We start from the raw sequence: 72,089 nt of genomic DNA, 5'->3' as shown, positions 1-72,089 counted from the left end.
TGTTTTGAGTATGTGTGGCTGTCAGTCACCGCACCGGTGGATACTGTACTTCAGAATAACAGATTGTAGTCTTGGAAGCATGACCAAAATAAGATTTTTCGGTAACACTTTACAATAAGGTTCATTAGTTAAACATTAGTTAATGCATTAACGTTAACGTCAATGAACAAATACAGTTGTTCATTGTTTGCTCATGTTAGTTCACAGTGCATTAACTAATGTTAACAAGGTTAATAATGTATTAGTAAATGTTGAAATTAACATTAACAAATATTAATAAATGCTGTATTAGTGCAGTTCATTATTAGTTCATGTTAAAGTGTTACCGAATTTTCACTGGGAAATGTCATCTGAACAAGTAACAAATCTGCCACTTTTGTTCTGATCAACTGAGAAAAAAGCATTACAATAAATCGCGCTACCAATGATGATTGAATCTAACCAATCTATTCAAATCTAATCAAATCATTATTAAATGTTATACTTTGTTCTCAAATTGTTAATGTTTACAACATCAGAATTGCATGACTGTATTTAGTGTGTATTAGTGTTACCTGTAGATTTCAATTTCTGTACAGTCTAATCTATATATAACGTTAATTTGACATATCATAAAATCTGCCATCAAAATTATACGTTTAATTATTATAGCTGCTGTGCAAAAAGGCTATAATTGCAGCATCCTCCAATGATATAGCCTACCAGCTGGGACTCCTTCTTTATATAAACAGACATGATGTAATGAAGACGGCTGCATGCTCGAATTTCCTGCAAAAACCTACCAGTACCGCTCATAATAGAAAACATTATTACAGGCTTACTGTCGTGAATCAGGGCTAAGGTAAGGAGATAGTTTTGAACACTGGCTGGTTATGTACTTGCTTAAAAAATAATTTTTAACCAAAAAAAGTTACAGACAGCAGCTTTAAATGCATCATGTGCAATAGTAAACACCCCAGAGATTTGGTAAAAATAAAGAGCTTTTAGATCTGGTTGTATTTGGAGGATTGAGTCTTAGAACGATGAGTGTATTCTGACCTCACGTCTGTAGAAATCAGCACTCTTACAAACATTGGCAATTGCCGTGCAGTGTCCCTCTGACCACCCCCCGTGTCGCCAGTGCCCTCCCATTCTCACCCTGATTGCAGTCGATCACGTTGCAAAACTCCCTCACATTGTTTTCATTGATCTCCAGCTGTTTGCGCTCTATAAATGCAGATATCCTGCGTTCAATCTGAGAAAATGAGCAAGAGAGAGAGCAATGAGGGTTAGACTGATGAGCTATTGAAGAAGAAAAAAAAAAAAAAAAAAATCAATCCACTGTCTTCTATTTTTGCAGTTTAGTTTTAATGAGTACCACTAGGCCATATGGGCTGCATGACTAACAAGTGACCGCAGTGGACACAATTATTCCAAAAATCAAAATATTTCTCACACGCAACCATTTCAGATAGTTGTGATTTGCTTGGGCCTTTTATTACAGTGACTGTAAATAAATAAGCAATAAAAATGAGGGCCTCCTTGTCCTTCGCCCACATGCAATTTCAGCATGTAATGAACATCCACTTCATAACGTTGCAAGGACCAGGACCTCTCACAGGACTCTCAAAGTGGGTGGCTATTTGTTTCTCTCTGAAGGAAAGCAGGCAGCGAAACAGCCTTCCATTCATTCTCAACTGACTGTCCACAGATAGCAATTCACACTCCCTATGACTGGCCAACTGGGGCAGATTATATGCAAATAATAAAGATTGACTGTCAAACAATCAACTTTAATTGTGTTTGGGAAAAGAGATTGCTTGAATACATGCAAAATTGGAACGTTCGGTCCAACAATAATCATTGGTAAATACAAATAAAACCAATAACAGCTTAAAGGGATAGTTCACCCAAAAATGAACATTTTAGCAACACTTACTCACCCTCAAGTTGGTCCAAACCTGTAAGAGTTTCTTTCTTCTGTTAAACACAAAATCAAAATCAAACAGTTAACGGTATCCACTGACTTTCATAGTAGGAGAAAAAATACTATGGAAGTCAATGGCTATCATCAACTGTCTTGTTACCAACATTCTTCAAAATATCTTCTTTTGTGTTTAACAGAAGAAAGAAACTCATACAGGTCTGGACCAACTTGAGGGTGAGTGATTTTCATTTTTGGGTGAACTAACCCTTTAACCGTTCAACTAAATGGGGCAAAGTATTTTACAATATAATGCTTTAATTGCCGACAGCATAAAAACAAAGCTTTTTTTTTTCAGTTTACATTACATTATATGATCACACTATCATTCATTCAAGTGCTATTAAACCATTCAAGCATAATAAGACGCAAAAAATAACTTAAATCTGTACCGGTGCGCTGTCTGTCAATCTCCTGTCTTTGTGACACACACACATGACTCATGTGCACAGAAAGCCGCGCCAGACAGCGTGCCGGCATAGAGTTCTCTTTCGCACTTGAACGGACAAAAACACACAAAAGTATGCCAAAATGCCTGCTTTGTTGAGTATCCTTGTAAGCATAGTCTTAAATGAGTTAAATAAAGTCTTAAATAACTGTAAAAAGTTCTGCGGACATCGGATGTTTCAGATCCACGTCATGCGAGTCAGGTCTTAAAGGGATAGTTCACCCAAAAATACAAATTATCCCACGACTTACTCACCCTCAAGCCATCCTAGATGTATTTCTTCTTTCAGACAAACACAATCAGAGTTATATTAAATATCCTGGCTCTTCCAAGCTTAATAATGGTAGTGAACAGTAATCGAGATTTTAAACCCCAAAAAAGTGCATCCATCCATCATAAAAGTAACGGCTCCAGGGGGTTAATAAAGGCTTTCTGAAGCAAAGCGATGTGTTTTTTAAGAAAAATATCCATTTTATATATTTATAGAGTCGATTTGCGGCGGAAGAGTGAACTTTGATCTGACGCATGACGCATTGACAAATGCAGAAGCAGAGAGGAGAGCAAAAAACTCCGGTCATGAATTAGAAGTCTAAAACGAGAATTTTTAAAGAGAAAGGTCAGATTGAGCTTGAGTTTTTTGCCCAGCCCTATTTGTTTGAAACATGAGAGGCGTCTACTCTCACCTAAGCTTACAATACGCCAATGCCAGGACATTTTTTAATATAACTCTGATTGTGTTTGTCTGAAGGATGGCTTGAGGGTGAGTAAATCATGGGATAATTTACATTTTTGGGTGAACTATCCCTTTAAAGTGACTGCAGCCTAATAAACTTTCTGCTGTCTCTCATTAATGTTAATCAAAGAACAAAAGCCAAAGAGAAAATCACCCAGTGCTCTTGACTGAATAACTTTTGTAGCTTTAATAAGGATCAATCTATATTTAATTTATGCAGTGAAGACTGTGAAGTTTGATAACTTTATTCAATTTCTGTATTTTTTAAATATACTGTCTTTATTTTGTTTCTACAATAAATTGGAGATTAAATGTGAAGTTATTACAATATAAAAATATATTAAAAACTTTAATATAAGGTGCAACTAATCGTGATTAATTACAGAAAAATGTGCGATTAATCAGTTGTTTTGTTTTAATCGATTGACAGCACTAAAATAAATATAAATAAATGTACTGTATTCACAATAGTGTGTAGAGTCATGTTTGAAGTGTTTTACCTCTGAGTTAGCAGCCTTGATCTGCACATTATCATCAACCTGAGTCTTGTTACGATCCTCAAGGGCAATACAGTGGTCAGATGTAGGAGAAACATGCTCCGAGTCAACCAACATCTGCTCAGATGTGTCTGCTCTTTCTTTCCTGTCACCGTTGCCTGGATTGGAGTGACTTTCCGACTCCATCATTTGCTTCAGATTTTCAGAGACTGACTGGAAGAATCAGAAAGTTAATGATAAGTTCTTCTGTCCCTCGTGCCATCTGTCAGCTTTCAATGTGTATTTACAATGACCAATTATGTCTTCGGCAAACAAACATGGGATATAAATGTACAGTCAGCTGGTCATCGTCGCAAAATATCACCCTTTCTGGGTTTATTTTACGATAACGACTGCATAAATTTTCACTTATTCTGGGCAAAAGGTGTCCTTTTTCGAAAATGAAAAATAGAGGCTGTGAGGGATAGATGTAAATTAATTTAGTAGGGGAGAGCGGGGTAAGTTGTCACACTGTAACATTTACTGAGCACCACACATCACAATGGTATAAATGTCATACCAAATGAAAGAAGGAAGTCTTGGGCACATATGTTGTATTCATTACATTTTCATATCTTATCTCATTACGGAGTTGTAGACTGTTGAATATAGAATGTGCACTTGTGACAATTTGCCCCATGGGCGGGTAAGTTGTCAAACTAGATTAAATAAAAATAAGAACACAACTACTTAACTGTTATTATTGATTTTAATTTTTAAATTAAAACCAGAACTGGAAATATAAACAATCATGTCTAGAGAATTCGGAAAAAAACAATTATTTCAATCTAAACAATACACATTTCAATCAAAATACATTAAGTGGCAAGACCACTTTGAACTTTAAACTCAAATTTTCTCTGGCTTGCACATGGATCCATGATAACTGAATGGAATACTGCAAATAACATGTTGAACCTCTTTTTTGAGCATGTTCTATGTGTTTATTTGTACTGGGGCAAGTTGTCACATGTGACGACATGCCCCAAAGTCATTGAGACGACTTGCCCCAAACTGACATGTGTGCTAATGTAATCTCAAGGTTAGCTCAACATAGCACGTCAGCTAAAGTATCAAAAGACATGTTATTGTCTCCTCTATGTTGAGCAAAATAATAATTTTTAAAGGTGCCCAAGAATGCTTTTTCACAAGATGTAATATAAGTCTAAGGTGTCTCCTGAATGTGTCTGTGAAGTTTCAGCTCAAAATACCCCATAGATTTTTTTTAATTAATTTTTTTAACTGCCTATTTTGGGGCATCATTAACTATACATTGATTTTGGCAGCGCCGCCCCTTTAAATCGCGTGCTCCCTGCCACACGAGCTCTCGACTATATTACAGTGCATTTACAAAGTTCACACAGAACCTCATTTAACAGTACATTAGCAACATGCTAACGAAACATTTAGAAAGACAATTTACAATTATCACTAAAAATATCATGTTATCATGGATCATGTCAGTTATTATTGCTCCATCTGCCATTTTTCGCTGTTGTTCTTGCTGGCTTACCTCGTCTGTGCACAGATCCAGATGTTAACTGCCTTTCCTTGTCTAATGCCTTGAACATGGGCTGGCATATGCAAATATTGGGGTCATACATATTAATGATCCCGACTGTTACGTAACAGTGAGATTTATATAAGAAGGAGGAAACAATGGGGTTTGAAACTCAATGTATGTCTTTTCCATGTACTGAACTCTTGTTATTTAACTATGCCAATATAAATTCAATATTTAATTCTAGGGCACCTTTAACATTCATATCTAACAAAGTTGTACTGCATACAATTTAAAGTGCAAATTTTTTACTTTTCAAGCCAAAAAATAAGAAAATTGTGCTAACCTCAGATTAGAACGATCTTGACCACATGTGAACAGGAAGTTGACTATAGAAGAAGAAGTCACACAAAGTGGCTATTTGATTTTTGAGATCGAGCCTCTAGTTTTGGAGTTACGAAGAGTGTGACAACTTACCCCGCTCTCCCCTACAAGCATTGTCTATCCTCCACAGCCTTGTTTTCACTTTAGAAAAAAATAGTGTCTATCTATTCATGTCTGTTTATGTAATTAAATTATATAATGCATATGACACCACTATTCATACATTGTTTACCTGTAATTTGGAGATGTGCTGTTGTAAACAGGTGTACACGTGCGAAGGCTGAAGCTGAGAGACATTGTTGACATTGGCACTTATGCTCAACACTTTATCACCAACTTTTAACTGGAAAACAAGAGAAAGTTATTTTTTGTTGTTGTTGTTGTTGTTGTTAAATTGTTAGTTTGCTTTTAATGGGTATCCTTGGTGAAATAAATAACTAAACCAGCCTAGATAGAGGCTCCCTGTCTGGTCTGTTTATTGGTTTGAGAGGGATTAAATCCAGCAACGATCATCTGACCAACAAACAAACTCAAACTACAGATTTTATAAGACTTTAAAGGTACATTACGTGCTCTACACACTGTGATACTATCCCAGTTCTCCCAACCCTGTTTTAAAGCGCATGCATCCTATTTGCACAAACCTTTGCGCCAAGCTCAGCGAGAGACTCCATAATAGAGCCAATGCAGTCTTTGAAAACATCCCGGTGTCCACCATGATGTGAAATCTGGTTACTGCGCTTCTCCTGTTTACTTTCTGCACGCGCATCGCGTCTCTCTCCGTCCGCCGCCATCACACTTCCGCTCCTGACGGCAGCGCTGATTGGACTAACCAGGTTCTGTATAACATGACTTCACTTCCGCTAGGAATGCACACTCTGTTTTACATTTATGATGTACAATCTTATGTACAATTACATTATTTTATTAAAACACATGTTGTTTGGACATATACTATGAGAGTTCCTTTGTATATAAGTACCACGTAAATGTAGTACATTTTTATCATGTTTTTATACCATTCTGTATCAAACACTATATTATAGGCTACTGTTAGCTTTGAATATGATATGATAATTTGGTAACACTTTATTTTATTGTGTCCTTACGTAATAATAACTGTAAATTATGCCTAATTACAAGCAACTTTAGTAAGTAGATGTTAACATGACGGGTCATTTTTTTGTCCAAAGGCCTTAATAATAATAAAAAACAAAGATATGACATCCAAAGTATGTAAAGTCTCTTTATTGAATCCAAAAGGTTTTAATTCTATTTTGCTATTAGGTATTTTAAAGATTTTGAAGTGTCAAAATGTCATTCGGTTTAACCGTCCAAAGGCCAATACAGCCATTTCCTTTGTGATTAAAATATCTTAAAATGTAATAAATGTATATATTTTTTTATTCTGGCATGATTTTATAACATCATATATCAACATAGTGCAAAATGGTATTAAAATTATGTGTAGAAGTCGTTGCTTTGTTATGAGAAAGAATGTCCGGAAAAATGAATTTCATTGATGTCATTCGGAGTAACCAATATAAAGGGACCATTTTGGATCAAGTCATGCGGTCAGTATCATGTGATAGGATGTGACATCATTCAGACACCTGCAAAGGATCACATGGTCGTGAAGCAAAGTAACTAACTCTCTTTTAACTATTTGAAAAATTAGCATGCATGCATATATCGGGACATGCATATAAAAATTAGCATACGCATGTCCCGAAACATCAGGTCATTCGGTACAACCATTATAAAACATGGAAAATGTTGTAATATTTTAAAAACTTGTACTAAATATAAAATGTTTAATTGTCCTTTTGTTAGCTAGATATCAGCCTGTTAGCATTGTTTGAAAATAAGTGTCATTCGGTAAAACCGAAATTTTGGTTAAACCGAATGTCTTTTTTGGTGACAAACTTATTCGTCAATGACCCAAATATAATAAAAAATGTGATTACTGTAAAATATGATTGCAATGTAAAACAACTTTCATAAAATGTAATTTATTCCTGTGACAGCAAAGAGTCACTTTCACTTTTGATTAATTTAATGCATCCTTGCTGAATAATAATTTCTTAAAAAAAAAAAAAAAAAAAAAATCATACGGACCCCAAACAGCTCAGTATTTATTTGAGTAATTGCACTGTAACAAAGACACCTTAAAATAAAGTGTAACTGATACTTTTTATAGCCTTTTCACACCTGCAGTGTCAAATATACTGTAATCCGTAAATATTTTAAGTGTAAAATTACCAATGTTAATGCAACTGTAAAGATAAAACATTTTGGGTATACTGTTAATATTATGCATAATATACCTACCTTTTCTATATTGGTCAATGTAGCCATGCTCTGGTTTGTTTTGAGTCATGAGGACGTTACTCGTCTTGTTAATCACATCTCCTGTCAATCAAAGTAGTGTCAACTCGGCTGAGCTTGTATATTGTGGCCAAAAATGTGACCTGTAAGACAAACTGAAGGGTTTTGACATTGGTTCAGTATCCATCATATTCAACGTCAGACGTTTCACTCTTTTGTCAGATTGTGCTCAGCACTCAAAGTTTTTCTTCCAGGGAGCGTTTTGAAAGGCAGGCTGCCCGTTTATAGCAATACTGACTGTCAAACAATAGTGTAAGGGCAATAGGGATGGGAAGCTGCTTACAATGGAGCTCTTTTCTGTCCCGAGAAAGTGTGGGAAAATCTCCCTCGTCTATTCATACATTTTTTCTTCTTTTTTTTCCATATAACGAGGAGACTGATGAACGCAACAACTGAGAAAAAGAACAATTGCCATCAGTGACAAAGCACAAGTGCTCGGTGCTGAACTCTGTAATGTCTTCTGGAAGGGTTAATCATTTTAGGAAGGGTTTTGGAGACAAACCTTTCAGCTCCAGTCCTTTCTGTGGCGCTCTTTAATTCCTCCAGTTGGAAGAGAACTGTAACACTTGACATCCTCTTACACTCTGTGCTGTCTGAGCATATTCCCACGCAGCAGGACGCATGAAGAGAGGTGGCTTGGGTTGGCCACTAACAGAAACCAGGTTTTTAGTTCAATATATGGAGAAACATTTTGCTGTGATAGTTCTACTGTCAAAAAAAAACAAAAAACAGTACCGGTCAAAAGTTTGGACACATTACTGTTTTTAATGTTTTTGAAAGAAGTCTCTTCTGCTCATCAAGCCTGCATTTATTTGATCAAAAATGCAGAAAAAAACAGTAATATTGTGAAATATTATTATAATTTAAAATAATGGTTTTCCATTTTAATATACTTTAAAATATAATTTATTTCTGTGATGCAACGCTAAATTTCCAGCATCATTACTCATGACCACATGATCCTTCAGAAATCATATGATGATTTATTATCATTGTTGGAAACAGTTGTGCTGCTTAATATTTTTCGGAACCTGTGATACTTTTTTTTAGGAATCATTGATGAATAAAAACTTAAAAAAGAACAGTATTTATTCAAAATAGAAATCTTAACAATATAAGTCTTTACTGTCACTTTTTATCAATGTAACACATCCTTGCTGAATAAAAGTATTAATTTCTTTCCAAAAAAAAAAAAAAAATAAAAAAAATACTGACCCCAAACTTTTGAACAGTATATTGTTACAAATTATTTCTATTTTAAATAAATGCTGTTCTTTTGAAAAAAAGTATCACAGGTTCTAAAAAAGTATTAAGCAGCCAACAGTGATAATAAATCAACATATTAGAATGATTTCTGAAAGATCATGTGACACTGAAGACTGGAGTAATGATGCTGAAAATTCAGCTTTGATCACAGGAATAAATTACATTATAAGTATATTTGTCATGATCACCGTCTGTTCCTGTCAGTTCCCGGACTACATCTCCCATCATCCTCTCTGCCACTCACCTGCACACACTTAACACTAATCACTAATCACCACACCCAGCTGCAGCTCATTACCAGGACTATAAAAGACTCTTACACACATCACCTCACTGCTAGGTCTTGTTTTCCCAAGTGTTGCATTACCAAGCTTTATATTCTGTCTGCCTGTCCTGTGTTACCGTTCCTGCCTGTTTCCTGTTTGTTGACCCGTTGCTGCCTGTCCTGACCATTGCCTGCACCCTGACTACGATTCTGCCTGTTCCTTGTTGTTCCCGTTTGCTCCCGTTTGACCCTGCCTGTATGACAACGCTCACTGTAAATAAAGCTTTGCATTTGGATCCCTACCTGAGTCCAGCCTCCGTTACAATGTTAAAATAGAAATGCATTATTTTAAATTGTAATAATATTTCATGATATTACTGTTTTTTTTCTGTATTTTTGATCAAATAAATGCAGGCTTGATGAGCAGAAGAGACTTCTTTCAAAAACATTAAAAATAATGTTTCCAACTCACTGTAAACTCTCAAAATACTTAATTGGTTTGAGTAGGACAAACTTAAATTGAACAAATTAGTTCAGTTAAATTAACTGTTATGAGTATTTACAACTTTCTTTTTCTTTTGAGTTCACAGCACTGACATATTTTAAGTAAACTGAACCATTTCATCATTTTGATTTGTATGAACTCATTTCTTTTAATTAAGACTAACTTAAGTTTAACTGAAACTGGGCTGGGATTTCCATTTCCCAGCATGCTTTGCCCATGCCACATGAAAGGGAGAGTATATGCTAAAATTAAGTGTTATATAATGTTTTTTTTTTTGTTTTTTTTTTGTTTTGTTTTTTGTGTGCAAGATTAATGGTAAGGGAGATTTAGTAGTGATTAATGTTTTGTTATGCTAATTTAGAAGAGTTTCTGTTAATATGGGTTTTTGGAGAGTTTCCATCATGGTGACAAGTGGCGTATGCGGTTTGGTTTGAGAGCAAGTTACATGTTTTAAGTTGCTGTACTCATTCAGTAAGTGCTATATTATGTTATTGTTAACATTATAACAATTTAGCAAGTTAGCTTTTTTAGAATTTTCTTATTAGGTTTTACAGAGAAGTAAATAACTCATTTGATTAGCTAGAACTCAAAAGTTAATTAACAAAATATCTTGTTAATTGCTATCAAAATGTATGAGTTAGCTAACTCAGTACTTTAAGTTAGGAGTAATTAACATGCATGAGTTCTACAAACTCAAAATTTGATATTTCTGCATACTTAAAATTAGGAACAAAATGCATATTTTTTGAGTTGCATATAATATACAGTACTTTATATATATATATATATATATATATATATATATATATATATATATATATATATATATATATATATATATATATATATATACAGTACAGTCCAAAAGTTTGGAACCACTAAGATTTTTAATGTTTTTAAAAGAAGTTTCGTCTGCTCACCAAGGCTACATTTATTTAATTAAAAATACAGTAAAAAACAGTAATATTGTGAAATATTATTATAATTTAAAATAACTGTGTACTATTTAAATATATTTGACAAAGTAATTTATTCCTGTGATGCAAAGCTGAATTTTCAGCATCGTTACTCCAGTCTTCAGTGTCACATGATCCTTCAGAAATCATTCTAATATGCTGATCTGCTGCTCAATAAACATTTATGATTATTTTCAATGTTGAAAACAGTTGTGTACTTTTTTTTCAGGATTCCTTGATGAATAGAAAGTTCAAAAGAACAGCATTTATCTGAAATACAAAGCTTCTGTAGCATTATACACTACCGTTCAAAAGTTTGGGGTCAGTAAGAATTTTATTTTTATTTTTTTGAAAAGAAATTAAAGAAATGAATACTTTTATTCAGCAAGGATGCATTAAATCAATCAAAAGTGGCAGTAAAGACATTTATAATGTTACAAAAGATTAGATTTCAGATAAACACTGTTCTTTTGAACTTTCTATTCATCAAATAATCCTGAAAAAAAATATTGTACACAAATATTTTGTACAATTGTACACATTAAATGTTTCTTGAGCAGCAGATCAGCATATTAGAATGATTTCTGAAGGATCATGTGACATTGAAGACTGGAGTAATGATGCTGAAAATTCAGCTTTGCCATCACAGGAATAAATTACTTTGTGAAATATATTCAAATAGAAAACAGTTATTTTAAATTGTAATAATATTTCACAATATTACTGTTTTTTACTGTATTTTTAATTAAATAAATGTAGCCTTGGTGAGCAGAAGAAACTTCTTTTAAAAACATTAAAAATCTTAGTGGTTCCAAACTTTTGGACTGTACTGTATATATATATATATATATATATATATATATATATATATATATATATATATATATATATATATATATATATATATATATATATATATATATAAACAATATTTTTCATGTTCAAAAACAATTATTGCACATGCACCTGTGGAACAGTCCTTATAGCAAGACACCCCAGCTAATATCACATGCTTCCCCAGCTGATTGATTACATTAAGAATTGCAAACATTTTTTTGTATTACAAGTTTTCAGAAATGTTATATTTAAATATGCAATGAGTCATTATCTAATTAAATATGCAATCATTTGCATAAATTTCCAGAACAGAAATCTGAACACTGGATTAAGCCAGATTCAAACATTTTCATTTTGCTGACATATATTAGAGTTAAAGGTTTCTTACAGAGGGGACTTTGTATTTCTCTTTTATCACTCCATAAATCTGTAAATACTGTTAACAGTCAGAAAAAAAAATTACAATTTTTTAGGAATAAAATGTATAAAATCTGGAAAATTACATGAGAACAAACCCCTCTGTAAAAAACCTTCAGAATATAGATAGGAATAAAAATGTAAAGTTCTGCTAAAGTGGAGATTTCTGACAATAATAATTAATTTTGAGAAAATGGCCTTGATATATATTGTAATTGAAATCTACAGACGCAAATAGATAAAGTGCCATGAAAGCAAAACTTAAAAGTGTATTTTGGATGTTTTCTTTCCACCAGTTTGAAACAACACTTTATGAAAGCTAAATAGCCTGATGCATGAAATAAAAATGTTTTTGCTTGTAGTGTCTCACCTTAAGACACAAACAGTTTACAGGCGGTAGACAATTAAGGTCACAGTTCCAACAACTTAGGACATTAAAGAGACCTTTCTGCTGACTCTTAAAAACACCAGGAGAAAGGTGCACAGGGTCTCTGATCACTTGTGTGAACACGCCATAGGCCTGCTGCAGAAGGCATGACTGCAGACGTGAACGGAGCAATAAACTGCATTTACATTTATTCATTTAGCAGATGCCTTTCTCCAAAGCGACTTACAAATGAGAATAGTAAAAGCAATCAAATCAATACGAGTACAACAGTATGTAAGTGCTGTGTCAAGTCACAGTTTCATCTGTGAAGTGCTCGTAGCAAGTTTTATTTTTTTATTTTGCTGCAATGGACACTGCAATAATGTAAGACGCCTGAGACAGTGCTACAGGTAGACATGAAGGACAGCTGATCGTCCTTAAAATGCCAAACCATGACATGTTTGAGAGCTTGCAAGTGCCTTGTTGGAAGAGTGGAGTAACATCTCACAGCAAGAACTGGCAAATCTGACCCAGTCCATGAGGATGAGAAGCTCTGTTGCACTTAAAGCAGCTGCTGCTACTCCATTCTGTTGATACTGAACTGAGCTGAAATATATATATATATATGCTCAGTGCTCAGCGTAAATGAGTACAGCCCCTTTGAAAAGTAACATTTTAAAAAAAAAAATCTCAATGAACACAAAAACAATTTCCAAAATGTTGACAAGACTAAGTTTAATATAACATCTGTTTAACATGAAAGTAAGGTTAATAATATAACTTAGATTACACGTTTTTCAGTTTTACTGTGTGATGCAAAAATGAGTACACCCCACAACAAAAACTACTACATCTAGTTCTTTGTACAGCCTCCATGATTTTTAATGACAGCACCAAGTCTTCTAGGCATGAATGAACAAGTTGGCAACATTTTGCAACATCTATCTTTTTCCATTCTTCAAGAATGAGCTCTTTTAGAGACTGGATGCTGGATGGAGAGTGATGCTCAACTCGTCTCTTCAGAATCCCCATAGCTGTTCGATTGGGTTCTGATCAGGAGCCACTGAATCACTTTCACCCTGTTCTTCTTCAGAAATCCAACAGTGGCCTTAGATGTGTGTTTAGGATCATTGTCATGTTGGAAAAGTGCATGGCGACCAAGGGCATGGAGTGATGGTAGCATCTTCTCTTTCAGTATAGAGCAGTACATCTGTGAATTCATAATGCCATCAATGACATGCATCTCGCAGACACCAGCAGCACTCATGCAGCCCCACATAAGGACACTGACACCACCATTTTTCTTTGTATTCCTCACCTTTGCGACGCCATACAGTTTTGAAGCCATCAGTTCCAAAAACATTTATCTTGGTCTCATCACTCCAGAGTATAGAGTCCCAGTAGTCTTCATCTTTGTCAGCATGGGCCCTGGCAAACTCTATGTGGGCTTTTTGTGCCTGGGCTTTAGGAGAGGCTTCTTTCGTGGACGGCACCCATGCATGCCATTCCTCTGCAGTGTATGCCGTATTGTGTGACGGGAAACAGTCACCCCAGTTTGGCTTTCTACTTCTTTAGATAACTGCAGTGAACTTGCGTGCCAATTTTCTTCAACCGTTCTCATCAGAAGACGCTCCTGTCGAGGAGTTAACTTAGTGGACGACCTGGACGTCTCTGTGAGATGGTTGCAGTTCCATCTTTTTTAAATATTTGTACCACATTTGCTACAGTATTCTGACTGATAAGTAAAGCTTTGCTGATCTTCTTGTAGCCTTCACCTTTCTGGTATAAAGAAAAAACTTTTTCTCAGGTCTTGTGACATTTCTCTTCCATGCTCTTCCATTGCTGACAGCATGAAATGGGAAGTGGTTTTAACACCCTTTTATAGTCATCTGTCTGCTGGACACCTGTGTAATGAATAATTAGACTCACCTGTGGTTGAATTCTTGTTAAATTAGACATTTGTAGTGTAAGATCTAGCTTTGCTCCAGAGACTTTCAGTGGGGTGTACTCATTTTTGCATCACCCTAATTTGAGTAAAACTGAAAATTTTGTTCTCTAAGTTTTATTATTAACCTTACTTTCATGTTATAAGTTAAACAGATGTTATATTAAACTTAGTCTTGTCAACATTTTGGAAATTGTTTTTGTGTTCATTGAGATATTGTTTAAAATGTCACTTTTCAAAGAGGGTGAACTCATTTACGCTGAGCACTGTATATATATATATATATATATATATAGTATACACACACACACACACACACACCCTGGTCTATTGCCAGGGTTCTGTCTTGTTTCATTCCTTTGAGTTTTTTTGTGTACAGGCGCCAACATTGTCAAAACAATCACAGTTCACATGGATTCGGGAAAATTACTAAAAAGCTATATTATGCATGTCAGGCCAGTAGTTGGCGTAAGCATGATGTCAACATTTTCACAAATTTGTGTTTTTGTAGTTTATACAGTGCACTTTGAAACCCATTTTCAGTTTGTTTTCAGGCCACCATTGTGTAAATGAAACATGCCAAAACGCATAACTATCTATCTATCTATCTATCTATCTATCTATCTATCTATCTATCTATCTATCTATCTATCTATCTATCTATCTATCTATCTATCTATCTATCTATCTATCTATCTATCTATCTATCTATCTATCTATCTATCTATCTATCTATCTATCAAGCTTCTCAGATGCAGACGTTGTTCGTCAACTTCATTAACAGACGATTGCTTTTTTCTTCCATATCCTTTGTTTTCAATAATACTTTATCATTGAACATGGTCTAACATTCACTTAATATACTTTACACTGCTCTCAAGGCACTCAGAAATGACCCTTGTTGACATTCAAATAACACCAAGTACTTTACAAGCATATACTACAAACAGTTCTTATACACTCTAAATATCTGAATGATTGTGTTGGTGTATTCACTGAGATAAGAGTCTCATTTACACTGGAAAAACATGGAAAGTTTCTGACTCTGAGTGACCAATTACAGGCATATGATGTTGATGGAGCTTTAGAAAACCATCCAAACAGGATTCTGTTCTCTTGCATACTTTTGTGTGAGAAAAACGTTGTTGGTGCCCAGGTCAGTAGAAGGTACGAGTCGTCAGTTTCCAGTTATATTCTGTTTTACCCAGCAACTGTGAGCAGAATATGCAAGGTCAGATCTACATTAATGTTTCACCTACTTCCTGTTCAACTACATCTCTTAGTAAAATGCCTTTGCCTTTGTGTCTCATCCTTTGTTTCTCTCTAGAGCGTAAAGGAGTATATAAAAAAAAAAAAAAAACGAGGTCGATGGGGAATCTGAAAGAACCTGAAAGAGAGAGGAAGAGGACCATTCAATTTAGAAATATCTAAGACACATCTAATATATCATAGTGACCTCAGGTGCTTTCATCTATTTGCTGTACAAATAGTGATCAGATTTAGTAAAAAGGAAGGAGACCTGCTGCCATGTTTTCATTTCATCAAAGCAACCTTAAGGTATAGGCCTATATTAGGCACACCACATCTTCCTGTTCAGTTCTATAAGAATCTATGCACTGGCAACATATTTCTGATGCTGTTTCTATATACTGACATGTGACAGTTGATAATTTCTACATCCCTCCAGAGGTATTGATATTTTCTGTCAAAATTATGGAAATGCTACTGACGTCATTGTGAAATGAAAACAGGAACGACAGGACACTCTGTTTCTATTGTGAATTTATTTTATGTATTTATTGGATTTACTGTAATGATGCAAAAAGTCACAGTATACTAAATCATAACTTGTCATTGTGCTTCATTATTACATAATTTCTTGAAGAGGTTCTCTTACTGATATCGTAATGTTGTGTACATACCACATTTGGTGGAACATCATCCTGTCAAATGAAAGGGTTATTCAAAACATTTACATTTATGCATTTGACAAACATGTTTATCCAAAGAGACTTATTGCATTAGAGGAATGCATTTTATCAATTCTTGCTTTTCATGGGCATCAAACACATGATGTTTGTGTTGCTAGCACAATGTTGGGGCTAGAGGCAAACTAACAGAAAAGAATGAAAGGTAAATGATGTAAAGTCCAATTTTCTGACAAAATGACAAATAAAAACACTACTAAATTAACAATTATACACAAAAAAAGAGTACAAATTAATCTAGCTCATCAAGTAACAGATGAATTTATGGCAAAATACTTAGTTTGTCTGGACACATAGCATTTGATGTAAAAATGGGAAGATTTTCCCCCTCTCTTAAAAGTGCAATATGTACGAATTTTGCAGTAAAAAACCCGCGTTACCATCAGTTTCCGGTTTTATTCTGTAGAAACCATGGAAACACCAAAGACGCTTATACATGTTTTAATAGGCAAGGGAACAACAGTTTTGATATATTTATAGACAGAAAACTAATTATTGTTATATAGCTCAACACGTTTAGTCTTATAGTTTAAATCTAATTTTCTTGATTTTTTTTGTGAGTACCATGCTTTACCATGCCTCAGAGAAAAACACTATTTTGTGAAATAGCTAACATAGCATCATCAGATGCAGCTTTATTTTTAGTAACAGTACAGCATTTTCTCCATCATACAATATGTTTTAAAATTAATTGCATGCCATTTATCAATACACGCCATCCAGCATTTAATATGATATTCTAAAATTGATTTAGCTTACTGCAGTGTCCACCGAGCAGCTATTATTTTATTAACATTAATAAAAAAAGTTATGAATAGGCATTCATGTGCTAGTATGTCCAGGGGGGCCCAATAATGAGGAGAAATAATATTTTTTAATTATTATTATTATTATTATATTACTGTGATATTAAAAATATGTTAGAAAATTACTATAGGCTTATAAATTAGCAAAAATTACTATTTAAAATATCATCTCTGTCAGGCAGAAACCTAGTGACCTATCTCCATATTTCGTCATTTTAATTTTTTTCATAAATCATTGGTCACCCTTTTTGACTGTTTGCAGGTTTTGCAAATATTTAACCAATGAAATTTAAAAGAGCTTGTGACTAAACCTCGTCGTAACTCCATTGGATCCACAAACCGTCAGTCAAACGTCTTAACTCCGCCCCGCCTATATGATGAATGAAGTGCCGCATAACCACACAGAGGTTGGACCGTTTTTGCTTGTTTGCAATGCAAGGTTAAATAAATAACTAGTTGTTTGAATACGTACAGAATAGTCTTTACTCAGGAAACTACGGAGCCCCACACATAACATGCAAGAAAAAAATTAGTAAATTGTGCGCACAATTTACTAATTCGTAATTAGGCTACTTGCATGCATATGATACACACGGGTTTGACGTGCATTTAATACGCACTTTTCGCGTGCATATGATAGGCCTACTCAATTTTTGGTGTGCAAATGATACGCCCCTACCCCACACTACAAATCCTACCATGTGCACGCAAAAAGTCATTTCAGTGTATAAACAGCACGCCAAATACAAACATAAACTCGCAGTACTAGGAGATAAAATTCTCCTGTCAAAAACCTCGAAACTCAATTTGAGCTTGATTTTGGTAAAACGTAAATATTATAACGACACATGCAAGTGTCTGACCATATATAAAGTTACAATATCAACTTTGACAACACTGCGTTTAATTAGGCTATTTAAAAATAAGGAGGGAGGGCAAAAATGTATTTTGCCTATGTCACAATAAGAGGTAAATCCAGCCCTGATTATGAGAAACGTCTTTAATACTATTTTACAACACTAGAGATTCTGTATGTGTTGAAGATTAACTCTGATTGATCAACAAAACAAAGATGAAAAAACAAACGATTTAATGCCATTTTCCTCTCTTGTGTGATGAGTCAATTTTATAGAAGCGTCTTATCTACATTGTCTTGAAGTCAACACACAGACAATTAGCAAACATTACAATTATTTCTTCACTAATGAAAGTCAACTGTACTTTTTAAGAGTTTAATTGAAAATCCATCTAATACTGTTCTGCCTTTTATTGAGGGGATTTGCTCCTGCAGCCTTGCTAAGTTTTCTCCCTCCTTGTCTCATAACTCCCCCTCGGCCCCCGCTCACAGGAAGCTGCACCTGTCACCTGGGGGCCTCTGCCTGCACTCAGGATCAATTTACATAACCTCATTTAGCAGTTCACAAATCAGAGCCATTAAGAGCTGCTAACAGGAACCAAGGGTTCTAATTTAGCCTGCCTTTCACAGTGGGAAAATTGGGCAGCTCAGGCCTACAAATAAAGACTCAGGTCTTGGCTTTGATTGTTGATTGTGATGGTAAATGTGCGGATGATTAGAGCAGATTTTCCCCTTTATTGATTTTCTGCCAAAACACAGCATGCCACGGTCCTGCACTAGGAAGCTAACTCGGATCGGGAGAGGGGGGCAAAAGCTTGAAACGGGGGCAGGGGTCTGCGTGATCACGTGGCAAAAAGTCTTTGCACGCCATAATACTGTATGTGAAGATGGCAAACACGAGGCTGTGAATGAGATGCTAATGAGAAGCTTAAAATATTAAGTTACACGTTTCCCCAGGTGACCATTCACTGAGCACAAAAAGAGCAACGGCAACATTATCAGCAAGTGAATGTGTTTCCTTCGTGAGCGACACTGAAACAATATAATTGAAGTAGCAAATAAAATCAAGTGGAGCATGTTGGTGTTTATTATATATTATAATATACTTTATTAGACACACTGTACAACATTAAAAAGCTGTTCACATCATCTTAAAGTGTGGATGCTTGATATTGAATTTAATCTCTTTTAAGAGGACATTCAGAAAAACCCTAGCAAGGGTATGAAATTGCTACCTGCTATTAGTTTTGCTATAACAGTATTGCCTAAAAGCTTGCATCAACTTTCTGTTAAAGGGATCGGCCAAAAATTCTTCATTAACCCATCTTCATAAACCTGTATGACTTTCTTTCTTCTGTTTACCACAAAAGATTAAGTCAACGTTGGACAATGTTGTTTTGGACTCCACTGACTTTTATAAGCAAAAACAAAATGTTTTCTATAACAATATGGTACAATAATTTATTTGAAAATATCTTCCTTCGTGTTCTGAAGTGGAAGGTTTTGGACGTAAATGATGACAGAACTGTTATTTTTCTTTAAGCCTGCTGTGAAAAACCAATAAATTAAATAAAAGATTCTGCAAATGTCCATCTTATCTGACAAAACTGCAACTGAACATCCTAAAGGGGGGATAGTCTGAAAATATATCTCAAAATAATAAAACATACTTGTGAACAAAAGCATTCACATCTTTGATATCAATGCTCTTTTCTATTTCATACTGATTGAAGTCATTCTAATTCATAAATGCATTTTGTTGCACCATGAATCCACCCCATGCAGACTTTTTTTCCTGGAAAGAACAGCCGTGCAATCATGTGGATGATTTTAGCTTTAACCCCTTTCATTTACCATTCATCAGATAAACGTCAGCGTGTCACTATACATAGCTCATGTCAAGTATGCTTACTCAAAATGGCTCTCAATCGGCAGTCGATTTGGCAAAGATCTTCTTATAATATGAAAGAGCTGATTCAAACTTACACGTGTTCACTGCCAAACTGGTGTATCTGAAGGTGTCTGAAGTGTTTGTTGTCTTCACGGGCAGAGGAACTTCATTAGCCGAGTCATGGAGCCCTGTTTTGGATACATATTTGAGCTGTGGTTTGGTGCCATGCGTGGATACCATGCCAGCGATGTGATGCAGAAAATAAAAAAAGCAATGTCATTCCTCAGTCATGTGGTTGATACACTCTCAGAAAAAAGGTACAAAAGCTGTCACTGGGGTGGTACGCTTTCAAAAGGTACAATTAAGTGTGCACACTCTAAAAAATGCTGGGTTAAAAACAACCCAAGTTGGGTTGAAAATGGACAAAACCATGCAGCGATTGGGTTAAAAACTACTATTGTTTAAAAATGACTACATGGCTGGCTTAAAATGGGTTAGAAATCAAAAATCAGACATAATTACTAGAGGCAACAACAATAATCAAAATGTGATCCTTTACTATTAAGCAATTTAATAAATGTTTGTTTAAATTGTTAATCATTAAACATATTAATAAATGTTAATTTCCAACAAATTTTGGGTTCATTTTAAGCGAGCAATAGAGTCATTTTTAAACAATAGTTGAGTTAAATAAAACTACCCAGCAGGTTGGGTCAAACATTGGGTCAAACACTGGGTTAAAACAACCCAACTGCTGGGTTTGTCCATTTTCAACCCAACTTGGGTTGTTTTTAGCATTTTTTTGACTGCATATTAGTACCTCAAAGGTACATACTGGTACCAAAAGTGTACATATTAGTACCTAAATGGTAGGCCTACACTAAAAAATGCTGGGATAAAAACGAGTTGGGTTGAAAATGGACAAACCCAGAAAATGGGTTGTTTTGACCCAGCGGTTAGGTTAAATGTTTGCCCAACATGCTGGGTAGTTTTATTCATCTTAACTTTTGTTTAAAAAATACTATATTGCTCACTTAAAATTAACCCAAAATACGTCAGAAATTAAAATTTATTAATAAGTTTAATGAATAATAATTAAACAATAAACATTACATTGCTTATTAATAAATGTTCACCTTTTGATTATTATTGTTGCCTTTTAATTTCCAACCTATTTTGGGTTCATTTTAAGCCAGCCATATAGTCATTTTTAAACAATAGTTGAGTTAAATAAAACTGCCCAGCACTTTGGGCAAACATTTAACCCAATGGCTGGTTTGTCCATTATTTAACCCAACTTGGGTTGTTTTTAACCCAACATTTTTTAGAGTGTACAATTACAACCTTTTTAAAAAGTATGTCCCAGTTTTTGTATCATGTTTTCTGTGATTGTATAGAGGAGAAGATATGTGGCACATTTTGGATCTTCCTTTAGCTGACAATCAGGTATTGGAGGTTCTACTAACAGGCAAATCAAGTGTATTCAATAACGGAGATAGCGCTGGGGTAATTCAGGACTGATAGCTATAGCTATTTTTGCATTTATAGTGAAGGCTTGAGAAAAATTAAACTTATAACTTGACATCTTGATAGGCTATCTTTGGCATGCATTCGATGTCTTCAATAAAGCCTGTTTTGAAGTTGGGTTTTTTGGATTCGGATTAAATCTCCCCAAATTAATGAGCCACATAATGGGAAATCTCCCTGTGGACGGTCGCCATTAAGCTATAACGCATTATGCTGTCATTCTCTGCCTTTGAAAACGATGGAGCAACAAACAACTGTTGTTGTCCCTGCGGCAGCATCCCGGTTAAATTAGCTTTAATGAACATGTAATTGCTGGGAATAGACTGGAGCAAACAAGGTTTCTAATTGATTTGCATTTCTCCTTTTTTGTGAGCAGTCGCTCATTGTCCGAGCGCGCTATTGATCGGCTACTGTGTATCGCCCCGCATGTGTTTCCCTTCATTAACTGATAACGGGTTACTGATGACTCCCATCCCGGCTCTAATGTGGCTTAACGCCTACTTTGTTCCCGTGTCATGTCGGAGGGCAGCCCGGAATAATGAGTAAGTGGGTGGGCTGTGTTTGGGGCTATCTGCTGGGGAGGCGTTTAGTCTGCCGGGTGCAAGGAGATCACTGGAGGGGTTAAAAAAGCAGCACCTCTTAGGTCTGGATTACTTTTAACTGCTGCACAGCGTGGGTCAGTCTTCCATTTTAACCAACAACCTGAAGCGATCGCTTGGCCTCGATTCGAGTCTATATCAAAGTCTATATCACTAGAAACTGAAATTTAAACAAATAGCTAGAAATTCATTAACACCTGCGTGACATTTTATGTGGGGACCAGGTGGGCATAGTTAGGTTGCCGCGCACCAAAAAGGCTATAAAAATAAAGGTTCCAAATGAAGTGATGCCATAGAAGAACCATTTTGGGTTCCCCAAAGAACATTTTACTTAACAGTTCTTTAAAGAACCAGTGTGAAGAACAAAAAGAACCTTTTGTCCAGTGGAAAGCGGATGTTAAAGGTTCTTCATGGAACCATCGATTCCAAAAAAAAGAACCTTTATTTTTAAAGAGTATATGGCTACATTTTACGGGTAGGCTATGCAATAGCTGCAGTTTTGTTGATTCAGCATTTTCCCGAGGTTTTCCAACGAAATACTAGTTATGTAATGCCAACAAAATTGCAATAATAGTCAACAATATAAGTATATTTATAACATATATATATATTTTATACCAATCCCTGATACAGTAAAAGGCCTAATATTGGTACAAATAGCCTGAGTATATAATTCAATAGCAAGCAATACGATTAAAAATTATTTTATTTTATTTTTTTAATCGTTCCAAAGCTTAATAGAGATTAGAATGGAATTGAAACTAACTGTGGTCAGGAAAAATTCCCTATAAGATTAAGACACAGGACATGGGGGAGTGTTGGTGTCCGTCTTTCCAACGCTATCTCACAACCAAAAATAGGCCTAAATTTTGGCTAGCTGTTATTTGTGTTGTGCATAGGCTTACCCCGGAAACTCAACAACCAGTCACAGAAATTCTAATCGCCACAGACGTTTACCCTGATTTTCTTTGCCATAGAATTGTAAATTGTGCATAGAAATGATAAATGATACGCCATACGTGCAAATTGCTGCGTAATACAATGGTCACACAACGGCGAGCCGCTGCGCTCACAGAGAGAATTGCATGTTAGCTAATTGTTAATTTGGGCGACTCGCGCTGGCTAATTATGGCGGCACCGCCAAGCCATTTGCATGATGGACTTGCCACCTGCCTCGACGCATGACAGCCCGCAGCCTGGGCAAACTATATAATTACTGAACAGTGGAGGGGCAATTTTTGACTGCAGTCCCTTTGTGTGACATGAATTCTTCCTAATGACATATTTTATAAAGGGGCAAATAGCATCCCTCCTTCCGGTTCTACAGAAAAAAGCCATAATCTCAACAGGTCTTAATGTTTGAGCCCCGCACCGCACTCCTGTATAGGCCGATTCTTCACAGTTGCGAGGCCAAGGCTACTCATTATGTTCCGCCAAGGTCGCCCGCATTTAGGCCTGACATGACTAACAGAATGCAATGGTTTGACATATACCAACGATTCTTTTTTCACTCTATAATTGCTTTTCGGCACATTAAATTGTTTGGGACAAGCAATGTTAACAGTTTATGCGCAAGCTTGGATACAAAGCCCATCTTGAATCTATAGATGTCACTACATTCTAAAAATGCTGGATTAATGCTGGATTGGGTTAAATTGGGTTGAAAATGGACAAACCCAGCGATTGAGTTGTTTTAACCCAGTGGTTGGATTAAATGTTTGCCCAACATGCTGGGTAGTTTTATTTAACCCAACTATTGTTTAAAAATTACTGTATTTCTTGCTTAAAATGAAACCAATGTTGGAAATTAAAAATCAGACACATAATTACTAGAGTCAACAATAATAATCAAAAGATGAACATTTATTAAGCAATTTAATAAATGTTTATTGTTTAATTATTATTCATAAAACATATTAATAAATGTTAATTTCCAACATACTTTGGGTTGATTTTAAGCAAACAATACAGACATTTTTAAACAATAGTTGAGTTAAATAAAACTACCCAGCAGGTTGGGCAAACATTTAACCCAAACACTGGGTTAAAACAAACCAATCGCTGGGTTTGTCCATTTTCAACCCAACTTGGGTAGTTTTTAACCCAGCATTTTTAGAGTGTAGTGAGACAAATTTTTCGATTCATTTCAACAACTGAACAGATGCAATGAGACGAAAGTGATAGCCTATTGAAATTTGGTTCTTCTACTCAATTATTAGGATATATCCCAAACATAATGACAGTGTATTTTTTTATTTACCTTAGAACTGCATATAGGCATACAAGATTATTTAGATAGCTTCTTATTCATATTCATCTCTGACTTTAGATTGCAATTGGATGCTAAATAGGTCCACAAACACAGTAAAAAGTGGAAACTTTGACCCAAAAAGATATAGTACACACAAAAATGAAAATTCTGTCTCCCTTTTGAAGTGAATTAAACCAGTTAAATCTATATGTTACCGACATAAAGCTTAATGTAGGCCCATGTTACCACTCAATGACATTTTTACTGAACATCATGGTATGAATTTGTATTGTTCTGATAAACAAATGGCTATTGCTATATTAATATATAATTCATTTATCATTGCTAATTTGTTATTTAGTCTACATTATAGATCGGTTGTTCATAGCGTTGGATTGACGGTTTAGATCCGCTATAGGTTTAATATTGATGCTGTTTTAATAGTTTCTGATGTACCACGCTTAAGTAATCAGATAGTGTTTAAGTGACAAAAAGTTGATCAAAATAGCAGTGGGGTGAGGTGATTACATGTTATTTAGCGGGGGAGGAAGTGTTAACACGGTTAGTAATGGTTCGCTGATCACCAAAGGACTCCCGCTGGTACAGTAAAGACTGCGATAGAGCGCCTCTTGTCTGCTCAGAGTTTCATTATTGAGTCATGACCCGCGTGCACGAGCACGAGCCACCCGGACATTTCAGAACATTCAAATAAATTCTTTATTCACAGATACTTATTATTTAGAAATCTCTGTTTCCTCTCTCCTTGCACACACAAAACTCCCACAGAAATGGGCCACAATTGTGTAGGCCCCCATCTGACAATTTATGAAAGTTGTGTGTGTGTGTGTGTGTGTGTGTGTGGCTATTTGTTAATGAGGGATTTGTGGTAATTTGTGGTTTTATATTTGTGAAGTAGCCTAAAAATTAAGTGAAAAGATAAAATTAGGCCTTTGGGGTATAAGAAGGCCCCAAGAATTGGCACAGATTCTTCACAGATTCTTCAGATTTTTGTTTAATTAAATACATATTGTAATTCATGGGGTTATTATTCAGCAATTTCATTAATTAGATACATATTTCAGGCATCAGTGCTTTTCATTAAAACTTAAATAGTGAAATCATTCAATTTGAATCCATAGTGTTGCTATTATGACATATCTTCAATTAAAATATGGCTATAAATAATCATATGCCTGAATATGTCATAGAATAAATGTTCTTTTCAGATCAAACTATTTTACTGTGATTAAATAGAATATTTGAAATATTTTTAGACATTAACGACACTTAAAATATATTAATATTAATATCAAAAGTCATTTATACATTCATAGAATAAATGTTCTTTTCAGATCAAACTATTTTACTGTGATTAAATAGAATATTTGAAATATTTTTAGACATTAACGACACTTAAAATATATTAATATTAATATCAAAAGACATTTATACATTCTATAAAAGTTTACCATGCAGGTGGCCATCTACAAAAAAAATTGCATTTTGTTCTGGGACAACTAATTTAGCAAACGTTTCTGTTTATTTCCCTTAACAACACATATTGGTTGATGCATCATCATCCTGCGCATGCTAAACTTCCATCTAACTATGTTACAATTTAAAAGTAAATGCACATTGTTCTTAAGGGGGGCATCTTCTATTATCTTACCCCATGATTGCCCAATCCAATACAGCATGAGGGCTGTCCTCAAGAATCGGTTATACATGAAAAATAAACCAAATGGTCATGACCCGGGTGATTCATCGTTTAAAAACGTGCGTGAAAATCGATTTAATCTTTCCTTACATCTAAGTGAGAAATGAGGTATTTTCCTATCAGCAGTTTCAGCAATTTGCCTCATTGTAAATTTGATCATTTAAATTGCAGGATTCTAAAAGACACCGCCATTAAAATAGTATTTTTCTTTGAAGAGAAGCAAAATAATAATAATGATAAAAACTGCAAAGAAATGGGAAGGTATGAAAATGCAGTTTTTGTTCAATGGATGGGAAAGACTGCATTCACATAAGGCTGAATGCGCTGCATTTCACTGGTGCCACAATTACACTGAAAGGTCAAGTATTACTGCATCTTGTGTTCCGCGCTGCATGCTAAGTATTTCTTCTTGCAAATGACCCTCGTCTGCGTGCGCAGCACAATGGCCTCAAGAAGCAGATAAATACTGGACAATTAAATACATTTTTGCTACTAGTTGACAATAAGATTTACTAAAGAAGGTGATTGCAGTTAACGTGTAATTGTGCCATTTGTCATGTACATACTGAAGCTGGGAATGAGTTTGAAGCTGTCTTGCTCATTTCTTTGTTACTTTGCTTTTACAACCTCCAGATTAAACGTGGAAGATGAGGTATAGCCTACATTTGAAAGTTGTAGAATATTTTTGTCCTTTTTAATCAAAGACATACTTCATTCTTATTCTCTATTTTAAAAACTCAAGTACTTGAGTGCAACAGTACCGACAAATACAGATTTGCCTTTTTGCTCCATAACTGTAAACGATCCTGCCAAATTTGATGTGAGTTTTAAGTATGTTAAACCTCTCTCTCTCGGTTTTCCTTCTTCGTTTGAAGTAGTTGCTTTCTCATTCCCCGCACATGCTGTGCTAGGCTTGTGATGTGTCAAGAATAGAGTTTAAATATGGTTTTGGATATTTAAATAATAGGATTATGTTCTGTCATTTGATTTGTATCTGGACCGCTCTCGCCTGACTTTGTTGCGGACTGTAAATTGTCCAATTAAGCATTTTAAGTTATACATTTACTTTAGCATTAATGTGTTTGGAAATAAATTAAGTTATTAAGTATAGTGTACATGGCAATGCTGGTGAAAGAAGCTTCAGCACCCCGGACAGCTCCAGAGAAAATGACATAATGCCAACTAAAAATACACTATGTGGGAAAATCATTGCATAACCATCCATTTTGAAGGTGTGGCCTAACCGAGTTTGTTTTGTGTGTGGACATATTTAAAGTCAGTGGTGTGAATCAGAGATGGTCGCTTTAGTGAAAATAACTGGTATGTTGTATTTGGCACATGATTTTTATATTTACGCACATTTCTGCTCTTTAGAAATCTCTGAAGGACAATGGTCTTAAATCCAGTTTTATTCATGTTGAAAATCTTAGATGCACGATTAATACCAAATATGCATGGTTATTTTTGTCGAGATGATCACAAAATGCGTGGTTTATCGAGTTTGATTCACCACAAATATAGTATAAATGCAGATCAACCAGTTTCCCCGAACTACAGTGTAGAATAAAACAGGGAACGGACCTCGGAAACCCTGATTGCACTGAGATTGGGGTCTAATTGCAGAGAGGTGACTGGGACCTTTGCACCCAAAGCCTCGAGGACAGTCCGCAGTTTTGCAACGTGTGTTGAGTGAAAGTGATGAGAGCATACACGCTTCCAACAAGTCATTTTCAACAGCTACAAGCTCCACACAAAGACCACACACCGAGCCTCAGACATGTTAATGTAATCTGGAGTCTTTCAGAGGAGCTCTAACAAAACGAATCCCCGAAAACCTAATAGACTCTTTCGGCGCTGGTGGATTGCTGTGGAAAATGATTGAATTTGCACAACGGATAAAAGAGAAAATCTTACTTGCCTATAAAATTAACGTTTATTTCATGTATTTGGTTAATCAATTTATCTAATCTTGCGATGAAAATACGTATGGTTCAGATCCTCAAACATTCGTCTACTGAAGTTCATTACATTGCAGTGATGTAGCCTACAAATATAAGTAGCCTAATACTGTTGTAATATAGGCCTATAATTTTAAATTTTAATTTTGCTCCTTGTAAATTCAAATAAATATAAGCCCAAATCTTGTCACGAGAAACTGACTAGCATGCCTTTTGAGGAACGAATATTTAAATTCTTAAACACGTGTACTCTTATGACAGGACAGTAGCCTACACATTTTTTAGATTTTTTTTTTTTTTTTTTTCGCAAAAAACAATTTTCATAGTAGTCGCCCATTGATCTTGTCTTTTTATACAAATTATAGACATTGCTTGGAGTTTTAGGTGGAGGTTACACATAATTGAGTATCAGTGCAAGTAAAAGAAGCATCTGTACGCCTTCGAAAGTATAATTTCGGACATAATCGACAAAATGATCTGTTGATTTAACGACCCTTCACAGAAAAGAAGAGCGCCATTACAATCAGTGAGTCATTAAAACGCGCGCCCCACTGCCCGCTTACTGGCGCGAGAGCTCCACATAAATACCTTCATCAGTTGAAGGTTTACTACATGCAGAGGGTTTTATTTGCGAATAAATGCTATAAAGCCCAGGCGTGAACATCAGCAACAAGGGCCACTCCGACCATTCGGCCTAATGGCCTATATTGTGTACAAGTTTTGCTTTGCGTCAGTAGTTCCAGCTACAATCGCTGTTAGAGCGTATATAGCCTATAAAATATCAGGGAAATCAGTGCACCATTTATTACAATATTTCCATAAAATAGCAGAGGGTTATAAATACTAAAAGACCAATCAATGTTCGTCAGCTCAGGTTTGTCAAGCAAAAAAAAAAAAAAAAAAGTACACATTTCTTATCCCTCACAACACTAAAGATGTTCTTCTGGAAATATTTTTTGCCAATTTAGCAAATATATGTTGTGCAATTATAAGAGCAAGAGCATAGTGTAATTGGTTCTGAAAAGCTACAATGGTAACAATCGTTTAGTTTAGTTTTTTTTTTTTTTTTGGGGGGGGGGGGGGGCACATTTAATCAAGGGGTTCTTAAAATCTTTGAAATAACAATAACATGGTCGAAACTAGTGAATTTTATAATTGAAATGTAGTTGAAAAGTTTTTGCATCACATAATCGATATTATATGTGACCCTGGACCACAAAACCAGTCACAATGGTCAATTTTTGAAAATGAGATTTATACATCATATAAGCTTTCCATCAATGCATGGTTTGTTAGGATAGGACAATATTTGGCCAAGATACAACTATTTGAAAATCTGGAATCTGAGGGTGCAAAAAAAATCAAAATATTGAGAAAATCGCCTTTAAATTTGTCCAAATGCAGTCCTTAGCAATGCATATCCACTCACAAAAATACATTTTTGATATATTTAACGTAGGAAATTTACAAAATATCTTAATGGAACATGATCTTTACTTAATGTCCTAATGATTTTTGGCATAAAAGAAAAATCGATCATTTTGACCCATACAATGTGTTGTTGGCTATTGCTTCAAATAAACCCGTGCGACTTGTGGTCCAGGGTCATATATAGTGTATAAATCACAGAAGAATGTTATTTGAAAAGAATCAAGCCCAGCTCAGATTTTTTTTTTTTTTTTTTTTTTTTTTTTTTGACATAAATAATTTGGATAGTATTAAAGAGAGAGAGAGAGAAAGAAAGAAAGAAAGAAAGAAAGAAAGAAAGAAAGAAAGAAAGAAAGAAAGAAAGAAAGAAAGAAAGAAAGAAAGTCGGACTTATTTCGGTAATGGACCCACGGCCTTTGTATGCCAGTACACAACCTTCGTGGGCTATTTAGGCTAATTCATTTTTATTTGGTCAAAACGTGTAGTAAAAATGTCGAGTAGAAATCTCAAATTTGATTAAATGATTTCCTTGTGTGGACTAGCGACATCTCGGCACGCACTTTCAAATTTTCTCGCAATCTTCCCTCAGCCCTCTGATGTTTACGGTCTTTATCAATACCTAAACACGGGGGCATTTGATTTTACCTCAGATCTTCACAAACACGGTATTGATGGACGGCGCTCTGATAAGTGTGTTTATTTCGTCTTGCAAAGTTATTTAGGAGAATACTGTTGTTTGTACAGCGATGTGATTGATAAGTTAGCTTTTAGGAGCGTTTGTTTGATGTGAGTTTCTCTCAAGGAGTGGAGACCTCACCTGAACTGACTCATTATTTAAACGAAAAAGAGCGCCAAAAAGAGGTCTCTACAAAACCTTCGTTTACTTAGGAAAGGCATAGGCTACAACTCATTTAATGGGCTATTCAGTAAATACAATTAACTTAGGATCGAACTTTTACCATTATGAATCAAACTGGTTTGAAAAAGTGCGTTTTAAAATATTTAATAATTGCTTTGCTTTGTCAGTTTGCACGTAAATGGATTTCCGGGTTTTTCAACGGTGTAAAAAACTTAGCATTTAAAACGCAAAATAAACTTCTGACAGTGTTTGTGGTGTGACTTCATGAGTTTTGCGACACACAGACAACTACAGAACTATTTGCAGAATGAACACTTTACTATAGGAGGCCCGTCCAATCCTGAAGGAATATCCATTACAAACAGTAGAAATCGTCGATTGAAAACAATGTGCGACTGCAGCAAAAATCCCTCTAATGAGTATTCAGGAGCCTACAAATGTAAAGGCTAATTGTGTGGAAGTTTGTTGACTTTGAAAATCGTTTTAATTGTATTAATCATGTTCAGTTGGCCACCGCCGAGTGATAGATTCTTACACCCAAAATCTAAAATAAACGTATTGTTAGGATATTGTTATTGTCATAATTTATTAATATGATTGTATGACTGCGTTTAAGTCAAATATCTATATAAGTTACAAGAAAATTAAACGTACAAATAACAAAGGAACTGAAAAAAAACATGTGACCCTTAATATCGATAAAAATTTTGTACAATATACATATCGCTAAAAACTATGTAATCAGTCCAAACCTTTTACAGAAATATACAAGCTACGTTTTACAATGAAATCTATAAGAAATCAGTTTAGTGTGAGGGGTTCGTCTTCATTGTTTTTTTTTTTTTTCAAAAAAATCCAACAGGATGACAGAATATTTGTGATTTTAGTGTTTCAATCAGTCTCCATTTAAAATCTAGTGTAGTATATAAATAATTCCATCTTCTTAATGATGTTTTGGCGCTCATCCTCACAATAAAAGATTTGATACCTTTGACATTTGGCAATCCTCGTGTTGCTCGCAGCCTTCTCCCTCCAGAAAGGAGAGCACAGCCACTGTTCGCATGGTCTTTTTTTGAGCAGAGTATACAGATTATCTGCATCCACCTGTCGTTTTGCTATTGTATTATAGTCTGTTCCGGTGTCACCACGTCCTGCCGTAAAGCAGAGCGGAGCAGGGCAAGGCGGCTCCATACTCGGAGCCGGAAGAGTTCAGGTGTGACAGGCCGGACACCTGGGTTTGGAGAGATGGAGGGCTTGCAGCATGTTGACCCAGATCTGGGGACTGGCCGGCGTTGCCTACCTGCTGACTTTGATGCTGGCCCATTGAAGAACTGTTATTGGACATAATCATGACGTTTCCCCCCTGGTGATGGTGGCTTTGTACACCAGTGTTGGGTGTATGGCTGCTGCCTTGGCATGGCTTTCCGTCTTTCACCAACACTGGCACGGCCACCCGCCGCGGAGACTGCTGCTGCTGCTGACAGGAGCCATTGTCTTGTTGCATTTGCTGCTGGGAAACCTTGTCCTTGGCCTGCCTTTTCATTTTATATCGGTGGTTTTGAAACCAAATTTTAACTTGAGTCGGAGTCAAGTGAATCATGCTGGCCAGATGTTCCCTTTCCGGCGCGGAGAGGTACTTCTGCTGCTTGAACCGTCGCTCGAGCTCGTACACCTGCGCCTGGGAGAAGAGTACCCGTCTCTTCCGGCGAGGTGTGCTGGTCAGCGGACCCATGCCTTTACCAACATCCGCCAGAGAACTCAGAGTGCTCATACTGCCCATATTCATACCAGACGAGGAACCCATGAAACGAGAGACTGCAAAAGAGAACGGTATAATTTAGCTTTGCGATTTAGTATCTATATAAATGACCACAGAAAATACAAAGCTCAGTGCAGTAAAAAGAGCTGTGCATTATTACGCAATCGTCTCTTGTTAGACTTTTCCCTGCTTTGGACAAACACGCTTAAGAGTCTGTTAATTGATGCAGTTTGTTTGGGTTCAGATAAAGTACCTGGCACGTTTAACGTTGGTTTAACATGTTATCCCTTAATCTACTGTCAAAAGTCGCATGACCACTTAAAAAGCTAGAGTAAAAAAGCTACAGACTTTATACCTGACAAGTTTAATACACTCAAAATATATATATTTTTTAAAAAAGCTCACGTACTTGTAGAGAAGCGTGGGTCGGGATTCGTTCCGTACCAGCTGGTGGCCGTCGTGCTGCCTCTCATGCCGTCTTGATAGGCCGGCAAGTCGCTCATGTTGCCCAAATTCCCGTTACAGTAGCCCCCCATGGCTGTATGTGACAGCTGGGAAACTCCAGCTGCAGTCATGTGGTAAGCAGCGGGTACTGTTCCATTGTGGCCCATGTGGTGCTGCTGCATCGCCGCTTGCGTGACTTGGGGTTGTCTGTACGAGGCAAGTGGAGCCCCCAAGTTGTTCCCCTCCATACTCACTTTTTTGTAGCTCTCTTCAAGAGGACTTAAGATATCGGATACAGAAAAAGGAGTCGTATGCTTAGGGCTCATCGACATTGTTCTGTGTTGGAAAGGGAGAAATTAGAAGGCAAGGCAATCTCTCCTTCTTTTTTTTGGCCAGCTCCTCTGTTCCTGTTGTTTCACCGTCGCTGCAGCAGGATGGAAACGTATGAGTGTGCACTGGAGTCCGCCTTAATTGGTTTGAGTGGGAGCTCGAAGCTGACTTTCGTTTGTTTTAGCTTGGTGCCAGGTTTAAGGCTTCCATCAGAGGCGGGGCATCAGCAGCCAGGGCAACAATACAAAGCAGCGCTATCATCTGTGCGCCCACGCACATTTTCTATTACGCGGTCTTCAGCTACCCGTGCCATCCCCCAACCCCGAAAACATTTACGCGTGTAACAACACCTGTGCGTAAAATTAATTCGTCCATAGTTCATTTTCAGAGCGAGGCTGTTTATTTCGCGGCTTGCAAGGAACACGGCGAAGGATGAAATATTGACAGTTGGAGTGATGTTTATAAGGGCCCCTTGATGTGAGTGCATATGCGGACTTCAGACTTTGAGAACCACTCAGTTTCTCTGAGAGAGAAAAAAAAAACTTGAGTTGAACTACTGACTTTTAATGGCCACAAGAGGCTTCTGGTGATTGCAGGCGTGTTTGTATTATGCTCCATCGTACTCAAACATGCAAAGGGCCCTTGCGACGACTCAGGAACACTGACTGACAAATAAATAAATACATACGAGCGTGTTAAGAGGCCAAGTAAATGATTAAGCCCGTTTCCGTTTGATATTATTGGACATAGGCAGCGTGTCGTCCAAATTCCCATCCACTCGGCTCAGACACGCGGTACTGAGGGAAATGAACTCGGGAGGAGGAGAGGCTCTCAGGTAAAGTTAACAACGCTGAAATAACCTGAGTAAGTCCTGAAGTATCTCCGTGTAAGTTCAATAATGCATAGCTTACCATGCAGTGCGATCCCCGATCGACGCCCTAAAGGTCTCCCTCAATATGGCTGGACAGAAGAGCAATTTTACAGAAATTTGTATGATTGGACAAGTTTTTTCATTTCATTTTTATTATTATTATTAATCTTATAAGCTATTTTATATTTATTTTGTAACAAATATAACAGTTGATTTTAGCTATTTACAAAACAACGCGTTGTCTTATGCTAGGCTAATATTTTACTCTAACTATTACAACTAATAATTACGTTTTCATTTTTTTTTTTTTTTCGTCGTGGCTCTAACATTAATTTACTTATACAATAACCCATCCTATCAAATTTAAATTTGTCAATAGAGAAGCAAACAAACCTTTTGGGACACCGTGAGTTCGGCTATATTGGATAAAACAAAAAACATAAGATTCTCAAATTGTAGACTTAAATATTTGGCGTAAACTTTCGTTTTTATCAAGACCAGCGTTCATCGAGAGTCTTCGCCGCTGAGCGCTGCAATCTTCTGAACAAAAACGGCTTGTTAAAAGAAAACCTTAAGCAGGTTTAGATGGAAACAGTTGGTCTTATGGTCTTCAGCAGTCAGGGATTACTTATATATATATATATAATTTTAATACAGAGTTATAGCTAAAAAATAAACAACTGTGTTCTTCCTTTTGTAAAGATATCGTGATATTCATTTTCCGAAAGTCTACAGCATCAGCTCAACCAAAAAAATGCAAATCTAAATATGAAATCATTGCGAGTTTAACCACTTTATTAAAACAAGAAATACAAATTCTGTCGCATTTTTAATTGTTTAATTTTTTTGCTTTGATGTTTTCTACCTGAATTCAATTGCCTTTCGAAAATTGTATTTTTTACGCTCTTTGTTTCTTTGCGATCTTGTGGAACACTAAGTGTTAATCTGAAATAACCAGCCGCCCTGAAGAGTTAACAGGAACACAAACATACTGGTCATTCCTTACATATATCTAATACTTAATCCACAATAAATCTGTCAAACTACGTTTACGCCACAATAGTAATACCAAAGGAGACCAAAAGATGATACGGATTCAGAATAACACAAACCATGGGCTATTAGGATGAGCCAAAACATTTAACACGAGGGAATACAGCGTCTTCTGGTGGTCACAAGTCTGAATATATTTTCAAATGACAAGACAAAAAGCTCCTCTAGTGTGCAATGTCTGATAGTTTTAGTTTTATTTAATGCCAACAACACATTCGTAACTTTTTACACTTTATTCCTTTTCAACCTTATGTTTCCAACGAGCGTTTACATCTAAAACTTCGTAAAAACGATCGTCATAGTCAGCTTGTCGCATTTTGAACTGAAAAAAAAAAAAGAAACAGACCTACCTTAACCTCCTTAAATTAGCAGACAACCGCGCATTTCTCTAGTTTGAAGTTAGCACAGGTGGGCGTAGTTTGTGCACCAGAGATGATAACCGCGCGAGCAATTATAACAATTAGTGTCAAAACTATGGGGCGTCCAACGCTGCTTTCAAGGTGTTCGGCCTACTTGAACCAGTTTACAAAAGGCTCTCTTAATTATCTTAATCAGGCTCACTCCTCTCTACTGGAGTACGGCTATCATGGTCAATTAACGGCAATTAGTAGTACGATTTGTGTTGTTTTTAACATCTTTTTCTATTGACAAACCGGAGTTTTGTTCAGCGCTACCTGCCAAAACTTATTCAATATGCATATGCATATATATGAAAATATGTCATCATTTAGGCCTATCCAAAGGCGTATTATATTATATTATATTATATTATATTATATTATATTATATTATATTATATTATATTATATTATATTATATTATATTATTATGCTTATTTTTCCTAATGTTTCTTATTAAACGTTTGTTTACGGTGGGACGGGGGTGATATTGACGCTCATCAGGTGCAGTAAATATTGACAGCCAAGTACACAAACTTTAGACTCCACGATGCTATTGTGCCATCTAGTGGAGAGTGACAGCCATGCAGTTTGTACAGAAAGCGCTCGTGGGAAAGAGAGAGGTGCATTCGTTTCCTTCTGAGACAAATCAGATCAAGCCCACCACAGGAAGCTGTTAACCTCAAGGTGGCAGAGTGGTCCTGCCTACAGCTAGGCAGCCAACACTGTGGACATCACAAGGCACGGAGGTATAAAACGCATTTGTAATGAAAGGGGGAGACCGGGGATGAACGTAACACCTTTTGTTTGAGCATCGGTAACCCAGTGGTTGTTGGTGCTGTATCTCTCAAAATGTAATACATGACAGCCACATTTGTCTGCTACAAATATAACTCACTTGGACATGTTCAACACAATTACAGATTATATGAGTTAATGTCAAACACAAAGAGTTCTGTTACAACCACTGGGGTTAGTAGCTGGGGATAATTTGCTGAAATAAGATCAACACAGTCTAAAGTTATGCAAGAATGTCCCTAGTAAAAAAAAAAAAAGTATTTTAAAATACATGCATGTCATACTAAATACATTTCAAATCTATTAACATATTTACTGACATATGGCTTTAGACTTACTGTATAAAAAATTAACTATAATAAACTATAATTACCTATAAAAAATTAAAATTATCAAAATTAAAATTATAAAATTAAACTTTATTTGGAGTACTACTTGTGCACAATGCACATTTCTTAATATTAGGCCTAAAATGTGTTTTAATACCAATATTGATGAGGATTGTATGATATTTGAATAATATCTGTCTGTAAATGCAAAATATTTAAAGTGTAGCTAAAGTATACTTGCAATAGTTCCACGTTAGCACAATCAAATATACTTAAGTAATTATTTAGTTGGACCTCAACACTACTTCTGCACAATTAAAGTGCATTAAGCATAAAATTAGTTGTTTCAATTTAACAGACATTTCAATATACTAGTTCAGTATACTAAAAGTATGGTTACTTTATTTTAAGGCACCCGTGTTACAGTACAATTATACATTTAAGCACTGAGTAATAATAATTAACTACATGTACTTACTATAGGGTTAGGATTAGGAATAGGGGTTGGCTTAAGGTTAGTTGTCTGTAATTATGCATCATTTATAGTTATTACTACAGTAACTACATGTAACATGTGTAACAAGGTCACTGTAAAATAAAGTGTTACCAAAAGTACAATTAGGGTATTTTTATTAAGTACATGATATGTAAATGTATTTGTAGTGCACTTCACATGAAATAAATGTATTTCAAATATGTTTTAATATATTTATTTTTCATTAGGGGTTATTGAAGTAAAGAATGAGTAAAGTGAACAGTTTTGAATAAAGTTGTTTCAAAAATAAAAAAAAAAAAAAAAAAACATTGTATTGTATGACTTTAAGGACTTTAAATTTAGCACAAAAACAATTATTGTATGTGTGTATGTTCATGTGTACTGTATTCCTGTCACAAGGATTCAGTCACTAGCTATGTTGTCATCTATCTCTTTTATGTAAAATTTGGGATATCACATAAAAGAGCTGGATGGAAACGCTGAGATGCGCATTACTTCTAAAAATGTGCAGAAAAAAATTGTATGTGCTCAATTGGTGTTGTCAAACGGTTAATCTCGATTAAATGCATCTAAAATAAAAGTTTGTGTTTACATAATACAAACCCGATTCCAAAAAAGTTGGGACACTGTACAAATTGTGAATAAAAAAGAAATGCAATAATATACAAATCTCATAAACTTATATTTTATTCACAATAGAATATAGATAACATATCAAATGTTGAAAGTGAAACATTTTGAAATGTAATGCCAAATATTGGCTCATTTTGGATTTCATGAGAGCTACACATTCCAAAAAAGTTGGGACAGGTAGCAATAAGAGGCCGGAAAAGTTAAATGTACATATAAGGAACAGCTGGAGGACCAATTTGCAACTTATTAGGTCCATTGGCAACATGATTGGGTATAAAAAGAGCCTCTCAGAGTGGCAGTGTCTCTCAGAAGTCAAGATGGGCAGAGGATCACCAATTCCCCCAATGCTGCGGCGAAAAATAGTGGAGTAATATCAGAAAGGAGTTTCTCAGAGAAAAATTGCAAAGAGTTTGAAGTTATCAACATCTACAGTGCATAATATCATCCAAAGATTCAGAGAATCTGGAACAATCTCTGTGTGTAAGGGTCAAGGCCGGAAAACCATACTGGATGCCCGTGATCTTCGGGCCCTTAGACGGCACTGCATCACATACTCAGGGCTCAGGAATACTTCCAGAAAACATTGTCGGTGAACACAATCCACCGTGCCATTCGCCGTTGCCGGCTAAAACTCTATAGGTCAAAAAAGAAGCCATATCTAAACATGATCCAGAAGCATAGGCCAAGGCTAAGGCTCATTTACTGTGGACTGTGGCAAAGTGGAAAACTGTTCTGTGGTCAGAACTTCAAAATTTGAAGTTCTTTTTGGAAAACTGGGATGCCATGTCATCTGGACTAAAGAGGACAAGGACAACCCAAGTTGTTATCAGCGCTCAGTTCAGAAGCCTGCATCTCTGATGGTGTGGGGTTGCATGAGTGCGTGTGGCATGAGCAGCTTACACATCTGGAAAGGCACCATCAATGCTGAAAGGTATATCCAAGTTCTAGAACAACATATGATCCCATCCAGACGTCTCTTTCAGGGAAGACCTTGCATTTTCCAACATGACAATCCCAGACCACATACTGCATCAATTACAACATCATGGCTACATAGAAGAAGGATCCGGGTACTGAAATGGCCAGCCTGCAGTCCAGATCTTTCACCCATAGAAAACACTTGGCGTATCATAAAGAGGAAGATGCAACAAAGAAGACCTAAGACAGTTGAGCAACTAGAAGCCTGTATTAGACAAGAATGGGACAATATTCCTATTCCTAAACTTGAGCAACTTGTCTCCTCAGTCCCCAGACGATTGCAGACTGTTATAAAAAGAAGAGGGGATGCCACACAGTTGTAAACATGGCCTTGTCCCAACTTTTTTGAGATGTGTTGATGCCATGAAATTTAAAATCAACTTATTTTTCCCTTAAAATTATACATTTTCTCAGTTTAAACATTTGATATGTCATCTATGTTGTATTTTGAACAAAATATTGAAATTTGAAACTTCCACATCATTGCATTCTGTTTTTATTCACAATTTATACAGTGTCCCAACTTTTTTGGAATGGGGTTTGTATATGTGTGTGTACTGTGTATTTTTATTATATACATATAAATACACACATGCATGTATATATTTAACAAAATATATTATAAAAATATTTATATATAATATATTTATATATAATATAAATTATATATAAATATATATACATGTAAATATTTCTAAAATATATACATGTATGTATGTGTATATACACATAATAAAAAGACACAGTACACACACATATATTATGTAAACAAACTTTTATTTTGCATACGATTAATCAAGATTAACCGTTTGACAACACTATGCAACAAAAAACTCATGTGATTTTTCTAAACAGGGGATGTGATTAATAACTTGAATCATCATAAGGAGTTGGTTTTTAATATTTAAACAATATATAACATTTTTAATAACATATCTGTTATAGCATGTGGGTTTGAAGTTAGCATGAACGCAAAGCATCAAATGAAACTAGAGAATCAACCACCTTAGACTATGCAAGTCAAATAAGTATCTTCAATACAATAATTGCTGGACAAAAAAATTATCTTGATGGAAATTTTTACTTTCTTTCCTGAAAATCAGTTTTTTTTTTTTTTTTTTTTTTGTCATAAAATCAACAGTGTTGCTCACAGTCACATGGCACTTCTCCCGTGAGGTCAAAAATGTGATGGGAGTGTATGATATGATATTGACATCACCACAGATCATTTCTGACTTGTCAAACTGACAATGTTAAAACTGACTCCGTGTTACAACACTCCCCGGTCTCCCCAATAACATTTGTTTATTGATTATTTAACAAGGCCCACAATCTTCTCTGCAAAGAGTATGAAAACCAGTATCATAACAATAACTCTGTTAATCATGTCCTAAAAATATCAACAAAGCATAAAACAAAAACTTTCGTTTCAGATTATATAGTATAACATTTATGCTCAAATAATCCAGTTTTTGTCACAAGCATTTCAATGCATCAGTTTTTGTACATGTGAAATGTAAATGTTTAATCGAAGCACGCGATTTATTTATTTTTAAGAGAAAAACACAACTCCATAAGCGTAATTGTTGAGTTTTACTATGTTCCTACCAAGTTGTTGTGTCCCAGTCTCGCCATAAACCAGGGGAGACCTCTAAAAGCCTGTCTTTGTCACTCCCCAAAACCCAGCGACTTTTAAAACTCCATTGTCTTGTTAAAGCCCATAAATTTGTCACCCGGGACTGATTAAACATCACGAGAATTGAGACGCTGCGGATTTTGTCTAGGTCCCTTTGGGAACCACACAATGGTCCTTTCAGAGGACGACACAAAAAAGTGTTTTAGGGAAGATGTAGCGAAGAGAGCGCTGCGGTCAGTCCCCTCCATATGTAGTACAAGGTGGCCTGAGAGAGGGGACAAAAGACCAGGTGACAAGGATGATACTAACTGGGTCGCTGAATTAATTGGGACAAGCTCGGGATTGAGAAAGCAAGAGAAAACACGCCTCTTTCATTAATGTTACAACAATGATCACCCTCTTTTAAAATATGGAGGAGGCAGAGTTGCTTGAACTTTCTGTAGTCTCGGTGCGATTTGTCACAAACCGCAGCTGTTAATTTATTTTTACTTTAATTTAGTCACCTAAGCTTTAATCACCACTCAAACCAAATCAAACAAAAATGCTCGTAACGCAATATATAAATATTTCGTATCCAGTAAAAAACTCAAGTTCCAGAATCACACAAGAATCAATATCCATTGTGCATCTTGCATTTCTTCCTCTGTTTACCTACAGTTGAGTCTTAAACATGCTTCTTTCTTTAAGCTGCATGCTTATTTGGTCTGTTGGGTGAAAGTAGACATCTTAACATTACAAAAGCCACTCATCTCTTGCTGTGCGCTAATTCTCATACTCTTTTCAGTTCAATCTGAGATCTTTTATACAAACACTGTGCAACAATCGCGGGGATTAACAGAAAGCTGAACGAATTATACTAAACAAATTACAAAAAATTACTCCCTAGAACCAAATAAGGAATAATATATATATATATATATATATATATATATATATATATATATATATATATATATATATAAAAGGAGTGATTTCAAGCTTAAAGAATATTGAATATGTGTATAAACAATACATACAGAGGTATACATTACTAAAAAAATTTTTTATTCTCTTTTTTTTTCTTTTTTTTTTTGTAATACAAGAACAAAATTGTGTAACATTTTAAGATGATGCACTTTCATCCAAATTACGACACTACATTATTCACTGTATAAAACATAAAACATATTTTCTTTTCTCACGGATATATAAACTTTTGGTTTAAAAGAAATACAAACTGTTCAAAAATACACTATATCTAGGCAATTATACACATCTATTAATATTTGCAAAACGCAACTGGCCAAAACAACACTAAATAGACCACATAATATGTGCAAACAGCATTTATTATTATTATTATTATAATTTTTATCTTATCAACGCTGAAAGTTTCTACTTTAACAGACCTAAGACTTTATGTAATTAAAAACAACTTGAATCAAGATGAGTCCATGCGCTGTCCTGTGGGGTAAGTCTCGAAAAAGTTCGTGTGGTCCAGTGAGTCTCACCAAACACAAAAGTGGTGCCGGGAGGCCGCTGTGTTGGAGGTAAAGTGCTGGTATGTGGGGAAAAGCGCAAAGGGAGTCTGCTGCTGTAAAGACTGGAAACCCTGAACGCTGAAGGGTGATGATGGTACTGTTGGCGGAACGATGCAGCTTCCTTTTTCAGCATCGATAGTGCAGTTCTGATACGGTTTGCCATCCCGGACCAAAATGGGCACCACGACTCTGCGCAAAACCGGAGGCTGATTGAGGTCCTGAGCGCACTCTATCCGCGCTCTCTTCATTTTGTATCTGTGGTTTTGGAACCAGATCTTCACCTGCGTGGGCGTGAGACGTAGCAGGTGCGCGAGCTGCTCGCGTTCTGGAGCGGACAGGTACCGCTGCTGACGAAAGCGTCGCTCCAGTTCGTATGTCTGGGCCTTGGAGAATAACACGCGTCGCTTCTTTCTCTTTTCATGCTCTGTATCCGCTGAGAGCACATCTGGTCCGGTGGAGTCTGGTGAAGCCTCAAGGTTGCTCTCGTCTGAGGCTAAAGAAAACAAAATATAAGATGATTAGACTTTATATATCTCTGAAAAAAAAACAAACAAACATTAGGCCTATGTGTATGTAAAATATAGGCTACTTTAATGCTAGGATATGAAAAGGTTGGACATTTGAAACATTTTCTTAAAATTGATTGGAATTTAAGAACTTACATATATGTCCTCTGTCGTTTTCAGTCCAAGATGAGTAAGGTGAGACAGAAAACGTGTCCACTGGAGAATGGCGCGCGATGCTTTCGGAGTCATTTTCTGGCAAATCCAAAATACTTCTCACAGTGAAACTGAACTTGTTCGAAATAGCCATCTGTAGCGCTGGATTTCTGTTAGTTCCAGGACTGGTTCTCGGTCTTGAAGAGCTATCTTTAGTCAGTCTCGCAGTGCTGAAGTGATGTTTGCGTTTTCAAGACGAGCATCCAAGTGACAATGTGTACACTGATGTCGCGGTGTTTATATAAACAGCACTCGGTGGCTGCTTTGAGGCCTCTCCTCCTTATGGCTTCTAAGTACCTCAATGACTCGTGTACTTAAATCCCTGTAATGGTAGGTGTGAACTCGGCAAAGAATAGCCCGTTACTTTCACAATGATGGAGGGTAACACTCTTCATCATTACTGATTCGTCCGAATTCGTGAAAAGTGGGAAACAGATAATGGTAATTGTTGAGGCTGAATCACGTCTTGGGTGGCAAGTGACAACAAGAGCCCTCCCTTCTTTCCCCCGCTCAAATAACATATCGGATATTTGCATACAAAGTGATCCATTAGCGTCCCAGAGTTGGTTTTCCTAATTCGTTTATTGGGGTAATGTCGTTTATTGCAGGTGTTATTGGGTTAAATGTGCACAGTATTCATGAAATCTAGATATTCGTGGGCTCATGCCCTTTTGTATAGCCTACTGTTAAAGAAAGTTTCCCCTGGAAATGCATTTTTGAATTCTAGATTTGAAATTAAAACCTAGATGTTTGTTTTAAACGTACATCTACTCATATCCAACACTACTTTATTCTCATTTATGAATTCAGCTCCGACACGATCTATACTGCGTATCTATAGCACGAGTTTATGTTTGTATTTGGCGTGTTATTTATACGCTGAAATTACGTTTTGCATGCATATGATACGCAGTGGACAGGATTAGTGGTGTGGGGTACGGGTGTATCATATGCACGCGAAAAGGGCGTATTATTTGCACGTCAAACACGTGCGTATCATATGCACGACAATGGTAATTTCTACGTATAATTAGCACGCAAAATAGAAACAGAAACTCGTGCTATTGATACGCACTTTCATGAGATGTCTGTTCAACTTAACAGGCTATTTCTTTCTAAAAATATCCGAGATAACAATAAAAAGAAGAACTTCAATTTGAGAAAAGATCCAGACATCAATGAGACAGTAATATGTCCTTATATGGACTATTGCTTACTCCTGCACCTCACCAGTATAAGTGCACGAGGCATATCATTGGGTTCGGATGATTCCTGAGACTGCCTAGTCTTAGAGCGCGCTCTGGATGACTGCATAGACCCTCCCAAACAGAGTGGGTATCCGTTCTCGTCTAGTCGTCCTGGGTGGTCGGCCGAAAAAAGGAACACAAATACATGCCAACCAGCGACCAGGAACAAAAGAGGGAAATGTAGCCCCGCGTCCGAGACCCGTTGGAAGCATTTGTTCCAGTCAAGATTTTGCATTTGTTCAGTCCTGAAATAATGCTTGATTGACGCCCCCGCACAATGTCCTTTAACTTTCTCGAATAAATCCGTGCTTGTTTCTTGTTGTCATGGTTTTGAATAGGGATGAACGGGATCGGGGCAACTATCTACTGCTACACGTCTAGCTGCTTACGTCTATACTGAGTTATTAGTTATGCGTTTTCAAACGGAATGAAAAGACTTTTCGTTTCCATAAAGCTTCAGGTTGTCTCCTGAGTAATCAAAGTCTTTTAAAAATAAGATTTAAATTGATTTAATATGATTATTATTTATTTATTTTTTTTAAATCCATTTAGTCCGATAGTCAAAAAATAAGGCATAATGACATATTTTGAAAAAATAGGTTTTATAAGCTAATGATTATTTTCGTTATATCAGGTTCTAAATAGTGTTATGCGTCCATGTATGGATGTTAACCTGTATAAAGTGAATTCAAATGTTTGCCAAGCTCTTTGAATTAAGGCGCGCGCTCTCAGAGATTCAATAAAGACCCGTGTAGGCACACAGTTTAGTTTCTAATGACCTCTCGTATCTCCTTAATCTATTAGACACCCACAGATAGGAGTATGCTTCAGGAAAAGTGTGCACTCTCAAACACCCAAGAGCTCTTCAGTGTCAAATATTTACCCTTGTTGTTTGACTTCTCAAACCCAAGAAGTCAGACAACGGGAATCAGAGAAAAATCTACAGAAATAAACATTTCCGCGTGAAGAGCAACACAAGTTTACACACATTAGACTCTCGTTAGATCTTATTTAAAATCAATATGGTGTGTGTTTATAACTCTCTGTACAAAATCTGTAACACTTTGAGCACACTGTTAAGAAAACAAAGCTTATTCTAACTTCAGCATAATATTCTCAATAGCTTGTTGATCAGGTTGCTTTGTTTAATACAGATAATTGTCCTGAAAAAGTGTAAAACAAACACTATAAGTGTAAATCATGCTATCAAAATTTTATTTTTGGATGAACTATTCCTTTAAGAAATATTCAAAAACGTCAGACAGTTCACACACACACCTAGTAAAATGACATTCGAAGCAGTACAAAAATAACAATAGTAAACTATTTTTATTTAAAGAAATGAAGTCAATATATTTTTAATTGTGAATTAAGTTTCACCACTGTTACTTTATAATCCATACACTTGTGCGGTTACACTTTATTTTACAGTATGCATACTTACAGTGTTCTTATCTAAGAAAGTACTGGTAATATAAGGTAACTACATGGGTTAAGGTTAGGTTTAGGGGTAGGTTCAGGGTAAGTACCAAGTTATAACCCAGTTATTGCAATTGCTATAACATCATATTTACATGCAAAACAGGACTGTAAAATAATAATCCTTAAAAATGATCTCCAATATTATAGAGGAATCTAAAATCAAGTACCACAAGTTGCAACACAGAGCATTTAAAACTCAAGAACTCAACAATAAAAGCAGAAGGCCAACCTGTGAACTCTCTCTGAGACTCATGAACCCACCTAACATTTTCAGGTCAACACTTCTAAATAAAAAAGTAAACCAAACACACCAGAAAGATTACATTGAAAGTTATAAAACAAACACATTGAGAACTTTTGAGTCACAAATTGTACATTTTTAAAATGTATTCTAATAACCTTCTCACGCTTAGTCACCACAAAATCAAAATGGACCATTCTTAATTTTTATACAGAATATTGCAGTATTTGTTATAAATGATTTATCAGTGCACATCAGGTGCCCTCAGGTGCCCTCGTAAAATCTAATAAATAAGCTATAATTTCCCTTCTCTGATGAAGGTGTTATTGAACAGCAATAAAGCACACAAGACAGGAGCAGCAAATTTCATCCATCTTCTGTACTCATCACTTCTGTTCTCACACACATTATGTCAAAACAAAACACTTCAACAGTTCAGATTTGGTTTTCAAAATGGCGAACAATACAATTCACTCATGAACACAACATTTTCCCCTTTTTTTAAAAACAGAATATTCCATCAGATTACATGACACAGTCCTTAAACCAACTAGGCTTCCGAACATCACGTATAGGTCTAGTTGTATGAGCGTGTGTTTAGTGAACAGTGTTCTCAGCCCAAGTTGTTGGTGTGCATGGAAATGGGAAGCATGTCATTCTATCACTAAGAATGTGTGTACCCACCCCCAGTTTTTCAGCAACCATGAGAGGATCAGTAAACATTCTGTGTCCCTTACCCGTATCCTCACTTTATCCCCCTCCTGGAAACAAGGAGTGCAAGCACCCGGCTTAGCATCAGTGTAGTCTTTTTTTGTTGGACCTGTGTAACCCCTCAGTGAATAGTCATGTCTGTTGGTGGGTGCTCAGGAGCAGATGGCAAAATAGCCAGCCTTGTGTGCATTTGTCTGCCACAGAGGTGCTGAAAGGGTGAAGTACCAGTTGCAGCATGTGAAGTAGCAAGGTACACCTGCAAGAAGTAAGTTAACACAGGTTTCCATGGCTGATGTTGCTGGATGGCCATTTGGACAGTGTGTTTGAGCACACGGTTGAACCTCTCTACAGCACCATTAGCTGCCGGGTAGTACAGAGAGGAACAATTGTGACAAATATTCCTTCCTTCCTTGCTGCAGAGAAAGCAGCAGACATAAACTGAACACCGTTATCAGTAACTGATCAGAAGCAGCGTCAAATGGCCTGACTATATCCACAGCCACTTTCTGCCATGGTCCATTTGGCAGGACGTTACTTGACAGTTTTGAACTGACTCGCATAGCACGGGCGGACAGCATCATGAACCTAAGCATCCATCCCTCGCCACCAACAGAGATCGCAAAGGCATTGTTTGGTTCTCACCTCTCCCTGGTGTCCTTTGTGTGCTATGGAGACCAGCACAGATCGAAGAACAACAGGTGCAATCAGCCTTGAGCTGCTAAAGACAAAGTTGTCCTTACAGATAGTTCCAGTTGCAGTTTATAGTATGGCAACAACTTAACATACTTGGGTGAAAGAGGCCAACAATTAGAAGTCTGTGTACGAAGTTTGGTTAAAGCAGGACAACAAGCACATGCAGCATCAACATCAGCAACAGACAGAGAATTACAGGCGGCAGATAGGAAAGGAACAAACCCATCATCAACATCTTCAACAGGACCAGGTATGCAGGAAGAAGCAGGTAAGAGCAGCAGGAGCATTTTGAGAACCTGCAGACCACCTTGCTACATGAAGTCCAGCACCGGCTGACACCCTTAGTAATAAGCAGGGTTGTCAGTGCCTGATGATCTGTACATGGAATAAAACGGCAGCCCCACCACCTCTCAATGGCCCACATGCATGCAAATAAGTGCCCTTTTCAGCGTGGCATATTTACACTCAGCAGTAGACAGCGAACGTGACACAAAGGACACAGTTTGTTCAATGCCATCTGGGTTGACCTGAGAAAGTATTGTTTCCAGACCGTAGTCAGAAGCGTCTGTGGAGACAATCGTGTGTAGTATGGGGTCAAATAATGCCAAAGCAGGGCTGTTTGCTAGCAGTCATTTTACTTCTGTCAAATTTTGTTCAGCATCTTTTGACCAGCTAAATCCATTTGGATCTTGTGCACACTGGAGCTACGACGGTGGCAAAATCAGGAATAAACTTGAGGAATAGGGTGCAGGGACATTGAGAATCGCCTGTACACGTGATTCATCAGAAACACTAAAAAAAAAATGATTCTAGCTGCTTGTTCAGTTTATTTAAATAACATAAGCTGAACCAACACAAATCTTTAGTTTTTTACTTAATTGGCATTTGCACTCAATTGTATTATGTTAAATGAAATTAAATTTGCAAAATGTTAGGTCAACCTAAACCATTTGTGTTGGGACTACATGAATCATTTATGTTGCATTGATTGAACCTGGGCAGTGGATTTCTAGTTCCCAGCATGCTTTGCGTAGGGAAAGATTGGGACAGTAAATGTTGAACTTAAGTGCTGTTTAATGTGTTTTTTAGTAAAGGGAAATACCTTTTAAAGTTTGATGTTCAGTTATATTTGACATTTAAAAGAGTTTATGTTATGTCGATTTGTTGAGGTTACCATTATGCTGAAGTGTAGACCTTGTGGTTAGGCTCTAGGTGGCTACGTAAAATAAATTTATATTGTTCTCAACGAGCAGTTTAGTTTAGTTTTTATAGAAATATAAATAAATTAGTTTGAGGGCCAGCACATAATTTACACAGTCTACATATGGTCATCAGCTTTTCCCCTCTCAATGGTCATGAAACATGTATGTCTGTGTACAACAGCTACTCAAAACCTAAGCACAAGCGCACATCTTCACCATGATGGTAACAAAAAACAAAAACAAAAAAAAGCACTGGTTGGATCAACAAGAATGAATTATGTTCAGGAAACATACACAGAATACGTCAAATGAAACTGGTGTGATCTCATTCAATTAGGATGAATTTCACTCATCAGTACAATTAACCTAGCTTAAGTTCAAATAAATCAGTCAAAGACCCTCCGCCAAAACAGTATGAACTAAGAACAGCAGAATGAAGCAACATTTGTCTTTACTGAGCTGCAAGCCAGCAGCGTCTAGTCATTGTAAGACTGCGTGAAGTGCATTTGACATGTTATGTCCGCGGATAATAATGTAGTTCATAATTTTCAACCACAACAAGCCAGTCAGGATGATGGTCATCATCCCCTAAAATGCTGCAGGTAGTGTTGTCAAACGTACAGTACCAACTTCGATACCAAGTCGGTACTGAAATTTTACAAATTCGACGATACCTGCATTTCCTCTAGAATTTTGAGCGCTGTTGGGCAGATTCTTAAACACCTCTGATTGGCCATTGTGTTCACACGCTCAGCAGATATGTCTATGATTGGCTACAATGATCAACGCTTTAAAAACATGTTGCAAATAGACATCTTTAATGCTCTTCACCGAGTGCTTATATAGATACACTGGGGAGCACTTGAAAACAGGCATCTATCAGTGGATCCCTAATATATCAGTTGATAGACACCAGCTTTCAAACACTACCGTGTTTATCTGTATCTGTTGAGCATGTGAACTCAATGGCCAATCAGAGGTGTTTAAGAATCTGCTCAACAGCACTCAAAATGCTGGTGGGAAATGCTGGTATCATCACATTTTTAAAGTTTCTGTACTGACGTCGGAACTTTTGACAACCCAGCCGCCTGTGCTGAAGCCAATCCATGAGGAACACTTAAAAAACAGAAATCTGTCATGAGTAATAAAGGCCGTGAGGTCACGACTGTCCTCATGCAGTGGCACTTGGTAGTAAGCATTAGTCAGGTGGATAGTTGTGAATAGAGTACACATCCAAACTCAGTTGACTCAGCAACAGTGCACTGCAAAACTGGCACGGGAGAAGCAGGCACAGGAAGGGCATTAGAAAGCAGAGTGTAGGGAAACATTCGCTAACAAACACCCAACACCATGGGAATTTGGACATGTCACAAGCCTGACTGTGGGCTGCGACAGCACAACGTTACTGAAATGGCATGCATAAGTGCTGTAGGGCAGGATAGATATGGAAGAACCAGTGTCAACCACCAAATCCACCACACAGGTCTGTGAGACAAAAGTAGATATAGTCAATAACTCGTAGATAATGTTCAAATATCCGCAGCCATGTGCCAAACGGCATAGCAAGTTCACCGGGGCAAGGCATGAAAAAACTTGGGAAAGGCATGTTAGCAACAGCCATCTTCGTGACCAACTATAGCGAAAAAATGCCTAATTCTCGTTGCAAATTTGTGGTATCTGCCAGGAGTTTTTAAACAGCAATAAAGCACATGAGACAGGAGTAGCAAATTTCATCCATCTTCTTTACTCATCACTTTCGTTCTCACACGCATTATGTCAGAACACAACTTCAACAGTTCAGACTTTCTTTTCAAAATAGTCAACAATACAATTCACTCATGAACACAACATTTTCCCCTTTTTTCAATTAGTTCCCAATGGACAATATCAAGTCCTGCCCTACATTGTTTTTTGTTTGAGAAGCCATTTCACTCAGACGTCACAATAAGGAAGAAAAGACTATTGCAATTACCTATTGCTATTACCATTTCATGCCAACATTAATAATTAAGTCTTATGTTGGAGTAACCTGAATTCTCCTCCCCTTTCACATCTAGAACATCATATTTACATTTGCAGTTTAAATGAGCATCACATAGGCCTACTTCAACAGCTTTATTAAGATTTAGGCCTATTACAAATATTTTTTAATAATAAAGTTTCAACAACAGCAGACCTTTTATGCTCAAATAGCCTACAGCGCTTGAGTGAGCAAAGACATTCTATTTTACAAATAAGCCTCGCTTTGATCCCTCTGTCCTCGCACCTCATTTGCTACTCATCATGCACAACTTCAGAGATGCGCACCCATTTAACAGACAGTGGGCGGTCCATGGGCGTGTCAGCAAGTAAGTCATAGTTCATGGGTGTGACAGAGCTGAAACGTGGGCCGCTTATTTTAAAAAGGGACGAGTCCTAATAGTCTTACCAAAACGGCCTGTTTCAAAAAGAATGAACAGAATTTAAATAATTTATATTAAAAAATGCCATTTTCTAAATAATTTACGAACCCCTTTGTCGGGGCTAAATCGTTAAACATTCAAGTAATATCAGTTGAATTTACACATCAGTGACTTATGATGACTGATGAATGGTCTGAGCTTGTTCTTAAATTTACGTGATGACCCAGGCAATAGATGCACAACACTGTTCTCAGAGCACTCATACGTCTACAATGCTATACAGCATACAAGTTATGATGCTTTGGAAAACTTCCCGACACCAATGAATCTCAGTTTTAAAGAGAGTTCTTGCGAAGTAAAGAACTTTCGTTCATTTTTTTTCCAGAAATGCACTTAGTATGAAGAGGCCAGGACAAGCTCTATTTGTTAATAATCACTATCTGTTCATGAAATGACAGTCTCTTCTCATTAAAACTTTTTACATTTCTGCGCAATGTTATAAAAAAAATGTGTAACAATTTCCAGATTGAACTGTAAAAATAGTAGTTTGACGGAAACACTGTACAGTAGCCTAAAACAAAACTACAGGCCTATCATTTTCAACAAGACAATATTTTATGGTTTATTCTAATATGAATCACCTGTTGGGGGTGCTCCAGGACCAGGATTTGGAAACACTGTATCTGACAGAAATGGGATCTTCTGTGATCTTCTAATCAAAACACGTACGGTCAGAGATGTTCTTCTGTATAACCCTCTGGTAAAAACATTCAGTTTTCAGTTTTGCCTTTGCTTGTTGGTTTGTTTGTTTAGCCTATTTTTTTTTTTAAGTTATCTGTAAACCTGTATGGTTTCTATGACAGCATGTAAGGGAAATTAGGGTAAATTTTGCCACTATGTGATATTAACCCAATGTCAAAAATTATACCATTACTGCTCCCAAAGAAGTACAGCATACCTGAAATACATGTAATTTTGTCTCAGTCTTTTGCACACTTTGTCCTACTCAGCTAAACACAATGTTAGTTTCACTACTCCCTCTGTATGTGAAGTTGATGAATCTCTCTATAAACGATTAACATTTTTGTAGTCAATGTTAAACAACGTGCAGTAGGATTCTAAGTTACACGTATCCGTGTGCGCATCCTCTTTTTCTCATCCATGTACTAGCGCAAAGTAAACAGCAGGCGGAGCTACTTCCCCATCATTGTCCTACCCTGGATATGTTAAAATGGACATTAAATCCTGAGATTGCATTGGAAAGTTTTCCTATGCGACAAATAACAGGTTAAATAGAGTAGAAACTGAGGCATGCCATCTAGTATTTTTTTTTTTTTTTTTTTTTTTTTTTTTTTGAAGAATGTCAAAATGACACTATAATGCCTTTTAAACATTATCTCTAAAATGGCACAAACGCAAAGAAGAGATGGAAATTTTAATTTAAAAAAGTAAACCAAAGTACATTGACTACGCATGGTGTACACATTTTTGTAAGTTGAATTTAAAGTTTTCCATTCTCGTGTACAATTTGTCGTAATTAATAATTTTTCTGGAATATGAAATTGAATCTTTCGTGTCCGTTTTTTTATTACAAAAAATAAAAAATAAAAAAATAAGGTGAACTACACTGAAATGTAATATTTAATGCTAATCAAATACAGGTGAAGAAACTAAAAGCTGTCGTTGTGATCGACGCTTAAAACCATCCGTCGTAAATATTGTTGGTTTGTCCCGCTATAAATCCCGAACTGGCCCCGAAACACAAATCGTTAATCTGCGAAAGTCCTCATTACTGCCGGATTTAAATTACAGCAGTAGTCCAATTTTTAGAGGTGTTAACATGCAAAACATTTTAATGGTGTCATTTCCACTTCGTAGATAAAAGTTATGGTTATCAATTGATCCTTTTAAATGGCATCTTAAATGATAAATGCTAATTGAGTAGCCTAATGCAATCCAGACATTTTTTTTTTTTATGTCTAACGGATAATTTATGTAACAACATAATCAAAGTCAGCTCTCCACTACTTACAATCATTATAACAGGCAGAATAATAAAACTGTTATTCATATGTAATTTAAGCTTTTTTTGAGTCTTAGCCTATAGGCTATAGATATAGCTTATAGATTATAGCCTATATACTTACTCTATAGCCTCAGTAATAATTGATTCGTTTAACCTATCTTATTTCACTTCCTTATTATTATATTAATCCATGCGACCAATTAAACACTTTTTAAAGAACACGTAAAAAAAACGCAGTATTGATGCTTGTGACATGCAATCATTGCTAGAGCAGAACGTGACCATATAGAAAAACTGGGCCCACATTTCTCAGTGACTCATCTGGGAAGTCCTACCACGGTTGGCCTAACAGATAACTCTGTTTTTCTCTCGAGACATCTTTTTAGTTTCGTGGCAGACCCCGAAGCCTAATGTTTTGATTTATGTGATAACATTTGATTGACAGTTAAAATTACACATTCACATACACACTTTTAAAAATAAAGGTTCTTTATTGGCATCGATCGTTCCATAAAGAACCTTTGACATCCATGGAACCTTTCCATTGTTCCAAGGTTCTTTATATAAGAAAAAGGTTCTTTAGATTTTTCAAAAAATGATCTTCAACTGAAAATATGTTTCTTTTAAGAACTGTTGACAATGTTCTTTGAGGAGCCCAGAATTGTTCTTCTATGGCACTGCTGTGAAAGGCCATTTGGAAACTTTATTTTTAAGATTGTAGACTACTTATAACCTATATTTATCACGATGAGAGTTACGAATGACATTAGATTGATGCTGTAATAATGATAAATAGGAACGTAGGCTATGTGATGATACGCAATAACTCTCTAACAGCAGACAATTGTCTTTTTCGGGGAATACATGATTGCATAAATTAAAACGAGCGAAGCCGGAATGGGTGAATACTTTTTTTTTTTTTTTTTCTAAAGACATTTCTTTAGAAATTTAGCTAAAATAAAAAGTATTGTCAAGTCAAAAACACATTCCGTTGTATATATTGTTTACTGTCACGACTATAATCGGATCATACATTGAAATAACTGAAAGTATGAAGAGCTTCTTTATACAATATACTTCCAGATATAAAATATTAAGACGTTTTACATATTCTTAGCGAAACTCGCCACTGTTCACATGCCATTTAAAATCAAGCGAACAGGCTCGTCTGTCGGCCCAAATACCCCAAATATCATGTCTCGTTTAGATAACGCAACAAAATGCATTTAAGTCTTAACATGATTCTCGCAATGACTTAAAAATATTTGTGATTTGATCAAACATAGGCCTACTTACGTTCATAGTTTGATTAGGTAGGATTTAATCATTTATTATGATGTTTCTTTTTTGACTGTTTGAGAGATTACAACTGATTGTTTCTTCAGCAATGTTTGGTCGTTTTTGTGCATTCTCACATTTAAATGTCCAAGCACAAACTTCAGAAGGCCGAGCAATTGAAAACATGTCTCTATAACAATTGCTTTTGTCAAATGACCATGCAAAACCAAGTCCATTTCCCCCCTTAGTGAAATAGCAGGCTATATAATATTTCTGGACTGCCTTTGAAAGCTATTTTCATCACACACCCGAACTAATGTTCCACACAGACACAAGCGAGACGAGTGTACAGCCTAAATAAAGATATGTTAGCGACCGCTGCGAATGTTTCTTCAGAGGTGGGTAAACACTTGTGTCTCAATTGGTATCTTGGTATTTGAACAATTACATTGGTCCAGTGCCTAAAGAGTGGATGACACTGACTCAAACCATGCACTTTCCGTTCCGTATGTTTACGAATGAGAAGCCTCACATTTTCAAGACCGTATCAAAACACTGTCGTAGCCCCTCAAGTAAGTTCAAAACAATGAATCTTTTCAAACATTTTATCACCTAGGGTAAATGTGCATGCTCGTCGTAGAATCACTTATTTTCTTTTGCGTTCATCCGTCAGGTCTGCTCATCATGGCCCCCCACAGTCAGCTGGATATTGACTGATGGCATCGGCTAAAGAACACAGAGGAGAGGAGATGATTGAAATCACTCACACATTCAGAGTTCTCCTAATTTCTAGTCCTGAAATTCTTGGAGCGTGCTTCTTAAAACGAGATTAACTACTCTTAATGTACAAAGTCATTACTATCAGAGGGTCAGATGCTTTCAAGAGTAATGAGCGCATGAGATGTGTGTAATGAGTCAAAATAAACTCCTGACTTCCACCCTCTCGGACCATGTGTCATGTGTGCGACCAGTCTTTAAGATCAAGCGTATCATTTCAGCTTTGCTTCTTTTTATAATACACCCTCATCGGCTTCACAATTTTTGTTAAATAACAATAATAACTATTATTATTGTTATAATATTGTAGCGTTTGAAATCAAACCGTTATTTTCTGTTGATCACATAAGCGATTTTAAATACAATGTATAATAATATTTAATTAAAAATATTAATCTTTTTTTTTTTTTTTTTTTTTTGACAGCATGATGGATTTCTCTTGCGACGAATAAGAAAATATTAAGTTGCACTTGTGATTCTTCGCACATTTCCAAACGAAAACGAGTTTGAGTTGTGGTCTGAAATGAACACAAATTACCTTTTGGGGTGTGTCAGAAAAAAACGACCCATTTATATGAAATATATTCGTTTTAATCTATATAACATTTAACGTCATCGAAATACTCAAAACCACACAAAAACATGTATGTAATTGACTATTTATTAATGGTGCGTGATGGTGTGATGCGTCATCCAGAGTGTTGAAATCTTTTTACTTAAACTGACTTGTTGTGGACCATCTTCACATTAAAAAAAGAAGAAAAGAAAATTCCGTCATCATTTCCTCACCCTAATGTCGTTCCAAACCTGCATGACTTCATATCTTCCGTGGAACACAAAAGAAGATATTTTGAGAAACGTTTCAGGGTTTTGTTTGTCCATATAAAAATGAACGTGCTAAATGGTTAGTTACCAACATTCTTTATAATATATTCTTATGTGTTCCGCAGAAGAAAGAAAGTCAAACAAGTTTGGTGAGTAAATGATGAGGATTTTTATCTTTGGGTGAACTATCCCTTTAAATCTTCAAAAGAAAGACACAGAATTCAATCAAATAAACATTACTGTGACCAGTCTGTGCAGCTCGAGCTTAAAGTAAACTGCATGGCTGTGTACCTACTCCAAGACTTCCTCAGCATAGCAACCGGCGATAATCAAGCAATATTTACGATGTAGAACATATTGTTCTACATCGTAACATGTTCTTGTCTAATAAATTATAACGAGTTAACAATAAATTACAAATAAAAACCGATGCCAGAAATTATGCATTTATGCAATTATACAAAGGACTTACTAACATGAACCATGGACCACAAAACCAGACACAAGTGTTAATTTTTGGAAATTGAGATTTATACACCATCTGAAAGCTTTCCATTGATGTATGGTTTGTTAGGATATGACAATATTTGGCTGAGATACAACTATTTTAATATCTCGAATCTGAGGGTGCAAAAAAATCAAAATATTGAGAAAATCGCCTTTAAAGTTGTCCAAATGAAGTCCTTTGCAATGCATATCCACTCACAAAAATATTTTTTGATATATTTACGGTAGGAAATTTACAAAATATCTTCATGGAACATGATCTTTACTTAATATCCTAATGATTTTTGGCATAAAAGAAAAATCGATCATTTTAACAAATATACCTGTGCGACTTATGACTGGTTTTGTGGTCCAGGGTCACAACACATATACTATTCAAATATAAGGTATCCTATTCAAATGTCAAGTTGGGTGAATTCAGGTAGATTGGGACACTTTTTCCAAGTCATCTCAATGGCAAAAAGTGTCCCAATCACCCTTATCACGTTATTTCCTATTCCAAAACAACTGCATAAAATAATAAAGGTATATCTCCTGCGTGCTTCAATAAAATGTATTTTAACATATTGCAACTACACAAAATACTACGTTTCTAATTATATATTTTGTTTTTATAATTCATTTGTGGACTATATCCAAGAAGTTAATGTTGTCTTGGATATAGCCACTGTAAAGAGTCTAATATCATGGGTCCTTCCCACGCAAAGGCGGAAAGTGTGACAGAAGCAGGCTGCCTTTCACATCAGTCTTTACACCTCATTAACGAAACCCTTTCTCTATCTTTCGGTGGTCAGTTATTGCGCTGGATTTATGCTCTCTTTCTGCCATCACAGCAAAAGACGCAAGAGAACATTAAATACAGTAGTGTATTAGAGTAAACCAATACTTAAAATGCTTCAAGATATCCCAACTGGAGGATAGTAATCGTATTTTCGCCCGCTTTTCATGCGTCTCCAGAGACACTTCGCCTAAACAACACAGCATGCGATCATGTTTAATCTGTTTTCTTTCGGAGTTCCCTATAGTCCACATTTGTTTTGTCCCCTCACTCGGCTGAAGACACAAACAAGCCAAACCTGGTGTTTACTTTGGTGGTAGTTCTTCAGTTTGATATTAACGCACATGTTTTGAATCTCCCTCCATAGATAGATTAGAAACATTGTTATTTGGGTGATTTAAAGAATCTCATCAAATAGGCTATAAATCGTTTTAGTGAGTGGTGGAACAGAGGAGATGGGCCTTAACATCAGCCCAGAAGAAGACACCGCTATGGGTAGAGAACGTCAAAATGTACATGCAATAGATTCATCGAAAATTAATTACTTTTGGGACAACATTAAAATGCGTATAACTGAACACTAATTAATTCTTTAGTCATACAAAAATTTGTGAAACGGATACAAAATAAGAAAATAAGCTCGATTAACTTCGAGATTCGAACCCGGTAAAGAGTGAGATTTGAGATAGAAATACTCTAAAAGGCAAGAGAAAACCAAATGCTAATAGGGGAAACCATGAAATGGCCCAAGTCTCTTAAGTAAACAGGAAACAACAATAATACAAATAATGTTCCACTATCTTTGCAGTGGCTGTCATACTGTTCAAACAGGCCTGAGCGCAGCTAAACAACGCCATACTTCTACACCTGACATATTCAAATAATTTTTACGTTTTAACATAAAATGTATTAAATACTAGCAGCTTAATAATACAGATATAACACGAAAACATGATTATTATAATACACGGGTTTAAAAAAAGATAAACGTTTCATATATGTGTACAGACCACTTAGAAAACAGAATTTATTGATTAAATAGCCTATATATTACTTTAACATTAGGCCAATTTGTTACCTGATTGCTCACAATTATTGATATCCACAGCATCAAACAAACACCGGACTAGTTTGTTATACGTCGTCGTCGTCACTTTGACGAAGACTTCACTGGTCCATGATTACTTTGCCATGGAATCATAATCCAATGAAAATAAAAGCGTAAAAATCTCGTCAAATCATTTATATTTTCGTCACCACATTGTGACAGAAATGTCAATGAAGGGTTCATACAAAATAACTTTTGGGGTATGTAAAGCATCAGCAGTTTAATGTAAAATAAAGCTAAATAAATAACAATAGCATAAAACGACTGTTTATTGCCACTTATTTAACCCGTCTTATTATTATTTTTTTTTCTTCAGATCAAAATCAGCACGTCTAATCGTTGGTTTTGGAACTATAGCCTACCACAAACTAAAAATGCATTTGTAAAGATGACGTTTTTAATTATTATTACACGATCCCTTAATAAATCGGACGCGTATTAAGAGCAATTTAAATGACATCAGAATAAATCACAGGGCCCATGTTTAGAAAAAAAAGCCCGCACATTTCTCCTTTGCTCTAGTAGTCGACGAAATAATTAGAATTATGCTTATGAAACAAAATTACAGTGCAATGTTGCAAACACTTACCATTCTTAGATCTGTCTAAAAAGAAAACCAACACTCGGGTAACCCTCAAAAGCGAGCTTACGCCGGTGCAAACGCCTGTCATGTCAAATCTGTCAGCCAATAGAAAAACACCATGGGAAAAAACGCGCGGTTTCATTGGCTGGCAGCACCTCGCTTTGGAGACATGTGTAAAGGGCCAGCCCATCATTTTCTGGGATTGAAATGTAAGCCTGTGCTCCCTGCCATCAGGAAACAGAAGGCGAATTTTCCTCTCTTGCAGCTAATCGGTATTGCATCCGTCTCGGACGCTTAATTTTCATTCACATCGGCTTCGGTGCAATAAAGATCAGCTAAACTGGACTCGGAACAGGTCAGAACAGGACAGCATACTGAAGTTTCTTTTTTCCTCGGGAGGCTAAACGCAATGGGTAAGATCCATATTTCATGTTTCCCACATGGGAACGGGCATGCATAAACACTTTTGGGGGGCGAAGCGGTTAGACAATTTAGTAATATATGGTTCAGGTCTCGACTCAAACTGTTAAACTGACTGATGCTTTGACCGTCATTTCGGGGAATAGAATGGCACTTTGCCGCGAATGAGCTTAATCGCGTCCAAAAACTAGCCTACTGAATGTGCAATTTCGTTTATTATGACCTACGTGTAAAAGAATGTAGTAACGTTGTGTTTTTTTTTCCTGTTTGCAGAATTTGTAGAGTGACTTTTTGTTCAGCTCATTGCATTAAACTGAAAAAAAAAAAAAAAAAAAAAAAAAAAAAAAAAAAACAACAACAACGTATGATTCAATGCAGCAGAAAGATAATCCAAAGTTTTACTGAAACATTTATCCGTAGGTTTTCTGTTTCAGACGCGGTTCAGGGCCTGGTAAAATCTGATGATTTTTGCAATTCTTTTTTTCTTCATATATCTGCATCACTAGAGCCAGCCTTTGGGGAGGTGAACCAGCTAGGCGGTGTTTTTGTGAACGGAAGACCCCTACCCAATGCCATCCGGCTCAGGATAGTAGAGCTGGCCCAACTAGGCATCAGGCCTTGCGACATCAGCAGGCAGCTCCGCGTCTCTCACGGCTGTGTGAGCAAGATTCTGGCTCGGTACAACGAAACCGGCTCAATACTTCCCGGCGCAATTGGTGGCAGTAAACCAAGGGTCACGACCCCAACCGTAGTCAAGCACATTAGGACTTACAAGCAACGGGACCCTGGCATTTTCGCTTGGGAGATTCGAGACAGACTGCTCGCGGACGGTGTGTGCGATAAATTCAATCTGCCATCCGTCAGCTCGATCAGTAGGATTCTCCGCAACAAGATCGGAAATCTGTCTCAACAGAACCAGTACGAGTCGAGCAAACAGGCCCCCCATCCTCAGCCTCAACCCACCCTACCTTACAACCACCTGTACTCGTATCCAACTCCGATCGGAGCCACTGGGACTAAAGTACCAACTCCGCCTGGCATGCCTACTCTTCCTGGACACATGGCAATGCATAGGATATGGCCTTCCTCTCATTCTGTAACAGATATTCTGGGCATTCGATCAATAACGGAGCAGCAAAGTAAGCATCATCCTCTCAGTTTTTGGTAAAAGAAAGTTCGTGTGAGTGTGTGGGGGCATGCGAAAATATACCTTTCCTGTCAAAAGACAAGGCCTGTCAAAGCGTGTGTGAGATTTGTGTAGGCTATGTTTGTGTGTAACAGCGAAAAAATTAAAAGAGGCGTTTTGGGTAGTGATTGAAAGATCAAAATATAAGAACAGAATTTGACTCAATTATTATCACATATCGGCACATCTGCAGGAAAAAAAGGAGGCAAAAAAATATATATATATATATATATATATATATATATATACAGCAAATGGCATGATACAGACAGACTGCTGGAATTTGTGCAGAAGCTCAGTGTTTGCATTGAAACACATGGTTTAGGGCTTTTAGTAATAATTAGTCGGCGTATGTGGAATATTTTGGACAAAAAAAAAAAAAAAGTCGACGCAGCAGAGCGGGAAAAAAATCTAAATGAGCAATTAGGTGTTTAAAGCTAGCAGTGTTACAACACTAGGCCAAACTTTACATGATTTTTCTCAACTCATTTGAACTCATTACAAAACAATACTTTCGAAAGCCTACACAGCAATGCTTTTCATTACGCAACGCAATCGCTTGAATTTAGCATTTTCAATTATTAGCCTATCACGATTTCTTTCAAGCAATATAAAATTAATCTGAGACGTCGATGTTATGGAAATTGGATCACACTAAATACACCTCTTTAAAATCGCTTTGTCTGTTCCTATGTGGTGTGTTTTCAGTACAGTAACGTGTGAAGGCCGCAGCCTGTCCTATATTTAATTGTAGTTCGTTGCCTATGTTTTCAAAGGCAGTGTTGACAATAATGCTTCAAACGCAGAGGAGGATATTGCATTTAGGCGGCCTTTATAAACCATTAATGTATTTCCAAATGATTAGCAGATGTTTACGGCAGCTTTTGAAAACCTAAATAAAGTATGATGTTGGCTACACTCAGTAAGGTGTAGCGTGCAACAACATTAGTGACTCAAACACCGAAAAACATCCCCAAATAAATAGACCTACTTTCGATGACGGTTTGACAGGAAGAATGTTTTGGACATTGTCATCATTTAGAGCTCAGTTACAACCAATGGGACTCTCTCTCTCTCTCTCTCTCTCTCTCTCTCTCTCTCTCTCACACACACACACACACACACACACATTGACACTGAGTAATGGTTGTTCATGCTCAGACATCATCTGGTCTTCATGCTAAGCATGCATTTTAATTAGATTTGGTCTATGTAACTGTAGATTTGTTTACCCTAATCGACCTTTTTAAGTAAGAGACTAACTAAACGGATCTCGTACAGTCGATTGCATAATTGCATAAATGAAACTCTAAAGTACATACTAAAAATGTTGCATCGTAGGCCTATTCCTGTTTGTGAAACAATACAAAGATCTTTTGAAGGCAGAGGGAAATCTACTTTGTGGTCCTCTCAGGTTACAACACTGGTGGGCTTGCTTTTCCAATTTCAGACTTTAGGAACCGTGTATAATATAATATCCATCAGGCACAAAGGGGAAACGGTTAAAGTAAATCTAATTTGTCCTCCCAGGAAGACGCTGAGTAAATGTTCCGAAGGACGCCATGACAGTGTGAGCCTCATCTGATGAATGAACAACATAAATTCAGATTTTAATGTCTTTCTACATATTCGTTTGAACGGACTTTCGGATTTTACTTACCTGATTGAAAAACATGCGAACATTACGTCATTATTTGCTTATGAAAAACGTGTCTGATCCTTTACGATACATACTTCACACGCTAATAATATAAATACACACACACACACTATATGTGATACAGCAGTTTTTGTGTTTAGTAGGTCTGGTGAGATGGTTGGCAGTGCAGCAGACTGTACTGAATAAGTTCTTCATGTGGCAGTTCTGCTCCCCACGCTTGTCCTGTCTGACTCCAGTCTTCCATGTCTCTGTTTTGCCCCCCAGTTAGTGACAGTCCGTCCTTTCCCAGCGCCAAACTAGAAGAATGGAGAGCTATTAACAGGAGTAATTTCTCACCAGCGAATTCTCCACTAGTCAATGGTGTGGATAAGCCTCACTTAGAACCTGAAGCAAAATACACACAGGTAAAGAAGTCACCTACCTTAACCATAAAAACAATCAAACCCAATCTGGAACAAACAGAAAACCTGATTCAGTAAATTAATAGTCATTGTAAAGAAGACATAAAATCCATAACTTTTTATTTTTTTTATTTTTGGCATTGTGTGTGTGTGTGTGTGTGTGTTGTGTTTCTTTGGCGTGGGCGGACATATGAGGCCTTGTGCAAAGTGTTGGTTACTGGGTTTCATTTTTTGATAAGTATTTACATTTATATGTAGTATCGCACGTTTTAATTAAAAATAATGTTTTAATTAAAACGTGTATATTTACTTGTGTCTGTTTTCGCACAGCTGTTAATGTGTAGGCATGACTCTTGAAGGCTTTTTGTACAATGCGAATTTATGCGTGTAATACCCATGAATCAAAATGTATTCGTATTCATCAAAACTTTTCATTTGAGAGCGTGATACTGAGTGGAATTCTTTGACAAATAAAATTTCAATAAACGTTTTGATCCGATATTTTGCAGTTTTTAAACATTTAATCAATATTTTTTTATTCTGCTTTTACTGATTAAGAAACTCTTAAAATATACTTGAATTATTAGTTTAGTGGTCATAAACGTTTGTTTTACTTCATAGTCAAAATATGTTTTTGTATTATTTAACACATTTTTGTATTTCTTAAGAAAATCATTTTGTCGAGATAAATGATTTACTATTTCTATGTAACACGTACATATCCAAAACGAGCCGAAAAAATAGAACATTAAAGTTAGATATTATTATTGTTATTTTAAAAATCAATAGTTTATGCTTAATTGTTCTATAACTCTGTTTAAATCTGTAAATATTTTGTGTACGGCTCAAAGACTTATCACTTATCTTTCATTAAGGCTTTAAACCATTGCTTTACACATGTAAATAATAATAAATAAATAATACATTTTAAAAGTGGCTTTCTTTGTTTTTTTTAATGCACATTTCCCCTTGAAGCCACCGAGCATATTCAACAAATATGCATTCTATTATTCTTTAATACTTATACATTATTAAAATGATTTCTGTTCTCTAAATTTAATATTCACCAGAAATTTTTGGATTGCTCAACCTCTTACCTCCATATGTTTTACATGAGGGCAATACTCGGACAGATATTATATCATCATTATTGTCATTAGTGTTATTATTAAGAGGCTATTATGGAAACCTCTTTGGCTCATGGCTGGTTGTTCTGCATACTAGTGTTGTACACTTAAGCGCCGTGCCGACATGTGAAAGACAAATGTTTTTATATTTAAGAAACTCCCGCACCGGTTTCTACCTGATCATGTGCTGGAATGAGAGGGGAGAGTGCGCGCGGATAACGCGCGTGCCATCCGGTGCAGTCGACTTATTTATTCGCTCACTGCTGGGCAGCAACAAACAGAGTGACTAATCGTTTATTGTGGGTTTTAGAGATTAATGTGTTTCAGAAAGAATACGATGGAATAAATCTTTATTACCGACGATGAAACATTGTTTTGCCGTAAATTATGCGTGTACTGATCAAAACCTAAAAGTTAGAGTGAGAGTTTGCTTAAGAAATGAAAATTGCAACCTTTAGAGAGATGATGAATAGCATTGACTACCGAATGTTTGAGTCTGTCATCTTGGATAAATGATTAAATATCACGAGTCAGACTGGATTACGCAATAAACGAGGACAGCAAACAGATAAATTGCTGTGGTTTAAATAAGATGTTTGTATCTGTCAGAACGCCCGATAACTTGAAACCAAAAAATATGATTAAAAACCAAGCAGGGTCACTGGAAATTAATCGTCATTCAGACGATTTTAATCAATGCACATTGTGTTATGCGCCTCTCATTACTGAATTGACACGATTTCTTTTACATTTACAAGTGAAGGTATAGACTAATAATAAAATATTCAAAGTTATTAATGATAAACTGAACATTACAACACTAAAGTTTTACCCCAAATGCAAATATTCAACTATCTTAACCAATAATAAAGCACAACGCGCTATTATATGTCTATATTTGAATTATCTGGACACAGCGTGATAACATGGTTCATTAACAAACACAATAAACAGAAACATCATTTAAGCGGACTTACATCAAGTGTACTTAATTAAATATTAAATATATAATCTACGATGTGGGAAGATATCAAAAATTGACAACTTAAAATTGACGATCTGTTCATTATTGCTTACCGACACCCCTAAAAAATATAGTTAACGACTGAAGAAAATAAATAATTTTGCTAGGCCTATATTTTGTTTTGTGACTAAAATGGCTGTCGTGGCTTATTTTCGTCAGCTCCTCATGGACACTGCTGATTTTACAAAATATAGATTTATTTGAAAAACAGCATGCATTTACATTATTCTACATCTTCTGTAATAAACAACAACAACGCACAGTTGCTGGTGCAATATATAAAGAAAGCACAAATACATAATTATTTAACATTTTATTATTTTTTTTCTGTTTCGCGCTCTTTTTTAGATCTAATGATCTCCGACGATTGTTTCTGAGCTCGGTAAACCATGACACTTTATTAACGATGTGTACAAATCAGATTATTTGAGTCAAAATCATACTAAAACAAGATAAATCTACTAAAACTGCCGCCTCGACATGTTCATCTAGGCCTGTAATCCACATACTTTTCGCTGGTATACGAAGTGTCCGAACTCATGCAACTACTTGAAATCATTTTAAATCTATGTTAATTCTTCATTAGATGTTTACAATTTGTAAAGTTCCTTTTTTTCTTTTATCTCAGATTTGACCTTAAATGTTTGCCATGGTTTTAACTTCACTTCCGTTTTTTAGTTAGTTAGTGCATGACTTGAATCATATATGGAAAGATAGATTTTTTTTGCAGAATACAACTGTTTTTTCTATGCTGTTTACTATTTAAGTAATGAATTACAGTTTAATGAATACCATATCCATGTATGTATGCATGTTGGTACATGTGTGTACTAGTGCTAGGGGTCAAGAATGTCATAATGAGTAAATCATGAGCAAATCCTAACTCTGCAACAAAGGATTTCATCTGTGGAAAACATTTCCAGTAGTCAAAGACCACCCTGCATCAGAATTTCTTCTCTTTATGTTGAAAAGCCTTGGTGAATTCTTTTCATCCTGAACTGATATTGACATCCTGCCAAAGGGTTACAGACATTCCTGCGTTTGCATTTCCCTCGATATAGCTTCCGACAAATCTTTTAATATCTCATCCTATTCATAGACTCTCCAAGAAAGTCTTCATTTCTATTTTTAACATTCACCCGCCACTGTCTTATCATGGTCTACGGCCAGAAGTCTTACGCTCACTGCTCTCTATTTTCAGACGCCGAATGGATTGCCCACAGTGAACAGTTATGTCACAGCTCCCAGCATCCATCCTTACCACCCTCCCACCCAAGTGTCACCCTACATGGGGTACAGCGGCACCACGTCGGCCTATGTGACCGGCCCCACATGGCAGCCGCCCAGTGGCAGTGCTCTCTCTCCCCACAGCTGTGACATCACCACCCCGCTGGCCTTCAAGAGCACGGCTGCCACGAGAGACTCCGTCCATTCGGTCGCCGCCTCGGCTCTCTGACTGTTCTAGGAGCATTGGGGGGTCAAAGAGAGAAACAGAAAGATGGGGTTAACAACATAGACCTTTTCATCCCGGCTCTCTCTAGATGGACCAATCTTATCGCTTTACAATATTTATGAAAGACTTGTCGGCCAAGCCGTGTGCCCCTCTGAATGCCCACATTCTCTTGCTCCATATCAGCATCTCGCACTTGTCTGCACAGGACAAAAAGAACAAGAGTGAGGATATGCAAAGGCCTTCTCGTCCGATCTGATCTGAGCAGAGGATTTACCAGTGAAGAACAGTGCGCTTGGCAGTCCTCATTAAACTGCGTCATCACAAGCCCGAGTTTAATTTTGGTGCTTCTCTCTGTGAATATATTGTTCTTGTATGTTTTCAAGAAAATTATTGAATAAGCAAAGCTCATGTAAAACAACTGATCAGTTTGCATTTAAATGTTTTTTTTTTCAGGGTGTTAAAAATGGCCAAATGTTTAGATGTTCTGCTTTTTTTTTTAAAAATGTTTTTGATAAAAATCACATTTTTGTCTTTTTGGATACCAGTTTCACTATGCCAGAGCTCTTGGGAAAAGTTATCACACTTATTTATTAGATTGTAAGGTACGTTGAATGAAGTGCAATTGACATGGCTGAGAGGAGAAGAGGCATTATGTGGGACATTGACGCACATTCAGACAACAGGAGCATTCATTCATGCAACATTAATGATCAGTGAAGCTGCACACCTCCAGACATTGCACAATGAAATTGAATGTATCTTATTAAAAGAGACATGTGTAAAAACCTCTGTTCAATATAATTCTCTTTCATTATTTATTTGCCACCTATGGAAATTGATGAAAAATTCTTAACGATAATTCCATACTCCTTCATAATAATAAAAATATTATTACAACTACCTAAAAATAAATGTACTAATTATAACTACTGTAAATAATAATTTTACAGTTTAATATATCCATACAGTTAATTATTACACTAAAAAATTATTTTCATGATTTGTTATCACAAATTTTTTCTTTTGTCAAATCAACTTCAATAATTAATGTGGTTCTGATAACATAATATTTTGAGTTTCTGTTGATTAAACCAATCGCCTTCATTGAATTAACTCAGATTTTTAATTTCAATGAACTCAAAATTTTAAGGCACTCAGGTAACTTACTTTTTTAAGTTAAACCAACAATTCTTTTTTACAGTGTATACTGTCAACAATAATTTCTGCAATGATGAAATAATTAAAGATTAGAGCTTATCAAAATCCTGATTCCATTAAATAATGCTTTTAGACAACTGTTATTAATTTAGGAGATGAATTTAATTTATATGCAGATGAACGTATAACAGTATTAATTATTCTGTTACTTGAAAATTGATGGCGAGCAACCAGATAATGAAGAAAAAAAAGTCCCTTGTTTTACAAAACTTTGAACTGACTAAATGTGTCTCATGTGTTTGACTTATCTACCCAAAATAAATACCATTCTTTGAAGAATGGTGGACAAAAACGTCTTACTTTATTTGTTTTAATGAACTTCCTTATAATTTATTAGATTTGCACAGAATTTAAGTTCTATATACCTACCAAGAGAAACATGCGCTCATACACACACGCACACACACACACACACACACACACACACACACACACACACACACACACAGGTTTTCATGTTTTATGGGGATTTTTCTGTATAATTGATTTTTATATTGTACATACTCTATATTCTATCTCCTAACCCTAAACTTGTCTATCACAGAAAACTTTCAGCATTTTTACATTTTCAAAAAACATCACTTTGTATGAATTATAAGCGGTTTTCCTCATGGGGACTAAAACATGTCCCCACAAGGACGAGGATTTTGGATACTGCCATCTTTGTGGGGACATTTTGTCCCCATAACTTATGTTACCTGAAAACACACACACATGTTGAGTTTCCATGTTTTACGGAGATTTTCCATAGACAGATTTTTTTACTGTACAAACTGCATATTCTGTCCCCTAAACCTTCCCACCACAGAAAACTTTCTGCATTTTTACATTTTCAAAAAAAAACAAACATAATTTAATATGATTTATAAGCTGCTGTTTTTCCTCATAGGAACCAAAAAATATCCCCACAATGTCAAACATTTCAGGTATTGACATCCTTGTGGGGGCATTTTGTCCCCATAACACACACACACACATGCACACACACACGTGCAGCAACATGAATGCACAAACTCCATTACAAGGCCTTTCACTCAGGTGTTACATAAATGGCCACACATTTCAGATTTGATGTGAAACGATAAGGTTAGGAGAGAAAGGAAAAGCTTATATCACTGTGGGCTGCATATCATAATGGGACAAAGCTTCCCAACAAAGCCTCCCTTTTCTAATGGGCCAAAACAGAAACAAATGAAAGACACTGTATTGAATGCCATGTGATTTTTTTTTAAACATTGCAAACACAACAAAATACTTTATATTCAGGACCCCAACCAATACAAACACACCACCTCCGTGCCGAAAATCCACAAACACACGCTCTCAGTCCCTAACATACGATATACGCAGTCCCCACATGTTGCAGTGCAAACAGTCATTCTGGCAGGCACTGCTGCTGATTTGACTTGGAAAACACTTTCACCCCAACCCCGTGGTCACGGACCGTTGCTTCGGGATCGAGGTGCTGTTTTGAGCACATATAAACCACCAAAAAGGCAGACGCGAAACCACCACACATAGAGGCCATGGTATGTCACAATGGGCCAGACAAACTCCCCAAGACCCTATTCTATTCAAATGAGCAGCTTTGAATGCCATTTTCCTACTCTGACGGCACTGATACGGACGTTGGCTTTGCTGACAATACAAATGCATCGACTGGACGGACATATCACAGCCGTTCATTTAATGCAGGGTCAACAGACGTAAAAAAGCTCACAAAACAAGGGCGAACACACAGAGAACACGGCAAGGAAAACATAGCACTTTGGTCCATTCCAATTGGGAATTCGAAACACAGTAATGTACAGTTGTAAAAAATGGCGATTAATCTAACTTAAAAATCACTAATTAAACAGAAAAAGTATATTTTTTAAGGTGGTGCTGCACACGTACAGTCATGACAGGAGGAAACATGACAAACACCTAAATCTTAAAGCCACCATTGAAACGGAGGAAAGTGAAAACACACTTGCTCACGCGCCCACATCTGTTTAGAATTAATTTCTATGGAAAGTCAAGTCAAATGTCACATGGTTATCTTAAGCTGACTGTGTGCAATCAGGCTGAAGGCAGGAGCACGGAGCATGGTAACACTGCACAGGGGCTGCGGGTGGACCGGGCCGAGGTGCTAGCCTGACTTTAAAGGGCGGCTGACCATAAGCAGACTGTTTTCCTTTGTGTACAAGAACTATGTTTTAAACGCTCCAAGGTAAGCGCCAGTTTTTGCTCGTTCTTCTGGTACAGTGAATATCTGGCTACTCAACACTTTGCCACACGCCCTTAAAAATAAAGGTTCCAAAAGGGTTTTTTGCAGGGATGCAATAGGGTTCCCCAAAATAACATTTCAGTGAACCGTTCTTAAAGGGTTAGTTCAGTAGTCATTAATTACTCACCCTCATGTCGTTCCAAACCCGCAAGACCTTCGTTCATCTTTAGAACACAAATTAAGATATTTTCGATGAAATCTGAGGATTTTTTTTTTTTATCTTCAATAGAAAGCAACGAAATCACCACATTCAAGATCCATTAACGTAGTAAAAACATCGTTAAAATAGTCCACGTGACTACAGTGGTTCAACCTTAATTTTATGAAGCGACGAGAATACAAAATTCAAAAAAACACAAATTCGTCTCTCCCATCATCTCCTACGCTATTTTTGTTGCAGTGCTTCTGGGTTCTACGTCCGAACGCCGGCTCAGTATTGGCCGAGGCTGTTCACGTGAGCAGCACGACGCATGTGTGTGATGCTGACGCAGGAGGCGGCCAATAATGAACCGCCGTTCGGATGTAAACAAGGAAGTGCTGAACTGAGTTCACTGCGTCAACTGCATCAAGACTCACAGGGGAGAGACGAATTTGCTGAACAAAGTCATTATTTTTCATTTGTTTTTGTGCACAAAAAGTATTCTCGTCACTTCATAACATTAAGGTTGAACAACTGCAGTCATGTCGACTATTTTAACAATGTTTTTACTACTTTTCTGGACATTGAATGTGGTGATTTCGTTGCTTTCTATTGAGGATAAAAAAAAACCTCTTGGTTTTCATTAAAATATCTTAATTTGTGTTCAGAAGATGAACGAAGGTCTTACAGGTTTGGAACAACATGAGAGTGAGTAATCAATGACAGAAATTTCAGGTCTTTCCACACTGAGTCCAAAATTTTCGTCCGAAATTTTCACACGTTAAAAAATAAACGTGAACTCATGTCGTGTGTCAATCACGTTTACACACTGCATCCGAAACTTTTGTCCGTCATAAAAAAAATTGGATTAGGTTCAATTTTCTGCGTTTTTCGCATCCGTAGCAAGCATTTTGAGAGGTGTTTTGACAAACGGCAAAATCCAGAATGGCATCTGACAAGTTGATCCACTTCGTCTCGCAGCACAAAGCACCGTATGACAAACAAAGTGCGGAATACATATATTTTGGTGGTCTTCTTTTTAATATGTGGCTCCAGTATCGTTAGCAAAGCATCAAACTGAGCCACTGACATCCTGAAGTAAACTTTGAATCGCTCGGGATAATCCTGCAGCTCCTTGATAAGACGGTGGAAATCTCCTTCCTCTCTACGCAATCTCAGGATTGGATGGACCCAATATTTCCTCTTTCTTCTTCTCTTTTTAAGAAGAGAGAGGACAACAAAATCAATGCTAATTTTTTCGCAACTGATTAATTAATAAGCATCGGACTCAGTGTGCAAGGTTTCTATGCGTGATGAATCTTAAGGATAACGGATATGAAAAAATGTGTGCAAAGATCCTTTTGAAGGAACCATTTTTTTCTTAGTGTGAAGAACATTTAAAAAAATCTAAAGAATATTTTTTCTACTATAAAGAACCTTTTATGCAATGGAAAGGTTCCATGGATGTCAAAGGTTCTTCATGGAACCATTAAAGTCAATAAAGAACCTTTATTTTTAAGAGTGCAGGGAAACCTCCCAATCTGCTTTCACGAACAAAAACGTCAAGCTAAAGAGTGAAAGGGAGAGAAAGGTTAAGGGATTATATAACAAAAGACTAAATTATCTGATATGTCGCTTCAAATGACTCAGAAAAAGGTCTTTTAAACATTAAGTGAAAAACTATGAGTATAGTCTGAAAATGCGTCTGGTGTCGTTAGCTTTTGGTGTTGTAAGACAGAGAAGCTTTAAAAGAACGTTGAAAGGACTGACAGCATACGACCAATCAGGAGCTGAAGCGGAGGATGAGAGCCTAAGGCTGAAGAGGAGTAGAACAAATGCTTTCACTGTCTTTAAGTCAACAGAGTTAGATAAAACATGACCTTTAAAGAGAAGGAGGGAAATGTGAATGAGCCAGGGTGGAATTTAAAGGATGACATTGTTTTAACTTAACCAACAAGTTATCTTTAAGCAGCACAGAGCTAGAAGAGTATGTGAAAAGTATGAAATGTCTTTCCTGACAAGACCACAGTGCTTCATATTTTTATTATGACAGCATTGAGAGGCCATCCTGATTGTTTAGATTTTATTTGCATTTTTCAGTTTTGTTATTTCAAGTTGTGCTGAGCTATGATGAATCAGCCTGCAGGCCAGGAGAGATGAGTGAGAGTGAGCGTCTTGGCTCATGACACTATGATGACTTACTTGATTGCAGTATGAAGGGAGAAAAAAAAAAAAATCAGGTGATTCATCATTGCTAGTGATTGTCACCACTGAGTAAAACCACAGAGATTCCTCCCCCACTGTAATCTGTTATTACCAGTAACAAAGAATTACAAGTTACAAGCCAGTATTACAGTAAACCTCAGCATCAAAATTCAGGTGATTTAAATGCAACAGCAATGTTGTGCCAGTGGTTATGGAAACCCTTGAAATATTTGTGGGGTTTCCATAAAAATTGTGAAATCCAGCCCGAGGAAAAATTAAATTCATAAAATCCTGTGGAGAAAAAAAAAAAGCTATGGAAATTTCTAGTATTTCGAGTATGCATTTTTTTTTTTAAGAAAAAAACATTTAATTGGCTAGCAAAATCTTTCTCTAGGAGTTAGTAATTTTACAATGAAAGTTTTATTTCCAAGGCACCACCAAACAATTCCACAGATTTATCGTAATTCAGGAGCATTTATTAGCAAAATACATCCATTACATGAATAATTTTAACCACTTTGGGATACAAGACCTTATAATTGAACCTTAAAATCCCAGAATACTAATTTGAATTTCCATAATTCAATATGTGCTTTTCGTCTAAATTTGCCAATTTAACTTTGCCTAGGTAAGATATGTCTATAACACATTTACAAATGTTTTTTGCACTCTGAATTTGAAACATTGCAAGAGCTATTGAGATGTGAGACTTTGAGAGCATTGGATATTCTGGTCTCACAAATCAAGAATGAATTTACAAACTAAATCCAAT

The 72,089-nt window shown here is 36.4% G+C and overlaps 4 protein-coding genes and 1 long non-coding RNA gene across 10 annotated transcripts in view; 1 reads left to right on the top strand and 4 right to left on the bottom strand.

Annotated features, from left to right (window-relative positions):
* The window catches only part of LOC125269374 (MAP3K12 binding inhibitory protein 1), a 12,470-nt gene extending 6,059 nt beyond the window's left edge, over positions 1–6,411 (bottom strand). The window contains exons 1-4 of one of the 2 annotated variants that reach the window (XM_048192322.1): positions 6,210–6,411; positions 5,798–5,908; positions 3,645–3,854; positions 1,138–1,234 (exon numbers count right to left, since the gene is read on the bottom strand). In XM_048192322.1, coding sequence (XP_048048279.1) covers positions 1,138–1,234; positions 3,645–3,854; positions 5,798–5,908; positions 6,210–6,359 — 568 coding nt within the window. In that variant the 5' untranslated portion in view covers positions 6,360–6,411. The remainder of the gene's footprint in view (positions 1–1,137; positions 1,235–3,644; positions 3,855–5,797; positions 5,909–6,209) is intronic. The other variant, XM_048192321.1, reaches the window with a different exon arrangement.
* A 23,467-nt stretch (positions 6,412–29,878) lies between these two features.
* Positions 29,879–37,518, bottom strand: nkx2.1 (NK2 homeobox 1). Its single transcript, XM_048192319.1, has 2 exons — positions 32,560–37,518; positions 29,879–32,206 (listed from the first exon to the last, which is right to left on the bottom strand). The coding sequence occupies exons 1-2, from the start codon at positions 32,924–32,926 to the stop codon at positions 31,533–31,535; spliced, it is 1,041 nt and encodes a 346-aa protein (XP_048048276.1). The 5' UTR covers positions 32,927–37,518; the 3' UTR covers positions 29,879–31,532.
* A 3,558-nt stretch (positions 37,519–41,076) lies between these two features.
* nkx2.9 (NK2 transcription factor related, locus 9 (Drosophila)) lies at positions 41,077–47,623 on the bottom strand. The gene is made up of 2 exons (XM_048192318.1): positions 42,299–47,623; positions 41,077–42,129 (listed from the first exon to the last, which is right to left on the bottom strand). Exons 1-2 carry the CDS (start codon positions 42,447–42,449, stop codon positions 41,603–41,605), a joined length of 678 nt encoding a protein of 225 aa, XP_048048275.1. The 5' UTR covers positions 42,450–47,623; the 3' UTR covers positions 41,077–41,602.
* Positions 47,624–55,226: 7,603 nt separating this feature from the next.
* On the top strand, positions 55,227–66,272 carry pax9 (paired box 9). 5 transcript variants are annotated; one of them, XM_048192315.1, is made up of 4 exons: positions 55,227–55,388; positions 59,142–59,774; positions 61,746–61,885; positions 65,235–66,272. In XM_048192315.1, exons 1-4 carry the CDS (start codon positions 55,352–55,354, stop codon positions 65,487–65,489), a joined length of 1,065 nt encoding a protein of 354 aa, XP_048048272.1. In that variant the 5' UTR covers positions 55,227–55,351; the 3' UTR covers positions 65,490–66,272. The 5 variants fall into 5 exon arrangements, with proteins under 5 accessions (XP_048048272.1, XP_048048270.1, XP_048048271.1 ...); XM_048192313.1 differs by lacking the exon at positions 55,227–55,388 and adding an exon at positions 57,907–58,628 and having other exon boundaries at positions 58,909–59,774; XM_048192314.1 differs by lacking the exon at positions 55,227–55,388 and adding an exon at positions 57,911–58,628 and having other exon boundaries at positions 59,070–59,774.
* LOC125269371 lies at positions 61,609–62,006 on the bottom strand. Its single transcript, XR_007185091.1, has 2 exons — positions 61,903–62,006; positions 61,609–61,777 (listed from the first exon to the last, which is right to left on the bottom strand). It is a non-coding gene; the product is annotated as an uncharacterized LOC125269371 (long non-coding RNA).
* Positions 66,273–72,089: the final 5,817 nt, after the last annotated feature.

Source organism: Megalobrama amblycephala, linkage group LG5 (genome assembly GCF_018812025.1).
Source record: "Megalobrama amblycephala isolate DHTTF-2021 linkage group LG5, ASM1881202v1, whole genome shotgun sequence".
NCBI lineage: Eukaryota > Metazoa > Chordata > Actinopteri > Cypriniformes > Xenocyprididae > Megalobrama > Megalobrama amblycephala.
The sequence above is the reverse complement of the archived record's forward strand: the minus strand, read 5'-3'. Positions and strand labels throughout refer to the sequence as shown.

What these genes read in the sequence shown, in the direction of transcription:
- pax9 (XM_048192313.1), top strand. Translation starts at nt 59,000, where the DNA reads ATGATTCAATGCAGCAGAAAGATAATCCAAAGTTTTACTGAAACATTT. An exon ending in ATCAATAACGGAGCAGCAAA is followed by an intron (nt 59,775 to 61,745) that starts GTAAGCATCATC and finishes TTTGCCCCCCAG; the next exon opens with TTAGTGACAGTCCGTCCTTT. An exon ending in CTGAAGCAAAATACACACAG is followed by an intron (nt 61,886 to 65,234) that starts GTAAAGAAGTCA and finishes CTCTATTTTCAG; the next exon opens with ACGCCGAATGGATTGCCCAC.
- nkx2.1 (XM_048192319.1), bottom strand. Translation starts at nt 32,926, where the DNA reads ATGTCGATGAGCCCTAAGCATACGACTCCTTTTTCTGTATCCGATATC. An exon ending in CGACCCACGCTTCTCTACAA is followed by an intron (nt 32,207 to 32,559) that starts GTACGTGAGCTT and finishes TCTCTTTTGCAG; the next exon opens with TCTCTCGTTTCATGGGTTCC.
- nkx2.9 (XM_048192318.1), bottom strand. Translation starts at nt 42,449, where the DNA reads ATGGCTATTTCGAACAAGTTCAGTTTCACTGTGAGAAGTATTTTGGAT. An exon ending in AAACGACAGAGGACATATAT is followed by an intron (nt 42,130 to 42,298) that starts GTAAGTTCTTAA and finishes TGTTTTCTTTAG; the next exon opens with CCTCAGACGAGAGCAACCTT.